General features: G+C 43.5%; 1 protein-coding gene across 1 annotated transcript; it reads right to left on the reverse strand.

Annotated features, from left to right (window-relative positions):
* Positions 1-17,149: 17,149 nt before the first annotated feature.
* On the reverse strand, positions 17,150-56,310 carry HDAC2 (histone deacetylase 2). Its single transcript, XM_075924001.1, has 14 exons — positions 56,101-56,310; positions 43,626-43,738; positions 42,616-42,733; positions 39,278-39,352; positions 38,710-38,848; positions 36,388-36,529; positions 32,043-32,135; positions 31,841-31,949; positions 28,167-28,307; positions 24,850-24,958; positions 21,313-21,443; positions 19,724-19,879; positions 17,796-17,853; positions 17,150-17,532 (listed from the first exon to the last, which is right to left on the reverse strand). Exons 1-14 carry the CDS (start codon positions 56,150-56,152, stop codon positions 17,502-17,504), a joined length of 1,467 nt encoding a protein of 488 aa, XP_075780116.1. The 5' UTR covers positions 56,153-56,310; the 3' UTR covers positions 17,150-17,501.
* Positions 56,311-72,089: the final 15,779 nt, after the last annotated feature.

The following is a 72,089-nucleotide window of genomic DNA, read 5'->3' on the forward strand; positions in this document are numbered from 1 at the left end:
GGAAGTGATTCCCAGACGTTATTGGTTTGCATACCTCTTTCTTAAAATAATAAAATATACTGTTTGAAGTACCACATGCAAAATGTTCTCCTTTCTGCAAACCTTTATTTTGGAATTTACTAGGTTTAGTTATTTACTGATTTGCAGTAAAATAAGTTATGAATGTGGCTCCTAGAGATCTGAAGAGACTGGGGGAGTCTGGGTAGGATGGTTAGAGGATACAAGATTTAGATTGGATCAGGAATTTTTCTAGAAAATATTTAAATCAACAAATGTCAACTTGTTAAAAACCACAACTTTTTGTGGCAAAATATGGTTTTGATTAAATGTCATCAGGAAAGTTCTCTCAGGTCCAAGATGCAATTTCTGATCTAAATCAGAGACAGTTGGGGGTTCACGTCTCTACCGAAGGGTCAAGGCACTCACCAGGGATGTGTCATTGGCATGCCCGATTCCAAGCAGGTACTTGGGTCTTCTATATGTCAGATGAGTGTCCTGACTACCAAGCTATTGGCTACACTGGGGCAAGTGTGTTTTTTTCTGACCTTTATGAAAAACCTAATTAGGTCTCAGCTTCATTTTGGTGCAGAATGAGAAAATTTTTGGAAAACAAAAACCCAGAAACATTTTACAAGATAGGAAAACTGTTTTCCCTCCCATTCTGGTGCTGTTCGACTAGAAACTTATCTACACTATTGCTTAAGTCGATGGAAGTTACATCTCTCAAAGGCATGAAAAAAATCATGCTCCGAGTAATGTTAACTACCACGGACTTAACATAGTGACTACCCACATATGTCAGCAAGAGACACTCTCCTGTTGACATTGCTTCTGCCTTTTATTGAGGTGGAGTAATTGCATCAATGGGAGAGTGCTCAGTCGACATAATGCAGCTTTACCAGACATGCTACTCTGGTGCCCCTGCACTGATGCAATAGCACTGAGTCAGCACGGTAGTCAAGCTCAGAGGCGAGTGGTTCTGGCTGAAGTGCAGGGGTTTGTGATGGTGTGCAGAAGGGCAGTGGGAGTCAAAGGGAAGTTGCAGGACCGTGGAGGAGTCTTGGCTGCAAGTGTGGAGCTTTACCTGGACATCAAGCAACTTCAGGTTTCCAGTTCTCTGTGTCAGGGAACACTACAGTCCCTGGCTTCTCTGTAGAGTCTTTCCCACAGGTGTCCTTTTGGTGAAAGGATTCCACATCCCTTCTTCATGTGGTTGTGCTGTGATTCAGGCAGGCTTTGCCATGCCACCAGCACAGCTTCATGGAGTCCTCCTTGGACTCACAGGCTTCTTCTCTTTGCTTTGAGGTACCCTCAACCCTCCTATCTTGAGTCAACTAAAATCCTAGTTTCCACAAGGCAGTCAGAATTTTTTTTTAAAGTGCTAGCTGACCAAGTAAAGAGTAGGCTGGGTTTATTAGCTATTTGCCCACCTTTATTCCCAAATGAGGATTGTCCTATTCAAATATTAATGATTCATTGGTTTTTGTTCCATGGTATTACTTGGTGACTAATTTGAGAGAGGTGTATCTAATCTTTTGTATTAGTCTTGGTTTGTTAATATAAACTGTCATTGCTGACTGGCCTGGACTATGGTTTTCCATTGGCACAGAACACTGTTCATGACCTTTGTGTCTCTTTACTGGTAGACTAACACAGCAGGCAGAATCCTTGGACTGACCACACTGGAACGAGCTCAGTAAGTATGTTGTTATCTGATTAAAAAAGAACACTATTCAATTTTTGAAGCCCCACGGACCACAATGATACACACAATACATACCGAGGGCCACAACTTAAGCGTGGTTGCATGTATATGCAAATGAATATGTAAATATTTATGCAAATAGATTTTTTCACATGGACAGGCATGAATACAAAGATTAAGACACGACTACACAACACGTAGGCCCCATTTAAGTCAGTTCTGCTGATATTAATAAAATGCACTATTTACCAGATTTCCACCCCATGACAGCACTTTTAATAAGCAGTGACAGTCCAGGAATTTAACTACTAAAACATATATCAACAGAGGACCATTATATTGACTACTTTTTTGTTTTGGGTTCACAATTTTAACAAATCAAACAGAAGCTGCCCAAACAATATTTACTGAAATATAAGTACAATCAACGTGAAGTTAAAGGCACCTTGAGGAGAAGTGGCATGGCTAGAAAAGGAACCCAGGAATCCTGCTTCCCAGAATCTCTTCCTTTCCCATGCCTGCCCCACCAAAAACCAGCTCCCAAAGTCCTCACAGAGCAGAAACTGGAATCCCCAAATCTAACCAACAGACCCACCACCCACCCACAGGCAAGGAAAGAAGCCAGAAGTTTTAATGCCCAGTTCCCTGCTCTAACCCAATGCACCCCCCTCCCCGGAGAGCCAGGAACCCTCCAGCCTTCCTGCTCCAACCCAGTGCCCTTCCCCTCCCCTAGAGCCAGTTATCCCCCAACCCCATGCTCTAACCCAATGTCCCTTCCCTGCCCCGGTAGACTAACACACATACACTCATGCGTGCGCACGCACGCACATGCTTTATTGGGCAAAATCCACTTCCTTAGATGAGCTGAGAGGGGAAAAAAAGGGGGAACATCATAATTCATAACAGAAAAAGAAGGGGGAAAAGTACCTGTAAATTATAGCCTCATTAGCACCGGCACTATCTGAGTGGGCTGGAAGTGTCTTATACTTAACTTTTGATGTAGGGATGTAATAGTATAGTCGATTTAGGTTAATGCTATAGACCACACACATTCCTCCCCCACACTTGCTAGTAAATTTTTTAGCAGGCTGGCCAGCAGCCCAGCTCAGTCTTGGCTTGAAATAGGTCTGAGACCAACTCCTCCTGAGGCTCTGCATTTAGAGTATTAGAGCTGGGCAGGCTGGCAGCCCAGCTCAGTTCTGGCTCACGATGGGTCCGGAAGCTCAGACACACCATAGACAGAAGCTGCTGCCACCCTAAGCTGCTGCCTCTGTATCAGAGGCAGCAGCACAGGGCAATAGGCAGCCAGTCCATGAGAGGAGCTGGTTTTTAAACTGACTCCCCTCGTGGACCAGATCCCACCTGGCATCCTGCACTGTTGCCTCTGCTACAGAGGCAACAGTGTAGAGTAGCAGGGGGCTCCTCAGGAGTGAGGCTGGAGCACACTGGCTGACAGCCCCGCCCCTGGGGACTATAGAACAGTCAACTAACCAATAAGAATTCTTGAGGTTACTTGACTATTCGATTAACAGATATTTAACATCCCTATTTTGATGTCCTATTTTGTGTTTCAAAAATGTGTTTTATCTTCTCCCGTCTAACTGAGACTTCAGGTGAACTCAATCTAAGCTTTGTCTCACTGTTTCTGTGAGGACTTGCGTATTTAGATACATCTTTTTTTAAAATTTATGTATAACTGTGAAGAGAATTTAGGCATTTCTATGGTAAGCAAACAACTTTGTTTTTAGAAAGCCTTTTGTGTCGTTCATACGCAGATTAAAAAAACAACAAGGATATAGAATAACCTAAGACTGGCTTCCTCACCTACCTCCCTTCAGTCCTTTTGCAAATCTCACCCTACATTTTCAACAGTGATATGGGTTGTCTAACCTGAGACCTATAGGGGGCTTTACTTTCAGAATAGCTGAACACCCAACTCTCTGAAAATCAGGCCCCTTTAAAACAGTTTGAGGATGAGCATCCAAGGCCACAAGACCCTTTTGAAGAAGTAGGCTACACTAAGCTTTGCTGTTGACTGGCGTATAAAAAATATCCAGCAAGGCAAGGGCTAGAATTGAAAGCTGATACTATATGGGTTTGTCAAAAAATAGATCTAATTATACTCAAGGCCTACTAGTTTGCTGCTGTTGTAGTTAGCTCCTGAGCAGTCCACATAAAAGAATGGGCAGAGGTGCCAAATGCATCACCAATTTTGATTGTTGCTATTCGCTGTAATCCATTCAGTGCCACATTCATAATCATTTCCTGAAACCATATCAATTTTGATACAAGAAATGTCTGAAATGCAGATCAATTCTGCAGGGTCTTCTCTCTCTGTAAACAACGGCCAATGGGTTGTGGGTTTTTTTTTACATGTATGTATATACATACAGGTACCACATTCAGTTATGCTGATAAGGGATTGATCAGCAAGTGAATATCTGCACAATTCTAGCAGCACTATCTTTTCAAGAATTCTTTAAGTCTATTAACCTTTCACTGAATTTCACCATTGAACAAAATTGCCAGAAAAGGAACCTACCTACATAGTCATGTCTATTTCCACTTAATATTCTTTCCACTCAGATCCTGGGGCTAGAGTCTTTTGTGTTTCTATTTGAGCTGTTGACAGACATCTGAGTCATGATTTCAATCACCAGCCCAACACATGCTAATGAAAAAATAAAAAATGTTGGTTTATAACATTATTTTAAAATAATGTTGCTATTGTGCTTATTAATATTCAAAATATGTGAAATTTCCATAATTTCTCAATCTACCTCCCCACAGTACAGAATTTGCCTGGCTCCCCATCTCTCTTTCTTTGAGCTGTTCCTCTACTCCCAGGCAGAATGGTGATTTGTCTGCTTTCAGTTGGTTGCCGACATGAAAAAAAGTCTGGGCTTAAAATATTGGCTCTATTTTGTAGTAGGCATAATAAAGCAGTACACTACAACCCATAGCAATATAGAATCTTTTCCTTTACCAAGTAAGTCCCAGGGGCATTTTAAAGAATCAAACATTGACAAGACCAGCATCACATTAAAAAAAAGCCTTTCGAGTAGATTTAAAATGAGGGAGGGATGCAGCTTTTGAATTATCCATGTAGTGCTGGTTTGGTGAATGTGATACAGAATTACAGTACTAAAAGTTTGCCCGTACCTCAACTCACATTTTGTTTTTGGCAGTGCATTAATGGACTGCTGGTCATAGACTATTATTAATTCATATATGCAGTCTGGAAAGTGAGATTTTTATTTCTGCCCACTGTTGGCTAGCTCAGCTATCTAATTCTGCCAGCATATCAATGTACAGTGAATGCCATTTCAAAATATACAATATTCCTTAGCAGTTAAATTAAAAAATGTCAAGTACTGCAGTAAATTTAAGTACTGCAGGTGGTAAATTTCCAGTTTTTAATGGTGCCATCTGTACTTCCCATCTGCACATACAATTAAGCCAATGTAATTAAGCAAGAGAGACAATTAAATACAAACCATTATTAATATATTTATTAAATTATTATTAGAAATGCTTTCCAGTAAAATACTGATATGACCATAGGGGTTTGTAACTGAATGCACTTCTTTATTCACACCCTACAAACTATCATAGTCGCCTTTGTACAAAATATGACTTACTCAGACTAAGGTCAGAAGGGACCATTATGATCATCTAGTCTGATCCCCTGCACAGTGCAGGCCACAAAATCTCACCCACCCCTCTTAGAATAATCCTCTCACCTATATCTCAGATATTGAAGCCTTCAAATACTTTGAAGACCCCAAGATGCAGAGAATCCTCTAGCTGTGATCTGCACCCCATGCTACAGAGGAAGGCGAAAAACTTGTGAAATATCATTTGAAAACTCCTCATTGGACAATAATACAGGCAGTCCCCGAGTTACGCGGATCCGACTTACGTTGGATCCGCAGTTACGAACGGGGCCCTCCCTCTCCCTGGTCTCCAGCAGACCAGGGAGAGGAAGCAAAGTGGCGGAACATGCGGGCAGGGGACAGCCCAGACGCGTCTGGGCTGTCCACTGCCCGCGTGCTCCGCTGCTTTGCTCTGCTTTGCTCCCCGTCCCCCTGGTCTGCAGACCAGGGGGACGGGGAGCAAAGCAGAGCAAAGCCACGGAGCCCGAGGGCAACAGGACAGCCACGGCGCGTCTGGGCTGTCCCGCTGACCCCGTGCTCCGCGGCTTTGCTCCGGACGCCTGTGGTACAGCAGCTAGGGCGCTGCCGGTTGGTCCCGTAGCGCCGCTCTGGGTGCTACTGGATCAACCCGGCAGCACCCCAGCTGCTCTGCCCCAGGCGTCCTGATTCAGCCACTGCTGGTCAGTTTCAGCAGCGGCTGAATCAGGACGCCTGGGGCAGAGCAGCTTGGGTGCTGCTGGGTTGGTCCAGTAGCGCTGAGGAGCGGCGGTGCTACTGGACCAACCCAGCAGCACCCCAGCTGCTCTGCCCCAGGCGTCCCCAAGTCAGCCGCTGCTGAAACAGACCAGTGGCTGACTACAGGAAGTCCTTGCCCCGGGCTTCCTGGAATCAGCCGCTGATCAGTTTCAGCAGCGGCTGAATCTGGACGCCAGTTCCGACTTACATACAGATTCAACTTAAGAACAAACCTACAGTCCCTATCTTGTACGTAACCCGGGGACTGCCTGTATGGTAAAACAAGTATAGCAACACTACCTGTAAAGTTATGAACCTAAGCAGAAATCATGACTGACGTGTGTTTACCAGACAAGTCTACAGAGTGGGTAAACCTATTTGTTAAAAACAAAGGACAAGTTGATGTCTCTAGCCAATTGGCATCAAAGTTGATGAGCAATCACTTGTCAAGTGGCTATACTTCGGCAAGCAGCGGGGGCAGGAACAAAAAGCTGAACCTTAGCAAGGAACATAAAACCTCTTTCACCACAAGATGTTTTGTCTCTGTCCCCACAACAGGAATAAACTTTATTTAGGGGTAACCCTCAGGAAAATGTATTTCAAAGGGTGATTGAACTATACAAGTAAAGGGCAAACACACCCCAAGTTCTCTCTCCCTATCCACTTCTCACTCGTTCACCTTAGAAGACAAAATAAAGAAGCCATGGACTTTGGGAGCAGACTCTAGCATGAGAATTTGGTCAGTAATGTTACTAGGAACACATGATAAAGGATTTCACCTTGAACCATATTAGTTTAAATTTTAGTACAAGGAAATGCTTTCTTTATTTCTCTTGTAACCATTCTGACTTGAATGCCTTATATTGGTACTCAAAATCTCTCTCTGTGTGATTAAATACACTTGTTTTACTCTGTAATCAAAACTAATCCAGAATTGTATTTAAACTGAAATTATGTGGGCTGTGCTAATCGCATAGGGCCAGTAAAGCCAAGCGCAGTCTAGGGCAGTGGGGGGCAATAATTTTTGATTGGGGGGGGGGCACAGCAAGATTTTGGTAAGTGATCAAGGGCTGCACTTTTCTATGGAGTGGCAATAGGGTTTGGGAGAGAGTTGGGTGCAGAAGGGAGCTTGGGGTAGGGGACTGGAGTGCTGGAGAGGGTGTGAGGTCTGACAGGGAGTTTGAATGGATGGGGCTGTGATCTGGGGCAGGGGATTGTGGTGCACAGTCAGGTAGGGAAGTTGGGGGGAAAGAGGGAGGAGCTGGGGTTCCAGAGGCACACTCTAGCCAGGCACTCTAAGCAGCTCCCAGCCAGCAAGCACTCTCAGACAGGCTTCCATGACAGCAGCTCCAGACTTCTCGCTGGCTGTGCACATGACTCTCTGCACCAGGAGGTGGGGGGGAGAGTGGGAAGCTTCACGTGTTGCCCCCATCCCCCAGCAAAATCTCTCATGTCCTATTGGCCAGAAACTGGCCAATGGGAGCTGAGAAATTATGCTGTACTGACCCTGCCACCAGCCCAATCTCTCAGCTCCCATATGCCAGTTTCCAATAAATAGGAACAGAGATTTTTCTGGGGGCAAGGCAGCATGCTGAAGCTTCTTTCTCCCTCCCTTCTTCCCGCAGTGCAGAGAGCCAGAGAGAGCTGCTAGCCACTTTGATCAGCACTGCTCACTGCTGCAGGGATGGGCGTGGGCCAGATCAAAAGGCTTGGCAGGCTGGATCTTGGCCACTTCTGGGACTTCTCAGTCCAGGTATCCACTGGGTGGCCATTGCAGATCTGCACAGACCTGTAAAAAGGACTCCTGGCCAGAGGAGTGAGGGTCTCTACATTCTGTCAAGACTGACTCAGGGGAAGGTTACATGCATTTGTCTCACTGTGATGCTGCCTGACCAACAGAGCTCCAAGGCTCTATTCTACTTTCATTTCTTTAATAAAATTTATTTAAAACACTCATTGAGGACTCCAGAATTTGGATATCAGACCAGGTGGAACCCAGAAAAGAGAACAATTGTCTTAACAGGGAAAGGCTCAGCAGTGCGCCACAGCATGGCTAACTCCATTTAAAGTATCAAACTGTTGCATATTTTCCCCTTAGAGGGGCAATGGAGTTAAAATTGCTCACTTGTCCAGGATAGGGGTAAACAAGTGCAGAATACATGGTTTGGGTGAGGGAGGAGGAATTGGGATATCCATGGATTTGAAGGGCTCTATATATTTGGTTTTCTACATAGCGAAGCTTGGATGGGAGATTAAACTCAAATCAGAAACCAGAGCTGCTATGTACTACCAGTCCTGCTCATCTAACATAGTGTGGTCAGCAGCTATAGCTACTAAAGAAATGGAAGATGTGACATTTTGTATCACTGGTTTTGGAGCCATTTTCAAGCATGCAAATGAGTTGAAGTCTTTGTTTTACACAGTATGAGTGCCAGGCTGACTGATTACCTACCCCTGTTGTGCCCTTATGAGCTTGTATTTCACTGCTTTTTATATAAATAACATGTGGACTTTGCTAATGGATCTACTAGATCAACCGGAGTTTGCTGATTCTAAAACTGCAATTCTAAGACAATGGCAGATGACCAAAACGTCCACCAGATTCCGTACACTAATGTAATGTTCATTGTTGGAAATTTGGAATCACTGTGACACACAGGAAACACTGGTGTTTTCTCCAACTACTGCCAACCCATTTCCCAAATACAGACATTTACCAAATCCTGACAACCAAAATCTCAGCTGAATTGAGTAGAAGAAGCATATGGAAAGAAAACCTTGCTGTTTCTGGAAATCCTTCCAAACACAAAAGAACTGAAAAAATATTCAAAACTTTCAACACAATGCTCAATGAGAAATGGGAGAAGACTGTGGTCTGTAATCTGAACCCTGAAGTGTTTGGTGTCAAAGGTTCTTTCTGGAGTATCATCCAGGTGTTGCGGCAGACTACGGCTGCTATGCCAAGAGCATTTTAATAATTTGACACTCAAGGTGAAATTTCAAATCTGAAAAGGAAGTTATTACTTACATGAATATGCCTAACCTTGACAATGTGAAATGGGATACGCTGGCTTTTTGGAACAGTCATCAAGACACTTCTCAACTTCAGCAAAGTGGCACAATGAGCTTTGAGGGTACTCCTTGGATCTACTGATGCAGAGTACTTACTTTCAAAGTTGGACTACTTCCAAACCAGCAAGAGGCTCAACATGACTGAGGATACTTTGAAGAAAATTACACAAGTAAATGCAAACCAGGATTTCTGGAAAAACTACTAGTTCTGAAAGAGACAAAAGAAATACCTTTGCACATAAAAAAGTTTCAGTTACACTGCAGTAAAAGTGCATATTATGAGGGATTTTGTTTTTCTTTTTTGCCTCTAATTTGTCTATTTTTTAAACCCAATTTCATCCTAGTAGTAGTGTTTGGAAAATAAATACTGAAAATATCCTAGCATTCTTTTTTACGAATTAAAAGTGAAAACTCAGAACACTATCAACTAGCTGTGAAGGTATTAGTGCCTAAAATGTAAGTGCAGCGGTGCTTATATACATGCCAGTGGAAGACAGGTTGAAAAAATTGGCCCTTAGTTTAGCAGATTAATACTAAGACTGGTTTTCTGCATGCACATTAACACTACTGACAGTTCCAGCAATCAAACAGCAATGAGAGAAATAAAATGTGCTTCCAGACACTTAAAACTGTTCACCTAGAAAAGTGAGGAAGGAATTTTTCTCCCCACAATATAAAATCATAAAAATATAGGGCTGGAAAGGATGGAGAAGTCATTAAATTGAACCCCTGCACTAAAGCAGGACCAAGTAAACCTGGACCATCCTTAGCAACACCATTCCTTGTAAGTTGTGCACTTGTACAACCACTCAAGAGAGATTCAAATGTCACCAGCAGATTAGCAGAGAACCCACAGCTAGGTGTTTGGTTTCTATTGGTGGTGCACAGAAACTTTATTCCACACATAGATGGGAAGGATTAGAGGAAATGTTGCCTGTCAAGTGTTTGTCCAATCTATTCAAATATCTCCACTGATGGGACTTCTTCAACCTAACCTTGGAAGCCTATTCCAGAGCTTAACTATCCTTATAGTAAGAAAGTTTTTACTACTGTCTAACCTAAATCTCCTTTACTGCAGATTAAGATAATTAGTTCTTGTTTTACCTTCAGTGGACATGGAGAACAGTTGATTCCCATCCTCTTTAGAAAACAGGCCTTCACATATTTGAAGCCTGTTACCTATTGCCACTTCACTCCCCTTTTCTCACGGCTAAACATTCCTCATAGGTCAGATTTTCAAACTCTTCTGTCATTTTATTGCTCTCCTCTGGATGCTCTCTGGTTTGTCTTTTTCTTTCCTAAATCCACAATACTATAGCTGAGGCTTCACCAGCACTGAATAAAGTAGGGCAATTACTTTCCATGTCTTATATACAACTATCATGTTAATATGTGCCAGAATAATATTAGCCTGTCTCATTGCTGCATCAGATGGTTGACTTGTACTAAATTTCTGATCCACTGGAAGCTCCAGATCCTTTGAAGTAGCACTACTGTCTAACCAGTTAGCCCCTATGTTGTAGGTGTGCATTGGATCTTTCCTTCCTAAGTGAAACACTTTGCCCTTATCTCTATTGAATTGCATCTTGTTATTTTCAGACCAATTCTCGAATTTTTCTAGGTCATTTTGAATTCTAATCTTTTCCCTCCAAAGTGTTAACAGCTGATCCCAGCTTGGTGTCATCTACAAATTTTGTAAGAATGCTCTCCATTCTATTCCTTAAACATTACTGAAAATATTCACTAATACTGGGCCCACAACTGCCCTTTGCCAGACCCTATTAGATACACCCTCCAGTTTGACAAACGAACCATTGATAACTTCCCTGAGTGCTGTCTTTCAACTGGTTGTGCACCCACCTTACAGCAGAAGGCCAATTTCCATAGTTTACTTATGAGAATGTCATATGGGATTGTGTCAAAAGCTTAGGTGCTTACTCTGAAGCTATGTCTACACTAACAGGTTATTTCTAAATTGTTATTTGGGACTTAGTATTTCAAAATAAGTTATTTCAAAATAGCATGTCCACACTACAGGGAAGACTCAACATTAGTCCAAAGCAGGCTCCCTTAATGTGGATGCACAACCTTGACTTACAGCCGCACTAGGGAGTAATTTCTTTGAATGACTCTCGGAGTATCTTGAAAGAGCAGCAGCTGAATATCCACATTGACTTTATTTCAAAATAGGTGTTATTCCTTATGGAATGAGTTATTATTTTGAAATAACAGGCTTGCTGTGTGGATGCTCCTCGTTTTTTCAAAATAACTTTGTAGTGTAGACATAGCCTGAGGGTGCTGCAGGGCTGGAGCAACTACAGGGAAAAATTAATGGGTGCAGAGTATCCACTGGCACCAAGTTTCGCCCTCTGTCCTTCTCCCCACGCCTGTTGCATGCCATTAGCCCTGCTTACCAATATCTCCCTCTCCCTCCAACACTGCTAGAACTCTGAACAGCTGATTTATGGCATTCAAGCTCTGGGAGAGAGGACAATGAATGGGGGCAGGGCATGCTGAAGGCAGAAGGTGGGGAAGTATGGATGGAGTAGGGGCAGGGTGAGGTGGGCACGGGTTTGCAGGAAGGGGAGGAATGGGGCCAGGGCCTCAGGAAGGGGGGGTAGGTGGGAGAGGTTAGCACCCCCCAGAAAGTTAAGAAATCAGTACCTATGATCAAAAAAGCCTTATTAAAAATCAAGTTACATTACTTGATTATATGATATAAACCAGTGGTCTCCAACCTTTAACCATTTTTTTCAATTTAAGTGCAAAGTAAGATCTACCTCAAACCCAAGTACTCTTGCCCCACTTCCTTCATGCCTCCTCTGAGGCCCTGCCCCTGCTCCACACCTTCTCTAAGGCCTCACCTTGCTCACTCCATCCCCGTTCCTCCCTGAACCTTTTATTTTCACCAGGCTGGGGTAGGGAGTTGGGGTGCAGGCTCTAGTATTGGGCCAAAGGGTGGGCTTACCCAGGGCAGAAGACTGGGGACCAAGAGGTGTTTCAGGGTGCAAGCTGTAGGAATGAGTTTGGGTGCAGAGGGACTCAAGTCTGGAGCAAGAGGTTCATGACTGGTGGGCACCACTTAACCCACCCGGAAGCCATCTCAGTTAAGGCAGGCTTACTCCTGCCCTGGCCCTGCACCACTCCTGAAAGCAGCTGGCATGTGCAGCAGTGGCTCCATGGCACCATATGCTGGCCTTCATGTACGGGCATTAAGCCCACAGCTTTTACTGGCTACAGTTCCATTGATCAATGTAAGCTGCCGGAGTGGTGTCTGTAGGTAAAGACAGCATGTGGAGATGGCCCCTGCTCTCAGGCCCCTGTCTCTCTCAGGGGCTGCAGGGACATACCAGACACTTCCAGGAGCAGCAATTACCACAGGGATAATGACTCCAGCCATGACAGGTTTAGCATTTTAGAAGTCACTATTCAAAGAATTAAATGTAAGTGTAAGAGAGAAATGAAAATAATGAAATGCACAGACCAGTCAAAACCCCAAATACTGCACTTTGCAAGCAGTAAAAGAATGAACAAGCAGCCCCCACATGTGTGTTTAGTCGGGAGATGAGAGTGAGGGACAGTGTGTTGGTGAGAATCACACACACACACACACACACACACACACACACACACACACACACACACACAGTGTGAGACACAGATTTGCATTGCCAAGCTCCCTCCATCCCCTTCTCTCTGTGTGGAGATAGGTACAGAAGTGGAAGGACGGACATCCCGACATCAACATCCCCCCTTCTCCCTCCTATACCCTGCACAGCAAGCAGGAGGCTCCCAGGGAGCAGCTCCGAGGCAGAGGGCAGGAGCAGCATGACAGTGAGTAGAGGGGCAATGGAAGTGCTAGCACTTGATAGCTTCCTGGCCAAACCAGTCAGGATCACCTCTCAGAGGCTCCAAGATCAGAGGGAAATCCTGATCTACTAGTTGGTGACCATTATCTACATTGACTATTCCTTTTAATCACATTGTCTATGTGCTTGTTTAATACATTGTTCCAGTAGCTTTCTAGGCATCAAAGTTAGGCTGACTGGACTATAATCAGGCCCATTATCTATGCAGATGCCACAGCAGCGTAAGCATGGAACCCATCATGGACCCCATCATGGACCCCGTTGAGCATCAAAGCAGTAGGATGATGATTTTTAACCTTGGTGTGTCTAATGCTGGAGTGTGCCAAGACCATATCCAGGTCCGCTGGAACAAGTAAGAATCTCAGATCATGAACATACTCTTCTGTGAAGCACTTCAGTTGAGTGCCTGGCATGTGCCACGGACATTTGATCCTTTGAACACAGTAGATTACAGGTTTGGGTGCTGTCAGACAGGTACAGACTGGTGGGACCGCATTGTTCTGCGGGAATGGGATGATCAGCAGTGGCTGCAAAACTTCTGTCTGTGGAAAGCTACTTTCACTGAAGTTTGCCAATTGCTTTCCCTTCCCTGAATTGTTTTCCCTGCCCTGCTCTGACATGGCAATTGCTCTCTGGAAACTTGCAATGCCAGACAGCTACCGGTCAACTGGGAATCAATTTGGAGTGGGGAAATCTACAGTGTGGGCTGTTGTGATCTAAGCCAAGACAATTGATCCCCTCCTATACAGAGAATAGTGACTCAAATGTGGACATAGTACAGGGTTTTGCCATGCTGGGGTTCCCTAACTGTAGTGGAGGCGATAGATGGAATACACATTCTCATCGTGGCACCCAACCACTTTGCCAAGAGTACATAAACTCGATGGTGCTGCAGGAGCTGGTGGAAAACAAAGGCCATTTAACATGCATCAATGCGGAATGGTTGGAAAAGGCGCATGACTCACGTCTTTAGGAACTTCTGCCTCTTCGGTAAGCTACAAGCTAGAACTCACCTGCCTTCCCCCTCCGGAAAATTACAATCTGAGATGTTGAAATACCAATAGTGATCCTTGGTGACTCAGACTAATCCTTGACTCCCATGGCTCATGAAGTCGTACATGGCTGCCTGGACCGCAGTAAGAAGCAGTTCAACTACAGGCTAAACAAATGCAGAATGGTTGTAGAATGTGCTTTTGGACATTTTAAAGGAAAGGTTCCATAGTCTACTTACCAGGTTAGAACTTAGTGAAGACTACATTCACAATTATGAAGACGCAAACAGCAGGCTGCCAGCACAATGGAAGAGTAAGGGGGAAATGTATCTGTCGGGTGTGGGAGGAAGAGAGGCAGAGCATCTAGACAGGGATTTTGAGCAGGGCAATAAGGACATCTCAGCAAGGGCAATCCAAATCAGAGAGGCTTTGAAAGACAGTTTTATGAATGGCCAGTTTTAAAAGTCATGCATGAGGTGCCCCGGCATTCAGTGTGCTTGCCTATAACTCCCCTTCAACACAGGCAATAGAGACTGCCATTCATAGAATCATAGAACTGGAAGGGACCTCGAGAGGTCATCGAGTCCAGCCCCCCGCCCTCAAGGCAGGACCAAGCTCCATCTACACCATCCCTGACAGATGTCTATCTAACCTGTTATTAAATATCTCCAGAGAGGGAGATTCCACCACCTCCCTTGGCAATTTATTCCAATATTTGACCACCCTGACAGTTTGGACATTAGGAAAAAATTCCTATCTAAACCTCCCCTGCTGCACTTTAAGCCCATTACTCCTTGTCCTGTCCTCAGAAACCAAGAGGAACAAATTTTCTCCTTCCTCCTTGTGACACCCTTTTAGATATTTGAAAACCGCTATCATGTCCCCCCTTAATCTTCTTTTTTCCAAACTAAACAAGCCCAGTTCATGAAGCCTGGCTTCATAGGTCATGTTCTCTAGACCTTTAATCATTCTTGTCGCTCTTCTCTGTACCCTTTCCAATTTCTCCACATCTTTCTTGAAATGTGGCGCCCAGAACTGGACACAGTACTCCAGCTGAGGCCTAACTAGTGCAGAGTAGAGCGGCAGAATGACTTCACGAGTTTTGCTTACAACACACCTGTTGATACAACCTAGAATCATATTTGCTTTTTTTGCAACAGAAATCATGTGTTTTTATGTAGGGGGAACAGAGACAGAAAAGGAGTCCACAGCAGGAACTTTCGGAGAGAGAGGGAGTAATCACAATTGCAAGGACAGCCCTTTGTTGCTTTATGATGCATTCCTGAGGGCTGAGTGTGATTCTGCCCTTGACTTCTTGCCCATGTTCATGGGCCCCTGGGAGAGGAGGCTCAGGAATCCAATGAGGAAGAATGTGAGTCCGCAATGGCTGGAGAGGGTGCCTGAGCATGTAGGTGTCCTGGAAAACGACTAGGTGGTTCATCACATCCGCCAGGGAGGATAAGACTCTTTTTTGATGCTTTACTCTCCTGTCCTCAAGCTCTGCTCGCATCTCCTCCAGCAGTTTATTCCCCCCCTCACTTAAGCACTTCCTGTACAAATGGGTGGATTGCATTTGCTCCTTGAACATGTCATCTGTGGTCAGTTTTTGCCTGTGGATTCGTGCCAGCCAGACAGCTGGTGGGGCTTGGGGAGTGTACAGCAAACTCACTGCTATTCCTGTTGTATTGAAAAGTGAAGGGTAGACTTTACAGGAGATCTATTGTGGAGTGTAAAACCTAATCTGTTAGAACAACAACAAGGTCTGTCTAAAGACAACAGGAATGTGTTTATGTACAAGGCCACAGTTATGGTTTTAAGCAGCCACTATGCAGCAGGTACCTCACAGATCATATCCAATTGCCTTAAAACAATTTTAGCAAGATACAAATTGTGAACTAACCAGAAGTGCCCTCACCAGGCTCAGTGCTCAATTGTGAGATATTCTGGAGGAGATTGTCTCCAAGGTTATAAAAAGTTCTTGGCTTTCTGTGACATCGATTGCCCTGCTCACCATTATCCTCTTCTATGCCGTCCTCCATGCTGCTGCCCAAGCATCTTGGGAGAACTCCATGGACATATGTTCTTATGTAACTCATGGTCAGTTGTACGCTGCTCAGGAGTGCTACCTGCTCTGAGGTCTGCTCACCATGCTAGACACACATGAAATAAACTTCAAATTTTCCTGGGGCTTTTCCTGTTCACCTGGAAAGCAACAGAGTTCAAGGTCCTGGCCAAAACAGTTATTGCAAAGTACTGTGGGACACCTGCTGGAGGACAAGAACATCGACTTTCTAAGTGCTGCATCTGCACTACCATGAAGATGACTAGGCAAGGTTGAATTTAGTGGTCACTCCTTGTGCAAGCAGGCATGGAGAAATCAACTTTAATGACCCCTAAAGTCGACAGAATAGGTTTGGTGGTGTGGACTCATCGTTTAGAAATTTGACCCAATGCGGCTAAGTTTGACCTAAAATCCCAGTATAGACCAAGTCCAAGTAATTTTTAACTTATTCTTTTCTTATTTTAGCCTCTGATCCTACCACATTTTCATTGACATTCACACTAGAGACAGACATGTAGACAAAAAGCCTCAAACCTTCAAAAATTCTCTCTCCTTAAGCTCCAAAAAAATAGGATGCAAATTACTTTGTCATGTTATCTTTACTGTAAACCTTCTAAAGAGGTCATGAATATGAAGGAGGGCTAATGCACAATAATTCCTATTAGTATAAATAGAAATCAACAGGAAACAGACCAAAAAGTTCAACTACATTTTCTCATCCATTTAAAAGAGTAGCTCAATTAAATTCATCTGCTAGACTGACTGTTGCTAGAAAGTGTTGCCCTGTTATACAATCTAACCAGGAGGTTCACAGCTTTAACCTTCTGCTTCCAAATGTCACACACATATACTTATACCAACTTTTCTATTATTTATTGTCAGTATAATAAGTACAGTCACTGTTCCACAGTCCATGTCCTCCGAGTCATTACAATGTGCATAGATCAGCACATGAACATATAGACTGTCCTCTTAAATCCCCTAGCAACTGATAGTTTCTCTTTACTTTCTTTATATGGAAGTGCTTTCTATATAATGCAATGACAGACAAAAGAGAATCAAGTACAATTTTTTTTAATAAAGATATAATTACAAAAAGGTAAAATCAGCTCAGGAAAGGCAAATTACTTTAATAGATCAGTTTAGACATTTCACATAATAACTCACATCCATTTTAAATACTATTACATAAAGCATGGTGAAGAAAGGAATTTCTGCTGCATAATTAGAAAACTCACAATACAACTTGCCAAAAACCAAAACAAAGCCAAATGAAAATAAATACAGTCCATGCCAAACAGTACAAAAATGAAATCAGCAGTCTCTCAACATGAAAAAAATCCTCTTCTTCTTTTAGTATTTTCCCATTCTAGTACTTTGTTCTGTAATTGGTGTGAGGCTAACTTTAATTCAAGGATTGCTGAGCAGTTCTGATTTTGTTCTATTAAAAAGCAAAAAATATAAACTATTAAACATGACAGAATTTCATTTTAAGTGAGTCTTTTATACTATCCATTGATAAAGATGCAATTAGAACTACCCATCACTAATTTTAAAGTATTTTAGTAATTTCTAACACTGATCTAGAACCTCACATGGATGAACAGCTATCTGTACAGAAGAAATGTTAACCGGGGCAAAGCACTGAAAGCTAATGTATGTTCTCCAAAGCACAAACATTTTATAGTTTAATAATGAGTTTACCCTTTGGTGTCTGTCTTTTCACCGCTGCAGTCCTTGGATTTATCTTCCTCCTTAACATCTAAAAACAATTAAGGAAAACACACAGAGTCATGCTTGAAATATCTGAAAGGATTCCAGAAACATAACCTAAAACAATTTTCTTAAGACTGAGAGAAAAAAATATCAAGAAACCAAGCTGCCTATTCATGTCTTAGACCTAATTAAACAAACAACTTACGGGAAAAAATGAGGAGTCCTATGGCATCTTAGAGCAAGGCTACTCAACTCTGGAAGCCCCAGGAGCCACAATGATACTCTCAGCACATGCTGAGGGCTGCAACTTAATTGTGGTTGTGTATACGTGCAAATATATGAAAATAGCTTATTTTACACTGAGAGGCATGAATTCAAAGTGCTTCCCATAATGCTCCAGGGCTCCTGGGAACTCCTCCCTGGGGGCTAGAGACGCCAACACCCTGTACCCATCTGTTCCAGCCAACCCGTCCGCTTGCGTCTTTCAATGCTCACCCCGTCTGGGAGATGTTTCGTTGTTGTGTAGCGTGTTACCAGTGGAAGCCATGTTCAAAGGTTCCCACCCGTGGGCTGAGTGTTGAGACCCGTGTAAACCCAAACCGCCCTGCAGGCCACAAACAAATAGGCCATATGCAGCCCGTGGGTTGCATGTTGAGTAGCCCTGTCTTAGAGATTAACAGATTTATTCAAGTATAAGTTTTCGTGGGTAAAGCCTACTTCATGCCTCGATTTTGCAGATGCAGACTAACAAGACTACTCCTCTGAAACATACCATACCTTATGTCTTCAGCTACACAGAACTTTTTTCATTTACATCTACATTAGAGCTATACAAATTATTGGCTTCAGGATTTGAAATCACAATGACAAAAATATGCAATTAAAACAACACTCCTTGTCTGTAAGTACTGTTTCAGAATCTATACAAGTATTCACTCAAGGATCATTTCAACAGTTAATTTATTCTTTGTGCTAGTGGTTGTAGAGTATCTTACCAAGGATGTTAAGAACTAGTCGACTATCTGATAAGCAAATGCTTATCAGATAGTTGAGTTGACTAGTCGATTCCACCCCCCTTGCTGCCTCTATCAGAGAGAGGCAGCAAAAGGCAGGAGATGCGGGGGGGAGAAATGTTCTTCAATGCGGCAGTGCTGCGTGGAGACTGGGGTCAGCTGGGGACTCCCTAGCTGACACTGGGCTCCCTGCGGCATTTCTGAGGAACCCAGAGTCAGCTGGGAAGTCCCCAGCTGATCCTGGGCTCCATGTGGTGCTGCCGCTTTGAAATGCTGAGTGGAGCCCAGGATCAGCTGGGGACTCCACAGCTGATCCTGGACTAAGAGCGCGGCATTTCAAAGCGTGCAGAGCACAGGTTCTGGGGAAATGCCGCACGGAGCCCAGGGTTAGCTGGGGAGTCCCCAGCTGACCCCAGCATCCATGATGGCACTTGCACTTTGAAATGCACAAGAGCCCCCACTGGGGACTTTTGTACATTCCAAAGCTGGTATGTCATGTGCAGCTCAGGGCCAGCAGGAAGTCCCTCTGACTCTGGGCTCCACATGAGTGCTTATGCTTTGAAATACACAAGAGCCCCTGGGGGCTATTGTGAATTTTAAAGGGTAAGTGCCTTAACGGAGCCCAGAGTCAGCAGGATTTTTCCACTGGCCCTGGGCTGCAGGTGGAATTCCTTATTCCTCTTTTGAAATGTACAAGAGCCCGTCCAGGACGGGCTCTTGTACATTTCAAAGGACGACTGTGGAAGTGCTTATCGACTAGTCGATGGAAATTCCACTGACTACTTAACTAGTAAATTACTTGTTTGTTAACATCCTTTTTTCTTACTGCTCACAAAATTCACTTTCAGATACAATCCTATAATGGATTGGAAAGAACAGTTATAAACGACATTATACTCTTACCTGTTTTTTTGTCCTCTGCCTCTTTCTTGTCTTCTTCTATTCTGGCCTTTTTTGCTCCTTTCTTATGATCTGCAACATTTCGTCGTCCACCCTCCCCTTCATCTTCAGAATCAGAGAATTCTTCATCACAGGCTATCCGTTTATCAGAGGCTCGAACTAGCATTTAAAATTTTGAATAAAGATTAAAGAAACTTCAAACAAACAACACAAGAAAGTTTAACTGCAATAGGATTGGTTTTGAGCAACTGGTTAGGAGACGAACAGCAATTTGTCCTCTAATCAAGGGATAATAGAATAATGCACAAAATGTTACAAGATACCCTGGGGTTAACTCTTAAAAACAAAGAAATGTTACAAAGACAAGTGAAAATCAGCTTATTTGGTACTTCTTAAAAAGTACTGAACAAATTTAGAAGATGACTAACTGCAGCGGGGAAAAGAATTATGTTTACCACAGTTAGGCAACAGATTTAAGATGCTAAGAAGAGACTGTGCAGCTACTGCTATGGAGATCATGAAAAATTAAATGAGCAGTTATCTCTGAACATCCTTATTCTGAATGGTACCAAAGTATCGGCTAACTGACTAATCAAATAGTTGATACATGATTGCATCGACTATTTGATTAGTTGATAGGATGCCTCCACCTTTGAAGTGTAGCAACAGCCCCAGGGCTGGTACTACACTTCAAAGGCCAAAGCGCCAAGGCCTGGGGTCAGCTGGGGATTCCCCCCGCTCACCCTGGGCTCTCCACAGCACTGCTGCAAGGAGCAGCTGACCCTGGGTTCCATAAGGTGCTGCTGCTTTGAAGTACCTCCTTCTCCCTCCCCACCCCTTGCCGCCTCTATGTGATAGATGCAGCAAAGGGAGCAAGGGGAGAGGTGGAGAGGGGTAGGAAAGCAACTAGTCGACTATCCTGTTTACTATCTGATAAGTATTTGCTTATAGTCGACTAGTCCTTCACATCCCAAGTTCAGAAATAATATCAATCTTTACAATTCTATGACTCATACAACATAGGCCTTATATTAAAAACCAGTTAAACCTGTTGTAATTGATTAACAAAGAGATCTGGCCTCATCTCATATCTACCAAATATCCAACACAACTCTGTAGATTTTTGAAAAATTCTCTCTCATTTCACTGTACGAGCTATGTTTATTCATTTAATGATGTTTCTGAAGGGACGTGGCATTCAAAAGCTTAACAAGTTGTAACCCACATTCCTCTTGGGTTTGCTGTTGTTCTGGGGAGACTTCTGGAGTCAGATATTACACCCTGACCAAACCCTGTTCCTGCAGCAAATTTAGAACAAAAGGGAGCCTCTTTGATGCTCCAGATCGCTGATCCAGGTAGAAGCCAGGTTAGGGTAGGCTTAGGCCTAAATCAGAGCAGCTGATTGAGCTCACGTACCTAGAGGCCCAAAGGGCCCCTATTCAGATACTGGAAGGAAATCTCTAGGGGCTGGATCTGTCAACCGGAGTGGCAGAAAATAGCTAAAACAGAGATGAAGATTGGCCCAATACGTCTAAAATGGCCTTACTCCAGGGGCATATTCTAACAAGACACCTAAAGATAACTTTTCCTACTAGAAATGCGTTTGTCTGGATCTTCTCCGTCCTCATCTCCACTGTCTTCATGAACAGCATCCTCAGGAATGGCTTGCATCTGTACTCCAGGTGCATGAGGCAACATACGCAAGTTCTCAAATAAGCGCTGTCTGTAGGTAAAGTAGCCAATGGGAAAGTTGTTAAAAATAGGGAGAGAGAACAAACTTTTCCTGCAGTTTCTGAATATTTAATCGTAAAACATTGACTTATAAAATTGTTACGTTTTTCTTTTTTTGGGGTCAAACCTGTTGTACAGTGGAAAGAGGCAGGTTTTTCTTACTAGAAGGGAGCATCGCTCCAATAATTACAGGCTCCCTAGAAAAGTGGCAACCAAGGATGGTATTTTACAAAAGACTCTAATGCTTGAAACTATGGCCAAAACTAGACACAAAGCTCATGACACTATCTACATTTTTTTTGTTAGTCTGTAAGGTGCTGCAGGACCACTCTTTTTAAAGTTAGTTATTTCAGATATTAACATTCTGCTGCCTCATGACTAAACCATTATAACCAGCTTGCCAACAGAGTGGCCATGAACCACTGTCTTATGCCCACCATTATTAGTTTGTCACAACAATGCACAAAAAGTTTAGCCTGACTATCTTTCAAGAAGGAAAACTAACAATTACTTTATCTTACAGAGAATGGCAGTGATCTTTTCATTCTTACAGATATAGAAATTGTTTTGCCATTATTGCTGAACTAAGAACAAAGTATTTTAATTATACTCATAAATCCTTACATATAACATGAACTATTGGAGCGACACAAAAAGACACTTCTGTAGGTGTGTTACTCAGAATAAAAAAATGGATGTTTCTCGAATACAAACGTACGCTCTTTAACAATGACCCAAGATGTTTTAAAATGACTTTAACAACCCAAATAATTTGCATGAGGTTAGATTTAAAATTACAAATAAATATTTTCAAATATTGTCCTAAAATTTATCTTCCTATTCTGTTATTAATTCAGTGTTCTGGGTTTCCTCTGCTAGAAAGGAGATTACAAATTCCTGAAGCAATTCTACTTTACTCCGCTTACAGATGTTTGGCATCATAGAAACAGAACCCTGAATTCAGGTCAAAGCAAATAATTTTTTCATATATTTTTATACCTTTCATAGTAAATACCGTAAAGTTGTGAGTATAGGGCACACTTTTTTTCCCTTTTTTTTAACATCAAAGTCGGGGTGCGCATTATCCATAGGAGGTTTTTTTAAAAAAGTTTTAAATTCACCCTCGGCAGGCACGAGCTGGGCAGGGAGGGGGTCAGGCAAAGGCTGGGCTGGGGCGGGGAGGCCCGGCAGGCGTGAGCTCAGCACGTGGACAGCTGGGCAAGGGAGGCTCCCCCAGCAGGCACGAGCTCTGCACGCTGGCAGCTGAACGAGGGACGCTCCCCCGGCAGGCGTGAGCTCGGCGTGCCGGCAGTTGGGTGGGAGAGACTTCCCCCTCCTGCTGGCAGGCAAGAGCTTAGTGTACATGAACTCAGCTGGGCAGGGGGACCCCGCGGCAGGTGTGAGCTCAGCTGGGCAGGGGGCCCTTCCTTCCTATGCATACCTTAAAATTTGAGTATAGATAAGAGTTTAGTTTATTCAAGAATGTTGACCTTTAAAAGGCAGATGCGCATTATACATAGGTGCACATTATACTCGAGATTTTACGGTATTCCCTGTGTTCAAGCACAAAAGACCTCATGTTAATGGAAATAGGATAGATCTGCACCAGAAATGGAGGGCAACAGGATTTGAAGGCAGTTCTCAGGAGAGTCTGCAACTCATGTTTGGTGCTACTACAATTCTTGTAAAAAACAATCAAGACTAAGGGGGCTTACTTTTTGAAAAATCAGTATCACATTGGTAAATACTACTCATTTAAACTCAATCGATGCTTCAAAATGAAGGCAAAGCAAATTATTTCTCCCTAAAATATTAAAGGCATCATCGCGACAAGTACTACTATATAAATAAAAGGAGATAAAGATGAGGTTAAGAACATAAGAATGGCCATACTGGACCAGATCAAAGGTTCATCTAGCTCAATATCCTGTCTGCCAACAGTGGCCAATACCAGATGCTCTAGAGCAGGGATCTCCAAACTTTTCAGCCCGAGGGCCGCATTAACTATCAAACAGCAGTTCGGGGGCCGACTACACACTTGAGGTCCAAATAAAAAACAATCAAAACATGGATGTTGTTTTTAATTATTTATTTAATATTATTTTATTCAGTTATTATTTAATAACACATTGATACACTACACATGAACACCTGTATTAGTGTGAATGGTGAAATTGTTTCCTGGATGCCAAAATAGCAGACATTTCTGGCTTTAGATTTGTTGTCCCTAACATCAACAGTGACCTGAGATTATCATCGGACAAGTTTGTTCTCAAATTGTTCTTCACGTATTTCATTCTTGAAAATGTTTGTTCACACAGGTATGTTGTTCCAAAGATTGAAAGGTACCTTGATGCAAAAGTTTTGACATTAGGAAAGTCTTCCTTGGGCAAAACCTGGTAAAAACCCACCAGTCCTATTTTGAACTTGTCCCTAAGGAGGTCATTTGCTTGCAACTCAATGACTTCCAGCTGCAGTTCATCTGGGCAACTGGCCACATCTGCTTCAAATGGGTTTTGAAACCATCTCACTTCTTCTGCCTTTGAATCCAAGTCAGAAAACCGCTGCTGAAACTGCAGCTGGAGGTCTTTGATGATCTCGCATGCAAATGACGTGGGGAACTCAGCTGTTGCTTCAGCCACGAAGACCTTGCACTGCTGAAAGTGCATCAAGTTGTTGGCCTGTACTTGTTCCAAAAACAAGACAAGTTTGGATCTGAAGGCCTTTAGGTGGGTGTATAGATCAGAAACTAGATTTTGCTCTCAACTGGCAAACTGTGATCAAAATAATCAAGTCTTGAACCAGCAGCAAACCATTTAAAAACTCCGCCACTAGATGGCGTTATATCATCTCATTGACTGTGAACGGAAGTAGAAAAAGTAAGCAGCGAATAAGGTTTTGCAATGTAATGATCGGTTGGAAAACATAACGCACTACTGCGTGCCTCTATTTTAATTCGGTAAAAACATAACGTCCACGTAAGCGGCGGCTGATCTTGGCAGGATACACGTAAATTTCCGTAATTTTTTTTCCATAGACAAAAAGGTCTCCACGGGCCGGATGAGAGGGCCTCGCGGGCCGCATCCGGCCCGCGGGCCGTAGTTTGGAGACCCCTGCTCTAGAGGAAGGGATCACAACAATCTCTCCCTGTGACCCACCTCCAGAGAAACAGAGGCTAGGGATACCATTCCTACCCATCCTGGCTAATGGGCACTGATGGACCTAACCTCCATGAATCTATAAAGCTCTTTTTTGAGCCCTGTTAAAGTTCTAGTCTTCACTCCATCCTCTGGCAAGGAGTTCCACAAGTTTGATCAGATAGGAAATTTATAAAATATTTCCAACACAGATTATGATTTTCAGAGATTCCATTATCAAGGTAGGACATAACTACTTACTTGATCTTTTCCATATACTCTGGTGTGTTCTGATTTGTCATATTTGATGGACTAATATGAAGTTTGAAGTCTGGTCCAAAATACTCAAAATAGTCATTGTATGGCAACTCTTAAAAAAAAAAAAAATTTCAGCCACCTAAAAAAAGCTTTAACAAAACCCAAAAATAAACAAACAACCCCCTCCCCCCACCAACAACCACTTCCACCACCATCTTGCATACAATACATAGGCTGCACCACAGGACTTTAAATAGCATACTAGCAAACTTCAGATATTGCATGAATATACAACTACAACTTAAAACGCTTTTAAGTAGAAGACGAGCACTGTTTAGCGTTTTCCCTTCAAGTTGTTACACATAGATGATAGATGAACGAACTGAAGTTTGCTGGTGGAGAGCCCCTGAGATTGTTTCTTATGGCTGGAATACACCTATGATATCTGGGCAATGTGATCCAGGAGAGAATGACTTCAATCCCAGTAAATGCAGTACATGAAATCTCAATGGACAAAATGAGATGGATTTCTTTAGTTATAAGATAGGAAACAAATACTGGAACACTGCAACATGATGCAATATTTTACAGGCAAAATACCTAAGAAACCCTAGAGGGGTTTTGAGCAAACTATTTCCCCCTGGGATAATGATGTTTTGGATTAATATATTGGGTACAAGGCATAATATGGAGCAGTAAAGCCTCTTAAGGCTGGATAAGACCAGGAGGAAAGTGAAAGAAGGTGGCTAAATTCATACATAAACAAGCCCTCCTTGGTTATTCCACATCTGACATCTCTTACTGGATACCCTTGTTATTCAGGGAAGATGGGATATACCTATTTGATTAGGAGGCAGATTTATTTTTGTCAAATATTAAGAAAGTAATCAGTGAATAACTAGGAACCTGCCAGAGTTTGGGGGAGGCAGTCAAGCACAACTAACACATGTCCAATGCAGGCACTCATTACGGAAGGAGAACAATCATTCTATAAAAGGGATTGGAACCAGATGATATAAAGGAAAGCCTACAATAAGTGAGCTGATGTAGGGGCTGGAGCTCCTACATGTTACAGCAGGGACCCAATCCCTCTTCCTGCTCTATCCCCTTTAACCTTCTTACAAGAGAGGGAAGCTGAGACCAAATTGGACCTTACGTAGAAATGACTAAATGATTATCCTACACTGTACAATGTATTTTTGTACTCCCCAATATTTCAAGTGAATAAAGCAGAGGCCTAATTAAACCACATCCCTTGCCTTTTGCTCCAGCAGTCCAGACAACATATCTATACCACTACAGCATAAGGTTATGTCTACACTGGTAAAGTTTGACAATGAAAGAGCTGTTGACATGCAAAAGCTGCCAAAAGTGAAAACTGTGTCAAACTGGTTTTTCTGCCTCTCACTGTCAACATTTCATGGCCACATTGTTAGCATCCTGTTGACAGATAGAGCAAAGCAATATGAGTAATCATCCCACAGTGCAGTGCTGTGGGAAGGCAGAGCTGATCCCTGCACTTCTTGGGATTACCGGTGAGCTCTCCATGCTGAGGAATGTCAAAGCAGAACAGCAGTCTCTCCAGTCCTCTCCCTGAAACAGTGGTTTGCCTGCCATTATGTTCCAAGCAGGGCAGAACAGGAGCATTCCAATTATTGGTTCTTTGTGCCCCAAATAGATCAGCTCACTCAGCTTTCAGATACTTCCCAGACCTTTGAAGGGAGGGGGGAGGGAGGAGCGCACGTCTGCACAGCTATGAGGGAAGGCACTGTGGGATACCCACGGAAGTGAAGCCAGTTCTCTCGACAAAATAAACAGTAGAGTCCACACTGGTTTTTTGTTGACAATAAAGGGAGGCGAAAGAAAAGTCTCTTTCAGGAGTAGAAGTTTTCTGTTGCCAAAACTGGGTATTTTTCACTACAAAAGTCGAATTGCAGTGTCAACGCTCTCACTGTTTTGTTGCCAAAAAGGCAGTTTTTAGTCACAAAACGTACCAGTGTAGACAAGACCTTAGAATCTGTTGTCCCAGAAATAAAGGTCAGCCACAGAGAATGAAAAACAACACTTAAGAATGAAAAGCACTGCATAGAAAGGGGACAAGGGGTGAGTATGTTTAAGAAACTTGAGGGGAGGAAATGATTCTTTAAGGATACAGTTAAGAGAGATCCTGGATAGGATATAGTTTAGGATTTTTAACCTTTTAAGAGCCAGGGAAAGGTGAACTGGATGCTTCAGAAGATGCAGGACCAAATCTGCTCTCAGGCATAACTAAGTCAAGAGAAATTCTACTGAAGTCAGTGACACAGTAATAAGAGAATCGAGCATAAACTGCCTAGGTAAGTAAAATGATGGAATTAGCAAAATCTTCCGAAAACAGAGAGGAAAAAGGTAAAACGATAAAACCACCAGATAACTCATAAATTTTACTATTAGGCTACATTTGGAATGGCTTAAACATATGTTGGCCCGAGTCAAGACTCTTGACACTTCTGGTGTGTCTATTTTAGGGTTTTATACTGCTACCCATTCTCATAGTAACTGAGTCCCTTCCAGGAAAAATCAATACCAACAATAAGTCTCTAATAGGGAAAAACATTCAAAAATAGGTTACCATGAAAGATTTGCAATCAAGAAATTTATGGCTTACGGTAAAAGTTAGCCTCATTTAACAAAAGAAGTGAGAAACAGCACACTGGTGGTTCTCAACTTTTCCAAATTACTTTACTCTTTTGAAGAGTCTGATTTGTCTTACACACCCCCAAGTTTCACCTCATTTAAAAGCTATGTGCTTACAAAAATCAGACATAAAAATACAAATGTTACAGCATTCTATTAGTTAAAAATTGCATACTTGCTCATTTTTTGTGAAGTAAATCAATTGGAATATAAACATTGTACTTACATTTCAATCTACAGTACACAGAGCAGTATAAACACCAAACAGCTTGTATGCAATTTTAGTTTGTACTGACTTTGCTAGCAATTTTTATGTAGCCTGTTGTAAAACTAGGCAACTATCTAGATGAAATGATGTACTCCCTGGAAGACTGTTGTGCATTCCTCCTCCTTCCCCGTGGGGGAATCCATACCTCCAGTTGACAAATTACTAGACTCAATGTCTAAGATTAAAACAAAGTTGCACACACCACCAATTACAATAAGTTCCTGAGGGATGCTGGATTTTAGGTGATGAAAAAGGTGTTACCCATCCAGCATGAACCAGATAAACAAGTTTAAAAGTAACTTTGGTTCTTAGAAACCAATTGTACAATTCTTATGGCAGTTTAGACAAAAGAATATATTTAAGAATTAGTATTTACCATTAGGAATTTCACAATCTAAGGCAACAGCAGTTTCATATGTCCAACATCGAGCAACATTACGAATAGTATATCCTCCTCCTCCTAACATCAGCAGTGGCAAGTTAAAAGTCTTTACAACCTCCACACATTTAGCATGACCTACCAAAAAAGATTTAAAAGCAAATTAAAAAAATGAAATAACTTAATTTCTATTCAAACCATCAGATGAACCTAATTAAAATGAAAGAGTGCTAGAATTAAGTTTCAGTGCAGCACTTTTATCTCTTCACTGAATTAATCTCAATTGAACGAAAATAGAGGCAGGATTGGTGAATGAGAAAGACAGAAAGCAAAGAACAATATTTCCATAACATTTTCTTCTACTTTTCATTAACGTCTTCACAATACTATCTTTTCCAAACAGTTGTACTTTTTTATAACTCACATAGGTATGTATGTATGTATGTATGTATGTATGTATGACCAAATCTAGGGCCAGATTTTTGGATCAGTGCAGAGGAGCAGCCACAAAAGAAGCAGGCTGCAACAACCCTATTGCCCCTAGTTCCACATTCAGCCCAACTCACTTTAGAGCAGTGTAATCAGTACAACAGTTGATTAGATCCCTAATGAGTTATATGACAGAAAGAACATCAGTTATGGGGACAAAATCGCCATTTAGAGACACAGATAGATACTGTACTTTCTGGGTCTTTTGTGCTGTTGGAATGTCACAGAAGAGACCACATAACAGGTCAGGATCTGGCCTTCCCTCAGGCTATGTCTAGACTGCAAGCCTCTTTCGAAAGAGCGCGTCTAGACTACAATACGCAGATCGGAAAATCGATCCGCTTTTTCGAAAAAGAGCGTCCTGACTGCTGGACACTCTTTCGAAATTAAAAGCCACCCGGAACCGCTTCTGCCAGGGCATGGGGGCAGCATTTCCTTCCGGGTGCTGCTGCCTGCTTGCCCTTTGCAGAGACGCGGCGTGGTTAAAGGGACACTCCTGAACACCCGTTGCTCTGCTTCTGCAGCTGACTTTGCTGTCCCTCTAGGAGGAAAGCAAGGCATTGCAGTGCTGGTTTGGAGTGCTCAGCTTCCTGGGATCCCCCAGCAGGTTCTTTGTTTGGAGGTTTTTCTGTTTTAGATCCATTTTTTTGGCATGGAGACAGAGCTGCCCCTGGGCAGGCGATAGCCCCACGCCATCATACTGCAAGTGTCGAAAAAGGCGTTCTTCCTTGTGCAATGAGGTTTACCGCCGTCGAAAGAAAAGCCGCGTTCTTTCGATTTAATTTCGAAAGAACGTGGCTGTAGTCTAGACGCAGGTGAAGTTTTTTCGAAAAAAGGCTACTTTTTCGAAAAACCCCCTGGAAATTAGGAGTTGTGGGGTCAGTTTACAGATCTCCTGAATACTTCATGAGACACCTTAGATAAGCCACTTGGGGTGGGATTTTTTGAAAGAATCTAAGAAAATGGATTTCAACCTGAGAGTCGTTTTGAAGGAGGAAGAGCCAAGTGCCCCCTGTATGGCTAAAGTCCCAAGTCCTAGTGCAGCAACATGGGCTACAGCCAGGACTGTGGAGCTGGAGCCTGGAGCTCTGGTGCCCCCATGGGTTTCAGGCCTCAGTGTCCCATATAGGATTGAAATTGTGACCTGCATGACTGAAGCACCAAGCCCCATTACTCCCATAGTGTAGAAGCTCCAAGCCTAATGGGGAAAGTTGGGAGGATGTGAAGGGTGTTGCCTCCCAAGCTACAGTGACTTACCCAGAAAGGACCAGTCCCAGGACCCCCTTTTCTCCACCAGGCCACTGGCCGTGATGGAAGATGGAGCTGGGAAGTGCAGGACGTCTGCTGTTCTGGCTGGTGCCATGGAGTGGGCAGCCATGGTGGTTCCCTGTCTCTTGCTGCTGGTGCATGGCATTATAGCTGCTCCTCAGTTCCCTTTAACTATTTGTACAACCAATTAGAATCGCTAGCATGGAGGCACCTCTCCAGGACTAGCAGAATCCTCAGGGAGCAGCAACTACAGGTGGGTGGGGCTCTGCTGGCACACAGCTCCTAGCTACCGTTCCCCACACAACACCACAACTATTCTCCGCTGCACCCTAAACTATTTCCGTGCCTACACACAGCCACAAGCTATTGCGTGTCTGTACCAAATTACTTCACACTGTGCCTAGTTACCCCCTGCACTTTTCAAATCCTTTGAGCTGAGGCCCTCTCTCCTTTGAGTTATAATTTTTGCTTGCTTCCTTCCTGCCAACACACCCACTGGGTGGCCTGCTGAGGTGAGCCATGGGTTGGAGGTTTCCTACCTGGGTCTCATCTCCCCACAGATGTCAAACAACTCTTCAGCCCCTTCTAGCAGTTGGAGTCCTGAGTTCCCCCAACGCCTACAGGAGCATTGTTGGGGAACTTCAGAAAGAAAAGGTTGAGAACCCTGATCTAAGAGACCCTACATCTTTTAAGGGAACATGTCTTCCTAACAGCATGTCTAGCTAAAGCTTTAAGAATTGTCACCTTAAAGAAAATCGTAAGGATTAAAATATGTTTGAAGTGTGTAATAGTTACTAACAAATGTTTAACTTCTTTTTTCTTTAGAAAAGTGTAAGGACAGAACTAATAAGTATAAAAAAAGTTACTTTTCCTCCCTATTTTGTTAATACACTTGAACCTCTGTACTCCGGGTGTCCCTAATCCAGGAATACCTGTTGTATGGAGAAGGAAGCAGCTCTGCACCACAATGCCACTCCCCTTCTCCCAGCTGGGGGAATGGAAGTGCAGCGACACGCTTCACCAATGGTTTTTTCCAGCTGCTCTCATAGTGCTGGGGGATATGGAGCTACATGAGCCCTCAGCAGTGCCAGGTAAAGGCCCTTGCCTTCTGTGGTTCAGCAAATCTTTAATGGGGCATAGCCTGTTTTCTAGGGTTGCTGGCTTTAAGAGGTTCAAATGAACTAACATATAATTTTAACTGTAGATATTGAGGAAAGTATTTTTAGAATTATTAAAATCAAAAGAGTTCTGGGAAATTTAATGGTGACAAACGTTAAAGTAAGGCATGGCACTTTAGTTTACTAGCAAATTAGTGCTGAAATTAATATTCTTAATTCAAGATTAAAAAAATTATTCACAGTTAAATACAGCTAGTTACAAAGTGACCCCACAGTTACAGACTAAGCACATAACAGAAATTTAAATTCAGCATAAAATTTTCAAAATCATGGATTTGGTGCATCACTCCACAATTTAAAACTGAGCTGCAAAGCTATGGAAAATGAGGGAATAAGAGGGAGGCCCAAAGAGTTCTAAACCAAGAGGAATTAAAGACACAATGGAAAAACAAAAATGCTCAAAGAAATAAGAACAATAAGAATGCACAAAATCTAAAGAAGAACTGGTTATGGAAAAGGTGGAAATGCAAGTTGCTTAATTTTATTAAAAAGATACGAAGGTGGGAACGAAAAACAACTGGCTCTGGATCTCTTTTGGCTTACCAGATGGTGAACGGACTGGGGACCAGAAGAGAACTAATTTTTACCAACTTCACCCTCTCTCCCTCAATCATATTATTTGTTAATCATCTGGAGAATGAAGGTTCCCTTCTTCTAAACAAAAGGGAATCAAGTCCATGCATTCTAACTAAAAGCCATTATTGTGAATCAATGAGCATTTTCTCTATTGTTTACCTTTGACAGTAAGATTAAAACACCCCAACCTGTCACCAGATAATGAATCCGCTCCACACTGCAATACCACAGCACTGGGCTGGTACATTTCCATCACTTTGGATATGATCTATGAACAGTAAAAAATAGCAAATCTTAAATTCAACCTCACAACAATCAGGCTCAACAATCTAAACTCAAATAGTGTTTAGACAATACTCACTGGCTTGAATATTTGCCCATATGATTCATCATCGATACCATCTCTCATTGGAAAATTAACCGCATAATATTTGCCTTTTCCAGCTCCAATGTCCTACAAAGAAAGTTGACAAACTATTAAAAAAAGATGACACCACTTACCAAATCAGAGTAATCCATGTATCTTAAAAAGGATATATGCTATAATTCAGAATAAAAAGGCAGCTAATTTAACTCCCTATTCTTCTATAAGATCATTCTGAAGCATAAAATGAATACGCCAAAACTAAAATGGAGAAAGCGCACAACCCCCAAAATATTGATTTTTTAAATGTCATGATTGAGAGAGCAAAAAGCCAGTAAAAATGGAAGCTTTTAAACTATACTTGCAGATTGGAAGGGACCAGACTGCCATATGGACAGTAATCTCCCTTCTCCCACCCCCATTGGTTGATGCATGAAGTAACAAAAACACCCTTTAAAATAAGCCATACCATCACAAAAATATAAAATGTGTCATAATCTATAAAGTGATGGATATGAGCAGTGCAAAATAGATGCTTCCTTTCCGCTAAACAAATGCTTCCAATTAAGGAGATAAAAAGCTTCCAAATAAAAGTTTATTACTAAGTCCAAAAATCATAGTAAGCAAGAAGATTTTTGTAAATGGCTTAACATTGGTCAATTACCAAAGAGCACTATAGCTGCCAGTTATTGTTTTAATTAAATTGACCCAAGACCCAATGTTACTGGGTTAATTGGAAAATGCTTGCTGCACACATGGTAAATTTTAGAGAGAGCCAAATTTGAATATTTTCCAATTTTTTGTAATTGAGCAGTTGCATTGGTAGTACAATAGCAATCTGTCACCCGAGGAAACTTACAACCCTGAGCTATCCCTCCCCTCCTAAAAAAAAAAAAAAAAACCAGTTAAGCACACCAGCAATCAAAATGAATATTACTTTTTCCAGGTTTTTGTTCAGTTGAGTAAAACAGAAATGTCTGTTTTGTTTGTGATGAACCCAAATGTCTCTTCCATTTTTTATTTCAGATATAAAATGACAGCAAAAAAAAAAAAAAATCAATTAATCGTACAGCTCTATAGAGAGGGCACCTCAAGTAAAACATGTTCTTTATGATGGACACAAGCTGTGTTTTATGTTTCAATGGAGGCCACCTGAATTTTGGAAATTATCCAGAGGGAATATGTGAGAGGGAATTAAGAGTCCAGTGATATGGACAAACAGATGCTATTTTGATGCAATCTATTGGGCTAAGAGAAATATATTATATGGTGATATACTAGGCATTTGCACCACATACTCACTCAAGTGGGAATGTTTGTTAATTCTTACTTTAGAGGGCTTCTTTGAGCCTTCCTTCGCTACTAGACTTATAAGCTCTTTTAACCGAACAAATGAAATCCTGACATTTTCTATCTGGGATCTGTCAATCTATAAAGTGCCCCAGGACTTCTTGTTGTTTATCTGGGAACTGATAGCTACAGGAGAACAATTAAGAAAACATCTCAGTGCATATATATTTACAGTTGATTCAAAAGATAAATGATTATGACTGTGTGGGATGGAGGTCTATCACAGTTGAGGTATCATTTGTCATTCTGAAGGCCTGGGCTAAATTTTTTTTCCAAGAACAGAGAAGACACTTTTCTGTTTGTTTTCATTTTATTTCAATCATCTAAAGATTTTAAGTCTTTGTATTCAACATGGCTAGCTTAAAAAAAAAAAATCAAAAAATCTAGACAGCTTCATGAGAACAGACCTCTTACTGAGCACTGCAAGCCTTCATAAGAAATTCAGGTTTATCAAACAATGATAGCTTTTTGCCATTACAATAACAACCCTGATTTAGCTCCTTTTTGTTTGAATCAACACTACCACCTTGTGGCCAGTCAGGTTATACCACAAAAATATGAACTTTTTTTTTTATAAAAAGTGGTGAATATATAAGGAATTTAAAAAAAAACAAGCTACTCTAGAAATGCATAATTGCCTCCATAGCCAGAATTAGAGGAACATTCTGCATATTAATGACTTAACATGTAACGATTAGTCTCCAGAATATCCACTGTCATTCACCAACTCTGCCTTCCAGCTCCAATGTGGGAGTACTAGTGATGTTGCATCACATAAGATTTCCTGGAGCCATTGTGAAGATGGCAAGAAGATGATGGTGCCTTTCTACTTTTCACAATGACATTGTGTGTGATTTTAAAAACTTGAACTATTTAATGCTCTTCTGAAAGTTACAATTAACTCCTCAAAGACAACAGATGTCACTCACATATCACAGGCTGGAGGTGTCAGAGTAGGAATATAATCCATAATGAATCTGTATATTAACGTTTACAGCCAATAATATACAATAGCCTTACTATTGGAGGTATTAAATTTTTAAACTCGGGGCTGTTGGTATACTTCAAAGGTGAAAGTGCTATGGGGAGCATGGGGACTTCAGCCAGCCCCGGATTGTACACGGCATTTCAAAGTGGCAGCACTGCGTGGAGCCTGGGGTCTGGCCCCAGGTTCCACATGGCACTGCCGCTTTGAAGTGACCCCTTCTTTTTCTCCTCCCCGCCCTTGCTGCCTCTTTCTGATAGAGGCAGCAGGGGGAAGCGACTAATCGACTAGCATGTCGACTAGTCATTCACATCCCTACTCTGTGCCTATCTGGGCAATACAGGATCTCTGTGCCTATGTTTTCTATTTGCATTTAACTATCTTACTGTAGTTGCAAGGCTTAATATGTTAATACTTATGAAGCTTTTTGGTATCATTACATAGAGGGCACCAACAAAAGCGCAAAGCATTAACATTAAGCAAAATGAGAAATATATCCTAGGGATATTAAATATCTGTTAATTGAACAGTTGATTAACTTCATGAATTCCTTTCCGTTAGTCGACAATTCTATAGTTTTGGGGGGAGGGGAGGATGTGAGGCTGGCAGATATTGCACTCAGTCTCACTCTCGAGGAGCCCCCTGCCACTCTGCACTGCTGCCTCTGTATCAGAGACAGAAGCACAGGGTGCCAGGTGGAAGCTGGTCTGCAAGGGGAGTCAGTTTGAAAACCAGCTCCTCTCACCCACTGGCTGTCTGTCACCCTGTGCTGCTGCCTCTGATATAGAGGCAGCAGTGCAGAGTGGCAGCAGTTCCTGTCGGGGGTGGGGGAGGGGAGGGCTCTGAGCTCCTGGACCTTGTGCAAGCCATAACTGAGCTGCGCTGCCTGCCTGCCCAACTCCTAATACACTTTAAATGCAGAGCTGGAGTGGAGGTAGGTCTCAGACCCAGCATGAGCCAGGACTGAGACAGACCGCTTGCCTGCCCGGCTCCTAATACACTTTAAATGCAGAGCTGCAGCAGGGATAGGTCCCAGACTCATCGCAATCCAGGGCTGAGTTAGTCTGCTGGCCAGCCATCTAAAAAATTTACTGGGGGAGGGGGAGGTAAGAGGGAAATGCGTGTAGTCTATAGCATTAAACTATAAGCTTTTGCTTATTGGTTAATCAACTACACTATTACATCCGTAAAATATCATCCAACATAGTTGGCATTTTTCAGAGACACATGATCTTAGCCAAACGCCTAGAAGTATTGTACTGTAAATATCCAAATTTTGATTGCTTGTGACAGATGAACTTTCCAACATAACGTTTTTAAACATGTGACAATCTTTTATCTGCAAAGAGCATCTATTTTTCCTACTGTATGTACATGGTTAAAATGCAGAGGCCATCATCAAATATGTTACATATATCTTCCTAACGAAATGGCAAAGTCTAGATGATTTAAGTCAGTTATATTTGAAACTAAGGCCAGGTTTATAAGAAAAAAATCAACCTAAGATACGCAATCCAGTTATGACAATTGTGTAGCTGGAGCAGATATACCTTATGTTTATTTTCTGAGGTGGCTCCACAGTGGGAGAAATGCTCCTGTGAACCTCCCTCACTCCTTGCAAATGCGAGAAGTACTGCAGTCAACGGGGGCCCCATCAGTGTTCAAAGTAGCGGGTCTTTACTAGACATGCTAGATCAAATGCTAGAAGATCGATTGCCACAGCGTCAATTTACATGGCAGTTAAGGTATGCCCCAAGCTAGTTAGTAAGTAGCTTGTCCATTTCCATTTGAGTAGACTTTTTTTTAAGCAAATTAAAAGTCCTGAAAATTTCCTAGGTGATTTCTGAGGATCTGACAGAAAGCTGAGTATTCCAATGAATATGTCTTTGTTCCCCAAATGTAATTGAAATCAGAAGAAGGAATTATCACTAAACACTAAAACATTTGCAAGAAAAAGTAAAAGCAAAAGGTAGCTTAACCAAGTGGTAAATTCACATCTGACCATACCCTTAAATCCCCTGTGCCAGGAAAATATTCGCCATATTTATGGAATGATACTGTCATGACTCGGTCCGTTGTATAAAATGCTTCTTCAACACCATCACCATGATGGATATCAATGTCAATGTATAACACTCTTTGGTGATATCTGGAAAAACCATACATATACATGTGAAAAAAGGCTGCACGAGAAAGTGGTGTGATTCAAATCAGTGATCTAATGAGTCAAGGATGTTAATATGACCCATATCACAAGGTAAATGTAGCACAAGAAATTAAATCTTATCTAACCCAATGGTTCTCAAACTTGTACAGGTGACCCTTTTCTCACAACAAATATCTGAGTAGCCCTTCCCCCCCATTATGAATTAAAAACTTTAACACCATTATACATGCTGGAGGAAAACCTGGGTTTGGAGTGGAGGTTGACAGCTTGCAACCTCCCCCCCCATGTAGTAACTTCACAAGTTCCACCCCCCATGTTGAGAACTCCTGATCTAATTATGAAAGCATAATTGAAACTACATATGCATTCAAAAAAGTAAATGTAAAAACAAAGATCAACTGATTCATTTCTTCAAACCATACTACATTTAACCTCAGTCTGTTACCAAGTAAAAATCTGCATTTTGAAGACCAATTCTCTCCCATATCCACTACCGCTGTGTTAAGTGGGCCTACAAATTTACCCTAATTGTGAGCTCAATTTGAGTACACAGAGAATAAGAGTCACAATAATTGATCAATGTTGACAGAACAAGGTGCAAAAGCAAAACAAAAAACTGAATTAGTGTAAACAAAAAAAAATGTATTGATATAACTCAAGCACTGGTAAACAAAAAGAGTGTAGAATCAGAAGTCAGGGAATCAATATTGGTATTTTGGAAACTAGGCCTAGTCGGTGAACAAAATAATGGGAAGACAGGCTATTTCACCCATTATTTCCCTCTGGAGACATCAAGAAGAGATTCGGGCAGGGGTAGACTTGGAAGCAGACTATTGTGACATTATATGAAAAACCAAAGGAGAAGGAGCAAGTTCCACCATCGTGGCTGCCATTTCCACTATCCCCAAGCCTCTGATGGCCTAATCCTGAGAAATATCCTGATAACATTGGGACAGAGACAGGGACCAGACAACATCACTACCTCCAGCTGAATCTCAACCACCACTTGGAATGGGAGACTGTCTCCTGAGTTCTGTCTAGAATAGATCCTTTACCTTTTAGGGATGTAAGCGACTAGTCACTCTCCCCCTGCCCTGCCATTACTGCCTCTATCAGAGGGAGGCAGCAAGGGAGGTGGGGGAGAGCGGGGGAAGAGAAGCAGGAGTCAGTGCCAGTTCCCCCAGAACCATCCAGACCTGGGGAAGGGAGGGTCTTCGGTCCCTGCTTGTGCCTGTCCAACTGCTGTGCTATCTCAACTTGATGTGCCTGATAGATTGGGGCCCTTTAAATTGAAGAAACAGTTAATCCAGTACTTCGAGGTAAACTTACCTAAAAAGATGTTGTTTATATTTTAAATAAAGTGACAGTCAACTTAAAAATGTGTCTATATATTTCCACCTGAAAATTTTGTATTTTATATTGTTACAAGTAATCCCAAGGCTACTGGTAATTGAAAGGTCATTTTCTATCTATTTTTCCATTTTCTAGTCTTTTTATTTGTGTGTTGGACAACACTCTAGGTAGTCACTTTCGCTGTTTGGTTAACAGTCAGTTATATTACTCCTTTACTGTTGTAGCAGATTTTCTCTGTGATCTTGTCCAAGAGAATGCCCACCAACAGCAGCAGTAGAAAAGTGGAATCGAAGTAGCAAAGTAGCAGCAGACAGGCAAAAGCAGAGAGAGAAAAATAATGGGGGGGGAGAAGGGAGAGGAGAGTTAAGGTGGAAAGTTTAGACCTGACTATGTGTATCGGTGTTGCTCTCATGCTCAAACAAAATATCCTTACTTTAAAAAGGAGCAGGGAAGAACCACCTCATATATTTTTTTTTAATATTAGAAAATATGCTCTAGGAAGAACATGATTTTTAAAAAATATGGTTAATTTCAAACTGAGAGTCGCTTTACAGAAGACACTCTATAAGCTTAGGATCTCTAAATTAAACCCTGTCAAACTTTTATTTTCCTTCCTTGTATGTGATTTAGAATAGATTTCTTATTGTACCCCTAAATGGGGACAGATTTTTATTCATATTGTACTGGTTCATTGTTATGAAAAATTCAAGCCACCTAGATTGTGCATTTCATATTCACCTTCGAACACTTTAATGCCCACATTTGATATTTACATCATAAGTTATTCTTCAATCTCAGAAGAAACTTACTTCAACAGCTCTAGAATAGCAAGTACAATATCATTGACATAACAAAAACCAGATGCCTCTGACTTCTTAGCATGATGAAGTCCTCCAGCCCAATTAACAGCCATGTCAGTTTGTTGTCTGTTTAATTTTACTGCCCCAGCTAAAAACCAAGAAAAAAAGTTAAATGTCTTTGAAAGTATTGAAGAATACCTAACAACATTTCCTGTACTAAGATTAATTCTTTAAACCACTTCTCACAAGGCCTGCCTGGATTTACTTTTCAAAAGCTTTAAAATATTTTGTATTAAACAGTCTGTGTAATTGATAGTTTTTGAAGCTTCACAAAAAGCCACACACACATTATTGCGATCAAGTGCTCAAAAGCTGTCTCTCTCACCAACAGACCATGATCCAACAGAAATTACCTCATACATCTTGTCTCTCTTCTATCTCAGCACCAACACTACTACAACAATACTGCTTACCATGATTAAAGCATTGTATTGCTTGGTTGTAATTGCCGCTGCTATATTAATATCTTAAAAAAATTAAGAAAGCCACAAAGCCCAGATATACAATATACACCTACCTACAGAGCCTCCTGTTGATAGTTGGCAGAACTCAAACAGTCCATCAAACACAGGACAATCTTCTCCAACATTAACTGTGTAAAAAGAGTATTGTTAGTTTTCAAGTGCACAGGTATTACAAATATATCTTACTCAAAACATATGTAATCAGTAGAACAGTTATAATTCAAGTTCAGTTGCCATTTTCACTGCACTCTGTGGGTGTCTCTACACTGCAAAGCTTATCTCGAAATAAGCTACGCAAATTGAGCTACGCCAACCGAGTATCTTATTTCAAATGGTAATATACAAAAACCTGTAGGAGAACACTTCAATCTCCCTGGACACACAGTAGCAGATTTAAAGGTAGCCATCCTGCAACAAAAAAACTTCAAGAACAGACTTCAAAGAGAAACTGCTGAGCTACAGTTCATCTGCAAATTTGACACCAATTTAGAATTAAACAAAGACTGTGAATGGCTAGCTAACTACAAAAGCAGTTTCTCCTCTCTTGGTGTTCACACCTTTACATTAGCTGCTAGAAGTGAGCCTCACCCTCTCTGACTGAATTAACCTCGTTATCTCTAGCCTGCATATTTATACCTGCCTCTGGAAATTTCCACTACATGCATCTGACAAAGTGGGTCTTTGCCCACGAAAGCTTATGCTCCAATCAATCTGTTAGTCTATAAGGTGCCAAAGGACTCCTCGTCGCTTTTAAAGATTCAGACTAACACAGTTACCGCCTGATGATAATTTTAAAATAGCTTCTTTCAAAACTGGGAGCATCTACACAGCACGTATTTCAAAATAAAGCACTCTTCCTCCAACTACCCTTATTCCTCATACAATTAAGGTTACAGGAGTTGGAGTAAGAAGTGCTACAGCTTGACAGTATTTTAACACTATTTAGAAATAACTACCTGCTGTGTAGATGCAGACTAACTTATTTTGGAATAGCACAAGTTACTTCAAAACAGTGTTGCAGAGCAGACATACGCTGTTTAATAAAGTTTAATAAAGACAAATGCAAAGTGATCCACTTAGGAAGGAACAATCAGTTTCATACATATAGAATGGGAAGCAACTGTCTGGGAAGGAGTACAGCAGAAAGGGATCTAGAGGTTATAGTGGACCACAAGTTGAATATGAGTCAGCAGTGTGATGCCATTGCAAAGAAAGTACAGGCAGTCCCCGGGTTACGTACAAGATAGGCACTGTAGGTTTGTTCTTAAGTTGAATCTGTATGTAAGTCGGAACTGGCGTCCAGATTCAGCCACTGGACACAATACTCCAATTGAGGCCTAACCAGCGCAGAGTAGAGCGGAAGAAGGACTTCTCGTATCTTGCTCACAACACACCTGTTAATGCATCCCAGAATCATGTTTACAGGCAGTCCCCGAGTTATGCGGATCCGACTTATGTCGGATCCGCAGTTACGAACGGGACCGTCTCCCTGGTCTCCAGCAGACCAGGGAGAGGAAGCAAAGCGGCAGAGCACGCGGGCAGCAGACAGGCCAGACACGTCTGGGCTGTCCGCTGCCCGTGTGCTCCTTGGCTTTGCTCTGCTTTGCTCCCTGTCTCCCTGGTCTGCAGACCAGGGGGACGGGGAGCAAAGCGGCGGAACACGCGGGCAGCGGACAGCCCAGATGCGTCTGGGCTGTCCGCTGCCCGCGTGCTCTGCCGCTTTGCTTCCTCTCCCTGGTCTGCTGAAGACCAGGGAGACGGCCCCGTTCGTAACTGCGGATCCGACATAAGTCGGATCCGCGTAACTCGGGGACTGCCTGTAAACATGATTCTGGGATGCTCACAACACACCTGTTAATACAAGATAAGAGAAGTCCTTCTTCCGCTCTACTCTGCGCTGGTTAGGCCTCAATTGGAGTATTGTGTCCAGTTCTGGGCACCACATTTCAAGAAAGATGTGGAGAAACTGGAGCAGGTTCAGAGAAGAGCAACGAGAATGATTAAAGGTCTAGAGAACATGATCTATGAGGGAAGGCTGAGGGAATTAGGTTTGTTTAGTTTAGAAAAGAGAAGATTCAGGGGGGACATGATAGCAGTTTTCAGATATCTAAAAGGATGTCATAAGGAGGAGGGAGAAAACTTGTTTATATTGGCCTCTGGGGATAGAACAAGAAGCAATGGGCTTAAACTGCAGCAAGGGAGGTTTAGGTTGGACATTAGGAAAAGTTCCTAACTGTCAGGGTAGTCAAACACTGCAATAAATTGCCCAGGGAGGTTGTGGAATCTCCATCTCTGGAGATATTTAAGAGTAGGTTAGATAAATGTCTATCAGGGATGGTCTAGACAGTATGTGGTCCTGCCATGGGGGCTGGGGACTGGACTCCATGACCTCTCGAGGTCCCTTCCAGTCCTAGTATTCTACGATTCTATGTTTTTAACAGTTTAGTGATTCAACTGTTCAAAGTTACATTGTACTGAAACTTGATATTTTCAGTCCGATATACTTTTAGATGAAGTTTTTTTATTTAAAAAAAAAAAAAAAAAAAAACACCCTTGAACAGTAGCTTAAGATATTGGACATTTTCTGGAAGAGTCAGAGTAATCTATTTTTAGGAAGAGCTGACTAAATATATGTATAACAGGAGTTTTGAAATCCCATTTAATATATGTTCTTTAGAGAATCATAAATGACACCTTCATATATTGTAGTTTATTTAATCATTTCATGTGCACTTTTATATCATCTTGTCTAAAATGCAACTTTTATTACATTGTACAATCCATTAAGTGGCATGTTACCTGGTAAAAGAATGACGGTTGAACAATTGTGATGTCTATTATTTCCCTCAAATTATCTTACTGAACTACCCTCCAGCTAATAAAGGCCAATTCTAATATTCAGTTCACTCTGCTTTTCACCCAGTAGTTTTTACTTCTCCTTCATTTCTGTAATGCTTTTTCAAAGGCAGAGGAAGTTATATTTCTCTGTTCATAAAGCTCTTACCTTGGAATGTGTGTGTTTTAATTTTTACAAGCAATTAAGAACCAACAATGATTAACAGTGGAATCTGCCCTAGTACAATGGATATACATACAGAACTTACCTCCCACTTAACCACTCAGAATGGGTGGTAGGCCTTCTACAGACTCTGTAATGGGGACAATTTAAACCCATACTTATAACTGTATACTTGAAGAGTATTTGGAGTTCAGAGTATTTGAGACAAAATAGAGAAGCTCTTTACAGATTGATGTCAAGGAGGAAACAACGCCATGAACTCACTGTTAAATATTTAGACAACCAACACTTGTTCACACTTTATTTATTCATATACTGGATTGTTAACTACTATTATATATAATGTAGACTTAGTCAAGTTTGGAGACTTACATCTCTGCATCTGCTTGCTATATTCAGACATATTGTCTGGCCTTATTGATCTAAGAAATTTGATGTATTCATCACTGTGGTACTTGGTCATTTCTTCAGCTGTAGCTTTATGAGGTCGCTGTAAACACAAAGTAAAATTAGTTTTACTCTAAAAAAATAAAGTTACAACAAATCTCAGCTTTAATAAATCTGATTAAATCACATACAAAAATACTGCAACCAATATGATCTACCAGAAAGGAGTAATAAACAGACACTGGAAAAATGCTGTATTATAAGCACATATGGACAGACAGCAAGAATGGCTACAACTGCAGTGCTTTTTTTGTAACAGTACGCCCCGGGAAGACCTCTTTTCCCCGCATAACTAAAATGAATTGCATTCCACTCGGGTGTACCGGCACCTCTTTCCTTGGGGCAGCTGGGCTCCTGATGGAAGCCTGCTAAGGACACGGTGCTCTTAAAGGGGCCGCGATGGCAGCGTGCGGGGGAGGGGTGGCTTGCTCAACAACTCCTCCACACCCCACCCGACCCCCGCAGCTTTTTTTTGGCTCAAGAACTTCCCCCACCCGAGTATTGGCATCTTTTTCCTTACAAAAAAGCACTGTATAACTTCCTTAATAAAATTAACATAAAAAATATTTCTAGTGCAGTCTGCAATATGTTTTACCCATTGTTGCACTGGCATAATTAATTATGATAAAAATATATTACACTGAAGCAAAAACCACATACAAACTATCCAACCTTCCTCATGGGCCTAGCCCTGCTTTTCCGCCACATATGGGTGGCAACCTATGGCTCCTTGGTAAGTTGAAAAGTTCTTATTCATTTTAAGTTATCAAAGACTGGGGGAAAAAAGAACAAAGATATCAATATTTTCCAAGTAGAAGAAGAAAATATCAGCTACCAGAAACAATTCCTCACATGTAATGAAAGAAAAAAAAAGGTTAACAACTGTTGCATCTTTTTAAAGTAGTTTAAACATTTTCACTGTTGTTTATACTCACATAAATTTCCATTTTTCTGTACAAGCCATAATTTAGCAACAAGTTGTGAGTCATACGGATCCTATGAGGTTTCATGGGATGGCCCTGCCCATAATAATAGTTTCCAATATCACCTATAAATGATAAAACAATTATATTTAATTGGTATTATAGTACTTTGAACAGCATTCCCCTCCCCTATACTTATTTGTTAATTATTTCTTCTAGTTGCAGACCAGCACACAGAGATGGACTTAAAAAGGTTAATTTTTAAAATGTTTCCAACCAGATTTGAAAAGGGTCATGATAGGGTGTGAGAGATCGGGATCTTCAATTATCTTGCAGAAGAGCTGGACAGCCACATTATGTTACTGGGTCCACCTGAAAAGATGGATATGGAGCATTCATCCAAGCACAGTTCCATAAAAGGGTCTGCCTCCTTCCAGAAGCAGCTACAGGTGCTGTCAAAGAAACTGCTAGTGAAGAGACCACCACCAATACTACAAAGGCTGTCAGAGAACCAATCACCGGAAGTAGTCAAAGGGAACCAGGTGGATACAAATCAGATGCCTTTTCGGGGAAAAAATATTTTTTTATTCTGATAAAATCATGTTAAATTTTTATTTTAAAAATAAACCTGCTCAACATTAAATCTGAATTTAAATACAATATATTGCAGTGTATAATCTCTGAAAATATCTATTAAAACATTGAGTTAAAGTCTATTTTACTATATAAAGCAGGAATCAGAGGAAGCTAGAATTTAAACTTGATAAAGATACTTTGTTTTGTAGAATAACAAAATGTGTATGTTGTGTGTGTTTAAATGAATTCCAGTTACCATTCTAATGCATCTTGACAAAGAATGTTATTATTTTGTAAACAAGCAATATATCATTTGGCATTTTCTAACATAATAAAGTGTACACCAAGAATCTGAAAATATTAAAGCAATATAATTGCTTATATAAATGTAAGTTTCTGAAGTATACCCTCCTAGGTAGCAAAAAAAATATACCAAATTTACTGTAAAGGCCTATTTAGTGGTAAATGAATATGTTTTCCAATTAACATATTTTAGGTAACAACTGAATACTAACAGAAAAGTTGTTTAAAATCAGCTACTTAAATCTAGGTTTTCAATTTGGTCATCTAAATTAGTTCACCCCACAGATGTATTTTAAGTGAACAAGAACTTTCTATATGGGCCTGACGAAGAGGACACTATAGCTTTGTCTACACTTGCAGTGGTTTGCAGAATACACATACAGGCAGTCCCCGGGTTACGTACAAGATAGGGACTGTAGGTTTGTTCTTAGGTTGAATTTGTATGTAAGTCGGAACTGGTACATATTGTAGAGGAAACTCTAGCCAAACATTTCTCCAGAGCTCAGTTTTATTCTCCCACACCTCACTTCCCTCAGTCCTTTATTCTCAAACTGAGGTGTCTGCTGAGAAAAGCCGCTCCGCGTCTCCCTGGTCTGCTGGGGGGGCGGCGCTAGCTTCGCATCTCCCTGGTCTGCTGGGGGGAAGCAGCTAGTGCGGGGTTGCCTCACCCCGTTTGTATGTAGGGATCCGCTGTAAGTCGGATCCATGTAACCCGGGGACTGCCTGTATTTACACACAGCAGTGAAAGGTTCCAATAGTTTGGAGACAACGGAAAGATTCAGGCAGGTAGGTCACATTATATTCAGTGTCCAAGTCTACCAATAACAATGTAATATTTTAGTAAGAAATTAGTAACTATAATTATTCCACTGGTAAGAAATCAACCACCAGTGCAGTCATATCCCGGCCTGAAGCTTTACTGGATTATAAAATATTGTAGACAGTAAGATGTTGCGGGAGTTGGCTGATACACCTTACCAAATATTATCCATAGTTGATAATTAGTAGATGTACCCAGAGTTGCTCTGGTCTGTAACTGAAGCATTTTTAAAAATAAATGAAAAATATACCTGTGATATTTCAATGATTGTATTTTTCAAAAAACAAAGGCTGGAGTGAGACTTCCGGGGTGAGGAGGGGCAGGGGTAGGTAGCTTATGGGCTATGAGGGCACAAGGTTAGGAGGTGCAGAAGTCAAGGCAGATGGGAGGAGCAGGATTTAGGGCAGGGGACTGGGAGCTTACTGAGGCTGCCCCTGGTGAAGCTGCTCCAGCAGTGACTCCTACCAGGGGGCCTGGGCAGCACTCCTTTACCACTGCCCCCTCCCCTCCAGTTTCCCTCACCCTGCGGCCTGAAGGCTGGGGGAAGAGGGGGGAAAGACACCAGGCTCCACCGGCTGCTGCTCCCCTCCAGAAACCACCCCTTACAGCTTGCAAACTATCTGGTCTGGGGAGGGGCCAGGGGCTTCAACCCTCCAGCCTGCAAGATGCTGGGCAGGTGAAGCTCCAATGATCTCCTTCCCCCCTTCCCCAGTCCTCCAAAGGCTTCCGCCCTGTGGCCTGCAAGCTGTCCTCTCCATCTGTAACACCTCTCAGTGCTGCAGATACCCCCCAGTAGCCACTCTCAGTATTGTGTCCCTCCCTTCTCTCTGCCTCCACACTTTCCATGTTTATAGGAAATAGTCCCAGTCCCAGGACTTCCTGTTTTCCAAGTACAACCAAATCCTGATCTTGGTTTAAGTTAAGGTAAGAGGAAGCTGCCAAATGCGGTAGTCCTAGCTCTTATGATTTAGATGCACAGATGAACTCACAAGCAAAACAAACATAGATAGATAGATAAGAGGCAGGCACCTTCTAGAGCAATTTATCTTGCTGAAAGCACAGGCAGAAAACCCAAGCTGGGACAAGGCATAAAGGGCTCAAAGGGAAAAATCTACCAGTTTGTTACAAGAAGGTTTCATCCATCAAAAAAGTGCAGTTAGTTGTCAGTCACAAATAACTGCACTAACACTGAGACACTGTCTTGCACAGGAGTTCTTCTAGGCATAAACTATGACAAACCAAATAAAAATTCATAAATTAATTTTGTGCTCCTGTGTTGTCATCATACTATGGTATGAAAATGGAATACCAATGGAGACCCAGCTATCTTGGAACTTTTTTCTTTTCTCAGTTTATTTCTCAGCATTAATTGAAATTAAAATATTTCATACTTGCAATGTCTCTGTAAGTATACTGCCGCATTCTGACCTCTGATGTATTATTTTAAATTGCATATTATACTTCTGCACTACAATGTTCTCTTTGGAGTACATACAATCTTGCATTTCACAGAACAGGTATGCACAGGTTTTGGTAGCTTTTTTTAGATTAACCCTTTCCTTGGCTGTGCTAAATACCTATAGGTCTCCATTGAGTTCAATGCAATCTATTACTGTTAAGTATAAAAAAACCCCAAAGTAACCAAGTGCCTATAGAAGCACTTTAGTAAGTTACATATTTGGTTACGCATTCGTACGTCAGTAGCATAAAGTATCTCAAGTCAGTTTAGTAAGAAGTACAATTAAGAAGTCTGTCTCACTAGCTGGATCAGAGCCAAAAAAAAAATACCACATTTATTTTGTACATTAAACTACATATAAAATAAATTATTCATGCACATAAGGCAATACACGTCTGCTCAACTGAAATAAAAATTTGGCCACTATGTAACTATAATGTAATTAAAAAAGCATTACACTTGAAGCAACTGAGAAACTATTTCTACTCTGTCCCCTCTTCCCCAGTGATAATTTACTCCCACACCTACAATTTCCTGTGAAAATTCTATGGTTTCTAGTAAAGTCATCACAAGTGTATCTACAAAGCAGTGGATAAATTCATTTGTCTTAGAACATCTTAAACATAGACCTGATTATGCTGACAAGCTAGAAGACAAAGTTGAACTAAGATACACAACTTCAGCTATAGGAGTTGACGTGTCTTAGTGCAAATTTCCATGGCATCCCCACTGCGGGAGGTTGACAGAAGAAACTCTCTAAGTCAACTTCCCTTACTCGTTGTAACCAGTTGAGTACCAGAGCTGATAGGAGCTCGATTAGCAGTTGATTCCAACGGGTTTAAACTTGCCTACTTGGGCAAAACCAAAACATGCTCCAGCCTAAACCTTTATAATATTGGCATAGAATGGACCTTTTAAACATCTGTGCATCTAAATCATAAGAGTAGGACTAAGAGCTATTAAGCAAAGCAAGATACAGTAAAACTCCATTGGTCCGGCATCCAATGCTCCAACACTCCTGATGGTCCAGCACCATCAGGAACCCGAAAGTGCTCTGGCTGCTTGACAATTGGAGCTGCTCTGAGTCCAGCTTCCCTGATTCAGCCGCTGCTGAAACTGACCAGCAGCTGAATTGGGAAAGCCGGAGGCTGAGCAGCTGGGGTGCTGCCGAGTTGGTCCCATAGTGCTGCCCCTCGAGGCTGCGGGACCAACCCGGCAGCACCCCCGCTGCTCTGCCCCAGGCGTCCCTGATTCAGCCACTGCTGAAACTGACCAGCAGCAGCTGAATCGGGGACGCCTGGGGCAGAGCCGGACTATCGGAAGAAGGGGCTATGAGGGGTCGGGGGTGGCATCCCCTCCCCCACCCCCTTCATAGCCCCCCCTTCCAATAGTCCAGCATATCTGATAATCCGGCACCCCCTGGGTCCTAAAGGTGCTGGATTATCAGAAGTTTACTGTACATAAAAGAAAAATCTAAAAATTCTTATAGGATGCTCGCTTACAACATATTAATTACTTGGAAGAAAATATAAATTTGACTCAAGAACTGGGGGAGTTGTAAATAGTAAAGAGAACAGGTCACTGATACAGAGTAATCCAGATTTCTTGGTAAACTCAGAAACAAATCAATAATGCATGTTTTAATGTGGCTAAATGAAAAGTTAAATATAGCATACATTGTGGGCAAAATTCACTTCTTCAGATGAGATGACTGTGATGGACCCGGCGGGGTCCACACTGGCCCTAGGAGGAGGGTTACCCCCCCGGACATGGAAAAGGGCAACACGGCCGGAAGTGGCGGGGCTGATCCTGGCCGACCAGAGCGAGAGCGCGGGGAAGCCCGGACAAGCCCGCGGCGGGGGAGGCGGGGCCTGACCCGACCCGGCCTGCGGGGAAGCGCCCCAGCAGAGGAGGGCGACCAGCGCTAGGGGGCAGAGCCCTGGGCGCGCGCTGGGGAGAGCCTGGAGAAGCCGGGGGGGGGGGGGCGCACGGAGCCAACCCCCCTGACGTCACTCCCTGGGCGCCCTGAAAAATGGCCAGAGGACGCTGGCAGGGGGCAGGCGGAGAGGTGGCCACACTGGCTTCCAGGGGCACCAAGCCTCCCGCCCCGCCAGGCGAAGAGGGACGGCTCCAGTGGACTCCGGATCGTGGTCGGACGGATCCAGTGGCTCCAGTAGGGTGAGTGACACAGCGGGCGTCCCGCTGGGAAGGCCTGAAGGCGGGGAGTGGAAGGAGCCCAGGGCAGGGCCCTTCTGGCGCCCGTGGGCAGGCGAGTTTAGGGCCACTGCCCCATCTTCCGTGGAGGGTGGCTCGTTGACACCATACTCCACTTAGGGCCCTGGGCTGGGACCCGGAGGAGAGGGAGGGCCCGGGTCCCCCCCGCCTCTCCCCCACACACGGCCCCCTCCCGCACGAAGCATCCCAAGTGACCTAACCCTCCCCCCGTGACAAGGGCAGTGTGAGGACAGTGGTCACATCCCAGCCCTACAGACGCACAACCGCCCTTTGAAGGGGCGGGAAAGGGGCCAGGACCCCGAGGCCCGCGGTCAGGCCAAGCCTCTAGCCCCACTAGGGGTGACGCGGTGGCGGGTCCGCTGAACCCCCCTTTGCCGACTAGGGCAGAGGGGCGGTCGCACCCATCACTTCCACCGTAGGCAGACCCTGCATAGGGATTCACCGGACAAACCCAAGGCGGTGGGTTCGCGGAGCCCCCTCTATTTCCCAGGGGGGAGAAGGGGAGCGGTGCTCGCACCCGTAATCCCGCCACAATGATCTTGAATGATTCCTTATTCCTGAGTGAGTACAAGATGAAGGCCACCATTCTGGGAAGCAATGACTCTGAAAAGGATTTGTGGTTAATCGGCTGAATGTGCATTTCCAGTGCAACTCTGTGGCCAAAAGGGCTAACACAAGTAGGATTAGAGAGGGGGCTGGCAGGCCCTCCAGGGCTAAAGCGGCCCAAGGAGGGCGAGGAGCTGCTCCAGCTCCTACCAGTTAACCAGAACAGGTAAGCCTCACCCATTAAGGGATTACCGGTTAACCATTTACATTCCTAGTCTCTGAGTTGCCGCCTGACCCCGCTCCACTGCCTCTATCAGAGTCAGTATGGGAGGGAGGGAGGAGAGGCTCCGCGAAGCCGACTCTGTCTATGGCCAGCCAGGGCTGCCTTAAACAGGGGCTGTTGGACCTAGCGTGGGACTGCTGAGGCTCTGCCTGTAGCTCCTGTACATATCATGCTATTGGGGACCGTAGGCAGCTCTTGAACATTTCAAAGGGAGAGCAGCAGCAGTCAGACTGTTTTCCTGGTGTCCTCTACCTCTCCTGCCCCCAGCAGCTTTTGAGCCGACTCCTCACAGCACAGTCTCATGCTTCCCACCCTTGCTGCCTGTGAGAGGCAGCAAGGGAGGGGAAGTGACTAGTCAAGTTCCCACTCGACTACCCAATAAGCATTTGCTTATCGGGTAGTCAACTAGTCGCTTACATCCCTAGCAAGAGCTGGTCAGGTTCTTACTACATTTAAAATGCAGAGCTGGAGCAGGGGTAGCAAGCACCCCCCCACTGACCAATCAAATAGTCGATGAAAATTCCATCGATAGTTAGATAAGCTGATTAACCAAAATTCAACATCCCTAGCTAGCAACAGAATTTACTCTGAAAATGACATCACGGGTTCATGTTTATCTCAGCATGTCTGTATCACGCGTGTTCATTTAGTCTACAATTTCAAGGTCAAGCTAGACTTCTTCTTAGCACAACACACTACCACCAGCGATAAAAAATTCTGCAACATGGGCGTGGCTATGTCCACATGGGCAACTGAACGACAAAAATTTTGTCCTTTAAAGGTGCTTAAATATTTCCCGCACACACCCTGGCCCCGAAAGAGAAAAGTTTTGCAGATGAAAAGCATCAGCATGAATAGTGCTTTGTCGGCAGGAGTGCTCTCCTGCTGACAAAGCTAATGCCACCCGTTGGGGGTGGAAGTGTTTTGCTAGCAAGAGCCGACAAACAGTGGCTCTACTGCACATATTTTAGTGACATGGCCTCAGCATGTCACTAAAAGCTGCGTAGCATAGATCAAGGGCTTTCAAATTCTGGGTCACGGTGCAGACCAGGCCTTCCTGCAGCTCCCACTGGCTGCGAATAGTGTACCATGGCCACTGGGAGCTGCAAGCGGACATGCCTGCGGACGTTCAGGTATACTAAGTGTCCCATGACCAGTTAGTGGCTTGACCTTACAAGCCATGATCCCGAGTTTGAAAACCCCTGCTGTAGATAAAGCCTTAGTTAACAACTATGTTACAAGCATAAGTTGGAGTAAAACCAAGCTAGTTCTTTCAACACTGTCGGAGTTAAAAACACTAAAACTATGAATAAGATAGGCAAATGTTAATTTCAATACATACAGTAAGCAGATTTGCAAAGTGAAATGCTGATTTGAAATATTAACTTATCTGCCAATAACAGTACTAAAACTACAGAGCAGTGAAGATACTAGATTACTGCTCAAAACACAATACACTGAATTACAGTGCCTTTCATTCTATAATTTTAGTGTACATTTCTTGACTTCTACATGTTTCCAGAGATGCAAAGTGAAAATTAGAAGTAAAACTTAAATGAAGGAGCCATGTATCTATACAAGTCTTGGACAACAATCTGTAAATAAATGTTTAATAAACTCCAGTTTGATCTCAGATATAAGTTTGTATTCACCCACAGATGTACTTGCACCATGAATTATAAAAATATTTTCATACTACAATAAAAGCTGTTATCCAGCATGTTGGGAGTGCAGGTTAATCAAATAGCCTGGTTAACTGAGAGTTATGCTTTACTAATGCAATACCAATTTCCAAATAATTAGAATATAATAAAATTAATAAAGTATAAAACTGAAAATAGTAATACTGCACTGCAGAGTGGTTGGTTTCTTGAAGAACTTAAGTGTATACAGGTAAACTTTTCTGACACTACACATCACTGTGGACAGCGCATAGTATAAACCCAGATCACTAAAAACATTCTTAATATTAAAATTATATCAAACTAGGGATGTAAAAAGTGGTTTAAAGGGTAACTGTGTAACTGCTAAAAATCATAATGGTTACACACGCACTATGGGCTCTGCAGTATGCAGCTTAGCTTTATATTGCTGAGCCCACAGCAAAACCTTCCAGGGTGGGTCCCATGGGTCTGGAGCATCCCCCTGCTCAAGGCAGGCAGGGAACTGCTCCAGCCCCTATCAGGTGAAGGCTTACTGGTTAACCGATTACCCTTTTACATCCCTATACCAAACATGGAGGGCTAGGTCTACAATGCAGGCTTCTTGCACTAGAACTGTTTTGCGCAAGAGGTCTTGTGCAAGAGCACATTCACACTGCCATGTGCTTTTGCGCAAGAGCGTCCATGGCAGTGTGGATGCTCTCTTGCGCAAGAAAGCTCCGATGGCCGTTTTAGCCATAGGGGTTTCTTGCGCAAGAAACCCCTGTTGCCCGTCCACACTGCCTTCTTGCACAAGAGGACTTATTCCTCGTTGGGAGAGGAATAACTCTTGTACAACAAGCCCTCTGTTCTGAAGCTGTACTGTAAATTTACTTGCGCAAGAATGCGTGTGCAGTGTAGACACTCTAAAAGTTTCTGCATAAGAACAGCTGTTCTTGCAGGAGATGCCTGCAGTGTAGACATAGCCATTGAGTCTTTCTTTAATGATCCATAAGGGCCACATCATCACCACATCATCCAGAAGTGATGATCTTGCAGTGCCTCAGGATCACCACTACAGACATCAATTATCATTGTAGATGATGTAAGAGACTGGAATGAATCTGTAATGATCCTATGACATACCATTTTAAAAAGCAGCTTTCTAGGGTATCAGTTTGCTTATTTCTGCTTCTTTTGTATAAAAATAAGAGTGCAGAATGTGCAACCACATGTGCTAGGGCTTGGCCATTGGTTTTCAAACTTTCTCACTCATGACCCAGTTGAAGAACATTGTTGATGCCTACAACCCAACATAATTTGAATAGAGTTTGGGCTCCACGGTGGGGCTGAGGATGAGGGGTTCAGGACAGGACTCTGGCTTTGGGGAGAGAGGGTTCAGCCTGGGGCAGGAGGGGTTACCTTCAGGGGCTCCCAGTCAGTGGTGCAGCAGGAGTATTAAGACAGGTTTCCTGACTCTCTTGGCACTGCAGACCAGGCTGCACCCTAGCCTGCCAATAGGAGTATGGAGCTAGCGCTCAGGGCAGGGGCAATGCCCTGTGCACTCCTTCCCCACACCACCTAGGACAGGGGGTTAGCAATGTACAGCATGTGTGCCGTAAATGGTGCACAAGCTGATTTTGAGTGGCAAATGAAGAGCTCAGCTTCGCTCCTCTCCCACGCAGCAGGGAGCCAGTGCTGCCGCTGGAGCCCTCCCCCATTCCCTGGCAGCAGGTTAGGTTGAACTGTGCCCAGTGGCGGTGGGAGGAGGCAGCGCTGGGAGTAAGCCGGCCTGGGACTGCAACAGTGGCACCTCTGGGGCCAGCAAGGGACTGTGTGGCTGCAGCAGCGGTTCCTCCAGCGCCCTGGGTCAGCCCAGGAACACATGGCTGCAGCAGTGGCCCCTCCGCTGCTTGGGGCAGGCCCGGGACCGCTGGTGATCAGGCCGCCATGCAGGACAGCTGGGAAGTCACCACACAGTTTTGGCCCCAGATTCAGCCCTGGTAAAGGACTACAGCTGGGTTAAGGCCTTGTGGTTGCTGCTTCTGGGGCAGGAGCTAGGGCGGCAGTGTGGCATGGGAGAGCCAGGGAGCTGCTGTGGTGGAGGATCAGGATGTCATTCTTCTGCTATCATCACTAGAGGAGTGGCACTGGAGACAGAGGCTTGTGTGCTGCTTAAAGTGTCAAACTACAAGCCCAAGATCAGAGAACTCAGCAAGGGAAAGCAAAGCCAAGGATAACACTAAATGGCAAGATCTGCATTTTTATTTATTGGCAACGACTGTGCTAGGCTGCATACTAGTCCTAGTCACTAGATTGAAGATTTGCATTAGCAGATATCAGAAATGCTGGTTAATTGAGGTTTCAGGTTACCTAAGTGCCAGATAATAGGGCTTTAACTATACTACTTTTAGATCACACTGGCTGCGTCTACACTGGTACGATCTTGTGCATAAGCAGCCGCTCTTGCGCAAAAACTTGTTGCCTGTCTACACTGGCTGCATGTTGTTGCGCAAGTAAACTGATGTACTAATGTATGAAATCAGGGCTTTTTGCATCAGAACTCTGACGCTCCTGCTCAGGAATAAACCCTTTTGCGCAACTGTTCTTGCGCAAGAGGCCAATGGAGACAGGCAACATGAATTTCTTGCACAAGAAAGCCCTATGGTTAAAATGGCCATCAGAGATTTCTTGCGCAAGAGAGCGTCTACGCTGGCAAGGATGCTCTTGCGCAAAAGCACATCTCTTGTGCAGAAGCACATGACAATGTAGACGCTCTCTTGCACAACTACTTTAACGCAAGAACTCTTGTGCTAAAGAGTTTTTGCGCAAGATCACGCCAGTGTAGACGTAGCCTTAAGGCTGTAAGCATTTTTCCCTTTACATTCAGTAGTAAGAACATTTACAAACCTGTGTGGGTACAGCACAGCATAGAAATTAGAAGAAATGCTGAGTGAACTGTAAGTGGATTAGGAACTTTCCTCACAAGTATCAGAATTAGTTCTTAAAATTTCTCTGATGAATACTGCTAATTTCTAAATTTTAACCTATTACACTTAAGAAATCTAAAATAAACATTGACTTTGACATCTTATACAATACTGGTTTCAGGTTTAAAAAAGTCTTTTGAAACATTCTAACTCAGGTGAATACTATAAATATTGATGATCATATTAGATAATGGGAAAGATGCTCTCTTAGATCCAGAGAATAGCTATATAATTAGAAGTCTGAACAATAATAGAGGAAAATACTGAGTTTCCAACTGACCAAAGAACAGCCACTTTCATGGATGTCTGAGATAGTAGGACTGATTTAATTATCAGCTCATCACCCTGCCAACACAGAAGCATAGACCCAAGCAATGGCGCTTATTATTATTTTGCTACTACTAAATGCCAGTGTTGAACTCTAGTGAAATGGTACCCATATTTATCAAATGTACTTTGCTCTAATACACTGCCCAACCACGTAACTACATTTTTAGTGACAGACTGGCAAATATAACTTAAAATAGCAATGTAATCTTCCCTTCAGCAAGACTGTCTACTCTTCTTCCAGAGAAAAGTCAGACACCAGTTTCAGTAAAATTTTCCTTAACAGGGCCTCCTTTTGCCCTTATGCTGAACAAAGAACCAGAGTGAAGGACAAAGAGAAGGGGGCGGCAACCACATCACTCTGCCTAACTTGCCAGCATGTTAGAAAACCCTCACCAGGCCCCAACAAAACTGCCGTTTTTTCTGACTACACAAGGTGAGGTAATATCTTTTACTGGATCAACTTCTATTGAGGAGAGAAAGCTTTCTCCCAGAGCTCTTCTTCAGGTCTGGAATTTCTGACCAACAGAGCTACCATAGTAGCAGCACTTCTGGCATCATCATGGGCCGATGATACTGCTCTCCTTATCCCAAACTGTGACAAGGCAATGAAATAGGTACTGCAAAGCAGCCTCATCCCCTCTTTCTTCACTGCAGTCAATATCAAAATTCCCGATCTATGCCACCCATTCTCAATAGGTAGTTCCGAGGCATCTTTCTTTATGTAGAAATTTAGCTCCAAACGAGTGAGCTGAGCAATACCTTTAGCCTAGCAAGCAAAGGGGACAGACGGGTTTCCACTTCAGGGCGTGCTGCCAACACCTGAAACTCAGTGCAACCCAAATCCCAAGCACCGCTTAGCTATGGATGACTGGTTAAGCCACAGGACCTAGTGCGCTGCTGTGATGAGCCGAGGGGCATCCGGAGCCAAGAGGTGAGCGCGCACAGCAACCCGAGCGTCTGCCCGGCCGGGGGAGGCTGCCAGGACCTAGGGGCAGCCGCGGAGATTCAGGACCCACCAGTCGCCCGCTTCTCCTCAAGCGACAGGCAGGCCCCCAGCGGGAGCGCTCCCCCGCCCCGGCAGCTACGCACGAGCCCGGGCGCAGCCCCTGGCGAACCCCTCAGCCCAGCGGCCTCAGGCGCGTCGCTCGGAACCGGGGCTGCGATCGGCCGCCGCCGCCCCGACACTGGAGCGAAGCGCCGCGCCGAGGTGCGGGGAGCGGGGGGGGGGGAGGGGCACGACGGAGAAAGCCCCGTGGGGGGGGGGGGCGGGAGGGAATCGCAGGGAACCAGGGCCCCGCCGCTCACCGTCATAGTAATAACAGACTTTCTTCTTGCCGCCGCCCTGACTGTACGCCATGGGGCCGCCGGGAGGCTGAGGCCGAGCCGGGCGGGAGGGAGGGAGGAGGGAGCCGAGCGAGCGTGAACTCGCGACGCCGGGGGCAGGAGCAACGCACCGACCCGACCATCAACAGCGGGGAACGGGGACGCGCTCACTTTGCAGCCGACCCGGGGGGGGGGGGAAAGGGCCGGGTAGCGCCGCGACTCCCGCCACCAGCTCGGCTGGGCCCGCCCGACACCTCCCCCCCGGCGCTGAATGGGGAGCCGCGCGGACCGACCGTCGGCCGGCCCGAGCGGGAGGCAGCGGCGGGAGGTGCGTCCCTGACAAATCAAATAGGGATGGGGCCTCTCCCCCTGTCGCAGTGTTACACAGTGGTACAGCCCGCCAGACTGCCTGCGCGAGGTAGCGGGCGACGCGCGCGTTCTCTCCCCCTCCCCACAATGGGGACGGTGTCTGCTCATGCGCAAAGCTCACTCCCCTCCCCTCCACCATCGGTCTGAATCGCGTCACGTGCTTGGGAGGAGGCGGGGCGGGGCTGCGCATCACTCCAGGCTCCGCTGTCTGACCCGGCACCCCAGAGGGGCGGCACGAGCGCACCCGCAGCTGCCACCCTGCCCCCGGGTGCGAGGCGGGGCCGGCGTGAAGCGGCCACTCAGACAAGCTCGTTGCAAACAGGCCGCGACTGGTCGCAAATCCCCCATCTTGTCTCCCCATTCTGGGGCGCCATTTCCGATTTAGGGATGGGGGAGGAGGGCTTTAACCAGCATTGCACCCCAGAGGCTACTTATGCACTTGGAAATTCCCGAGTTTTTTTTTCAAGTGGTGTCTCAGAAATCAGCTGACAGGCACAGCGGTCCTAAGTCTTGTATAAAGAAAAATATCACAAATACCCATTAGAGCCCCATTTTAAGGTTATTCCTACGTTTAGAACATGCAGCAGCAAGATATTTCCAACCCCAAATCTTGAGGTGTCAGTTTTGGAGCCTTAATACAAGTTTGATACCATCTTTAGTAGAGAGAAATAAAATCTGCTTAGCCTTGTATTTTTTAAAAAAAGTCTTATGCATGGGCAGCAGGTAATTTAGGCAAGGGAAGGCATTGCCTTCTCAAAACTGCCTACACTGCCCAGCCACCTAGAAGGGGCTGGGGCCATGGCAGCCCAGCAGCCAGGGAAAGCTGGGACTGTACAGCTGCCAGTCCAGTGGCCAGGAAGGCTAGGGCAATGCTGCATGGCTGGCACCCTGCTCTTCGGTGACTGGGGAAGGCTGGATCCGTGACACTCAGATGCCACTGACCTCGGGTGGCGATAGAGGAGGGGAGGAGAAAAGGTTATGAAGGGACATGATCTTGGGAAGGGGTGTGGCTTTGGGTGGAAGGGGCAGAGCCTTTGCTGTCTATCCCAGCTGGGCCTTTCCCCCACCACCCATGGTTTTATGGTCCAAATTGTGAAGAGGTGAATGAGAGAATTAATTCTTTCCAGGAATGTTTAAAAGTAAATAAATTACTGAAAAACAATACCCCAGATACGAACTAAAGCAAGGGATAATTTCATGATGTCATCTGGGCGGGGAAAAATCAACAAAAATAGAATTGCCAGATTTCTACTCAATCAATACAGTCATTTAAACAAAAAGCAATAACCCCAAAGTAGTCCAGTCTATTTATTTAAACTATTTCTTTATTACAGGTTGGACCTCCCTCATCCAGCACCCTGGAGACTTGAGCAGTACCAAATGAGGGGATTTGCCGGACCAGGGGAGGTCCCTCTACCCAGGATGTCCTGCTACCCTGTTTAGGGCTCCAGCCTAGCCTCACTGCTGTTTGCAGGATCTTGGCTGCCGCTGGGATTGGAGCTCCACAGCCGGGGGCTGGAGCTCTGTGGCTGCCGCTGCAGTCCCTGAACTCTATGGCTAGGGCCAGAGTTCCATGGCTGCCGCTGCCAGCCCCCCACCTGGCCGCCTGCTGCACCACCCGCCTCTCTGCGCCCTGACTCCCGGCTGAGTCTCCGCGCCCCCCCTGCCGCTCCTGCCCCACACTCTGACTTCCCTATACCGGGGCTCCGTGCTGGATCACGGATGTGCCAGACCACAGAGTCCCAGTTAAGGGAGGTACAACCTGTACCACGTTGGTCTATACCTTTAAAAGGACTCACTGTAAAGAATATAATTAAATGATGGATGTTAGCAGTGTAGATCTATAAAAAACAAATTGGGTGTGTCTAGACTGGCAAGGTTTTGCACAAAAGTGGCTGCTTTTGCGCAAAAATTTGCTAGCTGTCTACACTGGCCGCTTTAATTTGCGCAAGAGCACTGACTTTGTAATGTACAAAATCAGTGCTTCTTGCACAAATAGTTTCACGCTCCCGCTCAGGGAAAAGCCCTCTTGCACAAGAATACGTGCGCAAGAGGGCCAGTGTAGACAGGCACCTAAATTTTTTGCGCAAGAAAGCCCGATGGCTAAAATGGCCATCGGAGCTTTCTTGCGCAAAAGCGCGCCTAGATTGGCACGGATGCTTTTACGCAAAAGCACTTTTTGCACAAAAGCATCCTTGCCAATCTAGACGCTCTTTGGCGTAAATACTTTTAACGGAAAAACTTTTCCGTTAAAAGTATTTCCGCAAAATCATGCCAGTCTAGACATAGCCATTTTGTCAGACAAATCTTGGCTTGGGTTTATGTGCACTGAATTGTTTATGCAAATAGTTATGAATAAATACAAAGTATTGGAAGGAGGCACCTAGGCTGTGGCTCTAAGCATTTGAGGGTATAACCATCACCTCTGTGACATTCTAGACGATATTGGGTCCTCGAGGTCAGGGGACTGGACTCAATGACCTCTCATGGTTCCTTCCAGTTCTATGATTCACTGAAGGTACTCAAGATTGTGAGACTGCCATCCTAGGTAGCGAGGAGAGCCTGGCATGGAACAGGAGCTTAGATAGCTTTTGTCTGGCTGGTGAGGGGAGAAGAGTAAGCCAAAGAGGTGACAGCTCACCTTTGTGTTTTGTTTTTGCTGCTATAGTTCTGTACTTCTCAAGATGGAACCAATATCTCAGGAGTTCAGATTCTAACCTAGCTGCTGATTTCAGCCAGGAGCCAAGCAGCAGTTGGCATTGATTGGGTCTTTTGCTGTGCTTGATGGGCCTGCATTTCTTTCACTCTGATTAGTGTGAAGCAGAGGGGGAGCAGAGTAAACAAAGAAAACTGAGGGGAGGCAGTGTCCTGGTATAGTAGGAAACTTAGGACTGGGTTGCAGTCCACCTAAATGGCACCCATGGCTGATTGTCACAGCTATGTGGTCTATAGCAGCAGTCAGAGACTGTAGGCTATGTCTACACTACAGGCTTCTTGCGCAAGAATGGTTGTCTACACTGCACATGCATTCTTGCGCAAGTAAATTTACAGTAAAGCATCGGAAAAGAGGGCTTGTTGCACAAGAGTTATTCCTTTCCCCATGACGAATAAGCCTTCTTGTGCAAGAAGGCAGTGTGGACGGGCAACGGGTTTCTTGCACAAAAAACCCTTATGGGTAAAATGGCCATAAGAGCTTTCTTGCACAAGAGAGCCTCCACACTGTCATGGACGCTCTTGCACAAAAGCAGATGGCAGTGTGGACGTGCTCTTGCGCAAAAATTCTTGCTTTTCAGTGCACCCTGCTTCTGACAACAGCAACTACTCCCTTACTCTAGGAGAGGGGATTGAAGCCTGAGTCCTTCTAAACCCTGCCACCCTGGGCAAGGGTCCTGTAACCTGAGCCCCACCATATAGAGCTGAAGTCATTTGGCTTTAGCTCTGGCCTTGGGGCCGTGGAACTTGGGTTTCAGGCTTAGGCCCTAGTAAAAGTCTAACACTAGTGCTGGTGAACCCATTAAAATTGATCTGCTTTGGGGTCTTGACCCACAGTTTGAGATCTGCTGGACTATGATATACTCGGCTCTAGCTATCTTCAAAACAGTTGTATATACACCATTGCATTAACTTCAGAGTACTTTGTTATACATACTGGTCATTAAGTCTAGCAGAAGATTTATAGCTGTGCTCAACTTTACTCCCATGGCTATAGTGAGTAATATCAGCCATCAATAGATTGGCATATATGCAGAGAGAGAGAGAGAGAGAAGAATACTCTAGGGAACTAACAAAGTAATACAAATCTCAGTAAATATTTTACTTCAGCAACTCTTGCAAACAAAATTAAAGTATCTGCAGTGCCTCTCTTCAAAATACATGAGTGGTTCTCTTTTGAACTATATTGGTTTTGTGAATTCATGAAAACAACTTCAACATGTGAATATTTCTCATTTTCATGCATGCCACTATTTTATATGTTTTCCAGCAAGAATAATTATTCATGAGGGTGCCCGACTTATATTATGCCACATTACATGCAATGATTTTACTTATGAAAGTGTTAAGGGGTTCAAATCATTTGTCAGGCAGAGCAGAGAATTGAATCTTTGTTTTCTACATTCAAGGTAAGTCCTCTAACCACTGGACTATGAGTCATAAAGTGGGCATCTCTCCCATCCTCAGCCAGGCACCTTTCTCATTTTTACAACAAAAAATTCAGATGTCTAAGAAGCCAGCCTCCAAGAAAAGTGCTTTTGATTTTGTACTGCTGGAAAAGATAGGCATTTCTTTTCAGCCCTAACATAGGGCATGATTACACTGCCAGAATCTGTGGGAATTTAGCTGAGTACTTGCGAATCCACAATGAGTAGCCACCCTAGGTTTACAGTTTCTGGATATGGTCTGTCACATTGTCCTACACAGACTCTAGTCAAACCATCCTAACCCATGTGCTTCCTAACATCTCCCCCCGTTATAACCACACAAAACTTTTGGTAATGATCTACTGGAAAAACTTGATTGGTCATCTGTGACACCTTACCAAAAATTATCCAAGCTTTCCAACCCATCCTGCAGGGCCATCTTTTGGGTCTGCATGTTTCTGATAATCAGCACCAACAACATGGAGGAGATACCATGTGAAGAACTTGTGCTTCTTGCACTTTTAATCCCTTTGTCAGGAAATGGGCATAGTGTTCATTTTCTGTCCTACCAAAGGCACCTTTTAGGGGAAAGTACAATACAGGCATGATAGCCTCCAAATTGCTGATGCTGCTTATGATTTTTGGTATTGTTACTGATGTCCCCTACAAAGGCAAGTAATTCTGGAGCACAACCACAAACACAGACTGGTGGGATCACATTGCCATGTGGACCTCGGATGACCAGGAATGGGTCCAGAACTTCTGCATGAAGAAAGCAAAATTTCTAGAGCTTTGTGATCAACTTGCCACAACCCTCCAGCCGCAGGACACACAGTAGAGTGGCCATACAGGCCCAGAAAAAAATTGTTATAGTCATTTTAGTAATATATAGTAATTCTTCCACTCTACTCTGCACTGATTAGGCCTCTGTTGGAATATTGTGTCCAATCCTGGGTCCCACATTTCAGGAAAGATGTGAAGAAATTGGAGAGGATCCAGAGGAGAGTAAGAAAAATGATTAAAGGGCTTAATGATTAAAAATGATAAAAGGGTTTAAATTGCAGCAACGAAAGTTTAGGCTGGGCATTAGGAAAAACTTCCTAACTGTCATGGTGGTTAAACACTGGAATAAATTGCTTAGTGAGGTTGTGGAATCTCCATCATCAGAGATATTTGAGAGCAGATTAGATAAACATCTACCAGGGTAATTTAGATGGTGCTTGGTTCTGCCATGAGGACTCGGGACTGGACTTGATGACTTCCCGAGGTGCCTTCCAGGTCTAGTATTCTATTGTTCTATGATCTAGAAGTTTGCCATTCCTGATGGCTCAAGTTCCATTGCTAACCAGCTTGGAGTTGGCAAGTTGGGGATGGGGACTATTAGGGCGAAAGATTGTGTGATATTCAGGCATGTAATTTAACCAAATGTCCCTGACAAAATTGACAGCTTTGAGTGCATGGGGTTTCTTACCCATGCTAGGGCCATGGATATAGTACTCATGTTCCCTGGACTAAGAGTTAAGCAGAGAGTACAGCCTTTACACATAATGCTAAGAAGAAATTTACAAGTGATCAAGGAAACAATTATTTGTTTCAATAACTGCCTGATATATATACTGTTTCTATCAACAATCATGAACTTAACAATGATGCACAGTGGCTGATGATTGCTGAATCAATAGTTTGTTGTAAGGAGTATTTTTGCCTCTACTATGTGCTGCATTCTGGTATACTTCAAGCTGTGTTCAGTCAAAAGAGGTTTAGCTACACAAATCTTTTACCACTATAGGTCAACCAATGTAATTCCCTGTTGGGACACTTTTCCTCTATCATAAGAGTGGCTTCTTTTGGTTGAATGTAACTCCCTTCCAAAGTGACCTAAGAGCGTCCACATGGAGAATTATAGGTGTATAACAATCAGTTTAAGTTCATACTGTATCTTATACCACTACAACATTCCTATGTACACAAGCCCCCAGACAGAATGTTTCCTTGTTTCCTGGCAAAATCTCTTTGGACCCAATTTTTTGCCCTATTCTTCTACCTTATAGAAAGTATATCCTTTGTGCTGGATATTATCTCCATTTCAGCCAGGTTTAAAATTGGAGTAGAGATTTATTCAGGCAATGTCTTTCCCAGTTTGGAGACATTATACCTGCTTCTCCTAAAGCTTTTGTACCAGCATATTATGTTCTGTGTAGCAAAGCTGCCATAAAGTCAAACTGACTGCACACATGAAAGATTGAAAAAAGGGACCCTTTTCCATTATAAACAGAGGAAAATTCTATTCGGTACTATTAAATGGGTAAGATGACTATTCCGTTATTTCAGTGTGTGATTATAGGTGGATACATAGCATACTGTGGGATTTAATGTTATGCTCTAACTCTAGTCTACTACCTGTTAACTGAAGAGCAACTATGCTGAACAAAGTCTTTTAAATGTTTTACTCATTTCATTATGAATATTTTTGTGTTAACACTATAATTGTTTCCAGAATGCTTCATTACGTGAGGTTGTTTATAGAAACAGTTTTTACACTAGCTTTAAGCCTATATTTATTGGTAAAATCTGCATGAGAAAGAGTTGTTTAAAAATAAATGTATTCTTGGCTTCCAGCTTCATGCTGCTTGTAGTCAGTTTCACAACAGGGAATGCTAGAATGACATATGAAATGTTTCACCTAAGGCACACTGATCATGAATGTTCCAAGTAGACAGGAAAAAAACCTACCAGAAACACTGGACTTTCTTTCTTTGCTAAAAAACAAATTCAGATTTTGTAGTTAAAAAAATCAGAGTTTACCTCAGAAAATAACCGCCAGTAGAAAATTAAAAAGCATTGTGGATAAATTGGTGGATTTAGGACTAATTACATCAGAGATTAATGCAAAGAATATATGCCACAAAGACTTGATGTACTGTATACGATATAGGCTGATCTCCTTCTCCCCTTCAGTCCCCCCTTTCCACAGCAGTGGAAAAACATTCAAAGAGCCAGCCATTAGTTAGCCAACCCTTCAGTTAAATGCTGCAGACCCCTGGGTAGACACATCTATTTACAATTATTCGAAATAAATGTTGCTGAATTCAGCAGCTGACCAAACTAGGCTAAATCAGTAAAACACCTCCCTACAAACACACACCTGAAAACAGAGCTACCTACGGTATCCATTAAGGATAACAGTTCATGAACTAGCAAGAGCCAGAGTGAGCCTGTTGACCTATTCCCAGGCCATAAAGGAATGAGTTTTATGATAAAGCTAATCCATACTCACACTCCAGATCTCTTCCCTTGTTTGCCTCCCCCAAACTTCCCCTGCTGTACAGAAACCATTTTATCTCTATATTTTATACATTGAGGCTGTGTCTAGACTGTCCAGTTTTTCCAGAAAATCAGCCGTTTTTCTAGAAAAACTTGCCAGCTGTCTGCACTGGCTGCTTGAATTTCCGCAAAAGCACTGACTTCCTACTGTAAGAAATCAGTGCCTTTTGCGGAAATACTATGCTGCTCCCGTTTGGGCAAAAGTCCCTTTTGTGCAAAACTTTTGCGCAAAAGGGCCAGGGTAGACAGCTCAGATTTGTTTTGTGCAAAAAAGCCCCGATCACCAAAATGGCGATCGGGGCTTTTTTTTGCGCAAAAGCGCGTCTAGATTGGCCACGGATGCTTTTCCACAAAAAGTGCTTTTGCGGAAAAGCGTCCGTGCCAATCTAGACGCTCTTTTCCTCAAATGCTTTTAACGGAAAACTTTTCCGTTAAAAGCATTTCCGGAAAATCATGCCAGTGTAGACATAGCCTGACTGTTCTGGGGAAGTCTGTTGGTGATGGGGAGATAGTTTTAAAAGGATGCTAAATGCCTCTTACCTCCTCCACTAATCCTAGTTTTCTCCACAGATCCCCTTTGTGGATATCATCTCTTTTCCAGTGCTACCTAACAGGTTCACTCACCTGTACATACTGTAAATACTGAAAACAAGGAAATTTAGAAGAAGAATACTGACATGACCACCTTAGGCCTAGTCTGCAGCCTATAAGTCAGTATAGGACACCTTGTGTCAACTTGGTGGTCCATGTGTCTACAGTTAAATTTGTCTCCTACTAATGCAAGTGCTCAGTTACAGAGATACAATAACACCACCTTCCACAGTAGTGTTCAGCCACAGTTGACGTACTGATGTTGACACAGCAGGACTTATAGACACTGTGTTGCCTATGTTGACCCTAACAGTCCTCCAGCAGCATTTCCAGAGTACATGACACTGACCACTCTGGTCATAATTTTGACCTTATCACTCCAGGGGTCAGTGTTTTCTACCATTCTTCATGGACTATTACTTAGACACAATCTGAAAGTATGTCTTATGTTATTATTATTTTAATTCTGTAAACAATATCTTAGTGCAAATGCAGGCATTCACAGAACATACATACAGCTTTATAATTCTTGTGTCAATGTTGAAGTTTTCAATGAGCTAGTATATTCTATTACATATCTAATATTTTCTGCTAGTTTTTGCTTATATATGGCAACATGGTGCATCAACAGTATATTTTGCTAGGGTCCACAATATCTGTCCCCTAAATTGTTCTTGTAATTGTCTGAAGCCAGTTCAAACAATATGTTTGTATGTCTGGCAGTCCAATGGCCTAGAAAAGTCAGTGTGCAGTGTACAGCACAGTTCAGAGACTGTGTTCATGCAGATCAGTGAAATAGTTTGCAAAAGCCATAATGCACTTTTTTTTTGCTTTTTTCAGCATAAGTGTTTTAAAAAGCATAATGATCTGTAATAAATACCATTTTTATAATTAATATTAAAATGAATAGACAAGAGGTCCAACAGGCAGATGGAATTTGAAAAATCAACATGATAAAGTTATAATTCAGTAATAATCAGGGTATTGTAATTTGCTTCCTCAAATTGCCTTAGAAAATGCCAGAAGTCCATTAGGAAATGAAGCACATTCACCTTCATAAGGACTTATATAGATCTTGCTGGCTTTTGGAGTTGAAAATAATGACTCACAGTAGCTATCCGAGTGTCCTATATTTTTAATCTTCCAAGGTAGTTTATTTGATTACAAAAGAAGATGGCTATAAATTATGTTGGCTTTCAACAAGATGAATGAATGATATTATGTCTGATGATGCCTCAGGGAAAAGGGAGGCATGTTTTAAATTGGAAACTTTGCAGATGGGTGTGAATTGAAAGATCTACAAAAAGTATCTATCAGATAACATCTCTTTCCCAGAGCCTGAGATCATCAAGTACTTATATTTTCTATTATTTCTGTTTTTGCTTTATTTTATCCATTCTCAAGATATAGATCAGTTTGGGGGGAAATTAAACTGAGAGATGTGAACTTGTGGAAAAACGGCAAGACTGATCATTCCAATAATAAAACTTAATTTCCAAAAATCCACTATCTGCCAGTTGTTAGTGTTAGAAGCTGGCTTTCTGAGCAGCCAGCTAACTTTCTGAAAGAGGTTGAAAGGCAGGCAAATAAGACTAGACAATGGTTGTTATGACTTTTGATAGTAGAAGATGTTTTGGGCCATTGACTATCTCCATCCTGTTTGTCTGGATTTTTATTTGGGGTTCTTGTTTCTAACTAAATGCAGTCAAATTTGCCCCTAATGGAAGACATACAAGTTCAACACCTTACTGATAATCATCATGAAGGACTGAAGTCCAATGTGAGCAGACAATACCTTTTTTGCTTTCCACCCTGTTCATCTAAATCCCACTGGATTTATAAACATAGAGCCAGAACTTTGGTCTTGGCTTTGACCACACTACACAAAGGGGCCACAATACTGTCCTAAAAAGACAGTTGGGGTTATGTCAGCTCTATACCCTCCTCATCCTCCCCCCCATTTGCAGCCCCATTTTGAAGGAGGCTTATCACTAGTTAGAACATCTTGTGCTCCAGCAATCTCCAGTTGCATTACAGTCCTCAGGGCTCAATATAGGTGGTAAAAGACAGAGCAGTTAAGCAGCTGAAACTTCTACTAGCTGCTGAACCAGCCCTCAGGATTGAGGAAATATTAAAAAGGCCCTAACCTATGTAGCCCTAGGTCTTGTGTCAAGCCTGCTTTGCTGAACCCAAAGATTTGTCCCATGAACTAAAATTCTATCCTGTTTTTCCACCCTCCTTTTAGGTGTTCTACTGAGACCTGGTCTACACTACAGCTTGTTCGACTTATGTTGACTTAATAATGAATATTTCTGCACTATCAGGTCCCTCCGTCAATATAACTCACCTGCTATGGCAATTTAGTTACTACACTTCCATGACAGGCGTAGCGCTTAATTCAATGTTGTTAGGTCAATACAGAGGGTACAGAGACAACTTTACTGATCTCCAGGAGACATCCCACAATGCTCCACTGTGACTATTCTGGTAAATGATTTCAACTCTGCTGCACAGCAGCCAGATACACAGGAAAAATGCCTCTATCCTTTTAATGGATTGTCAGCGTTTGAATTTCCACTTTCTGATTTTTCAACAATGAAGAATTTGCTTGCCCAGTTGACCATGGAGGCTCCATGCTTCAAATGTACTCTAACCTAGAGAAGACAGGCAGTGGTGGATCTTAATGGACAGTGAGGAAAAGAGGCTGAGCAGGGACAGCTCCAATCCAGCTGCAGAAACATAGACACCTACATCAGGGACACTCAGCAATGCCATGTGAAAAATCAAGGAACTTTGTCAGGTGTACCAGAAGGCAAGGGAGGCGAACAATCATTCTGGAGCAGCATGGCAGACATGCAATTCTCAGCAGTGACTCAACCAAAATCCCAAGAACAGTGTGAATACATTTACATTGGAGTCCTAGCTAGTGCAGGCAATGCTATGGAAGAGGTCTTGGACAAGGAAGAAAGGAGGAGGAGGAGAATGGGGGACAGGTGAGCAGGGGATCCGTTGTCTAGGAGAGCCAGGAGCTGCTTGTAACTTTGGGGTAGTCCAGCCAGTTGCAGAACAGCAGCATGTCCAAGTGTGATTCCAGGGAAGGACCCTCTGGTGAGAGTATGCAATTAAAAGTAATATTTTGGGGACACATGTTCTTATATTCTATTTTTAAATTAAAATTAACAGGGTGAGGTCATGTGGCTATTTGCTTCCCAGGGACTACACCAGCTAGGCGGAAGGTGGTCAATAAAAAGGTCTTTATATACACAGGGATTACTTAAGAATCATCCACAGAGATCTCTAGGAAACTTTCTTGGACATGTACAATAATCTGTTGAAAGTTTCCGGGGAGGGCCTTGTTTCTTCCACTGTGATAGCACATTTTCCCAATCTACTCCCATATTAATTCAGCTGGCATCATCATAATATGCTGCTCAACTGAATAAAGACTTGGCCTATATCTGGATGCTTGCAGCATCTTTTTCTTTTGCCCCCTCTGTTACTCTTGGCAGAGTGATGGCAGTTAGAGTCATCCGGGGGAGGTAGTAGTAGTTTTCATTTCAGTTGCTCAGATCTCAAACAATAGTGTGTGCGTGTCCCTCCCACCCCCCACCTTGTGATTTTCTGTCCCTTCACCCATGTTTTCCAAAATATGGCGGTAGTTTGGATGGCAGAGGTCATCATTGACCTTTGTAACTGCAAGCCTTAGGCAACAGCTAGTAGCAGTGGCACTGGGGTGGGGTGGAAAGGAAAAGGGAAATTTTGTGGTGCCTGCTTACTGCTTCAAGCATTCCCACACCTCCGCCGCAACTTCTAGTTTAGCAGGGTCAATGTTGTCTGATCTCCAGACAATTCCCATGTTATAAAGGGGAGGTGCCATGGCCCCCTTCCCACCTCTGGTCCCACTGCAAGTTACCTACCCAGTGTTGCTTATGGTCTGGTGCCCATGCCAAACTTACCATAACTGAGACAGCAAACTGGTTCAATGAATACCTTGTGTAAATGAAAATGTACTTGTTCCCCCGTGAAATAAGAGCAGTGATTTTTATGCAACTCTGCACGAGAGCCTGTGTCTGCATTGACAATGGCTGCTTGGTGCTTTCCATGGTTTACAGCTGAAAGTGTGGCCTTTAGCTCTTCTACATTGGTGTTAAACAAGATTATGAACCATAGGCACCAACTCCATCCATGCTCCAGGACTGGAGCAAACAAGGAGAAAAATTAATACATGCTCAGCACCCATTGGCAGACAAGCTCCTCCCTGCCCGCAGTGCTTCCTGTCTTCTGGTGGCACTGCTGACCAACTCCTTCCCCTCCCTCCCAGTGCCTCCTGCCAGTCACGAAGCAGCTATTTTGCAGCATTCAGGATGCTCTGGGAGGGATGGAGAGGAGCGAGGATGCAACATACTCAGGTAAGAAGGTAGAGGACAGGTGGGTGTAGGCTTGGGGGAAGGGGTGGAATACAGACAGGGCAGAGGCGGAGTAGGGGCAGGCACAGGTCAGGCTGGGCAGGATCTTGGGGGAGGATTGGTGTGGGGGAAGGGCCAAGGGTAGAGGGGAGGGTTGAGCAACCCTAGCTAGAGGAGAAGTCAGCACCTATGCTATGAATGCCTTTGGGGCAGCAGATATCAAGCAGAAAGTCTAGACTAGAGGATTTCTCTCTCTCTGAAAAACTGGGGCTGGATATTGCAAGCAGGAGAGCAACCAAAGAGCATGAGTGTGGCATGCAGCAAGAGGTGCTGGGAATTCTGAAGGACAGACATATTGAGGCATCTGGTTGACCTTCAGGAGAAACCCCTTGAGACCTGACTTCCTCTGCAGCCCTTGCAGAACAGCATCCCAACATCACCGTGTTCCCCCCTTTCCTTCTTCCAAATGTTTCAGAGGGGCAAAAATGCAATGTCTTTCCACTCTACCCCAGGGGAGGGTCCTAAGAATAAAAGCCACAGTGACAATGATATGTGACAGGCAAAGCCACCGTGCATCTAAAACAAAATTAATGTGCTTTTCCCCTCCCAATTTTATTCCACCATGTGTCCACTAAGTTTAAATTCTATTTGTGCTTTTTAAGTTTCAGCATGTTTGTGTAATAAAAGTCCATGTCTTGTGTAGCATTATCTGATTATAATATGTCCATAAAAGCCATTGTTGACAATGACAACACTGTGTTATAATGGCAAAAAAAAAAAAAAATGTGCCACATAGGATACAGGGCCAGAAAGGGTTAAAAAAATCCCAGGCCAAATGATCTGGAGTCAATGTAGTGGCATGTGAGAAAAGTATGTAAATGATAATGAAGGCTATTCAAGGCTAGTTAGACTAGAGATTTGAAATGCAAACCTGTATTGTTAGAAATTAGAGATAATATTAATAATAGGTGTTTACTGATATCTTATGGATGCAAATCATGTACAGACAGTCACTGTAACTGTTGGTGTGGAGCTCAAAAGGGAATATTAACATTTGGATGAATTTTGGGTGAAATAACGTCATTGTCATGATGTCTTTTTAAAGTTTAAGGTAAAATGCTTAATGGACAAATTACCTTATGTTAATTACCATGATTTTTGGGAAATAGAAGACTATTGTGTTTCCCCAGGCCAAGAGGCTGCTGCCAATGTATAAAGACCCTTTGGTCCTGATCCTGTTGATCTTAGATAGACCTAAGCCATAAGGGGTGAGATCCCAATCATTGGCTGGAAACAATGATGTTAGAATATGATGTTAGATTTTGAACTATAACCATGGACTAAACTCTAAGGCTATGTCTAGACTGCAAGCCTCTTTCGAAAGAGAGCGTCTAGACTGCACGCGGAATTTCGAAAAAGCAAGCCGCTTTTTCGAAAGAAAGCACCCAGTGAGTCTGGATGCTCTCTTTCTAAAAAGCCTGTTTGCTTTCAAGAACGCCTTCTTTCGAAAGAGCACTTTCGAAAGAAGGCGTTCTTCCTCGTGGAATTAGGTTTACCACCGTTGAAAGAAAAGCCGCATTCTTTCGATTTAATTTCGAAAGAACGCGGCTGCAGTCTAGACGCAGGTGAAGTTTTTTCGGAAAAAGGCTACTTTTCCCGAAAAAAACCCTGAGTCTGGACACAGCCTAAAAGAACATTTTTGCAACTACAAAATTATATCACTATTATGCATCTGAACCTCAAGAACTGAACTCATGTCAGTATGTATACAGATCTTTTAACCAATACCCTCCTCTCTTCTTGAATACATTTTAGTTAATAAAAATTGGCTGTAAGCATGTATTTGGGATAAGGTCTGATATATGTATTGACCTGTAAGGTAATTGTGACAGACCCAGCGAGGTCCGCACTCGAACCCGAGGGAGAACCCCCCCCCACGGCGGGAAAAGCGGCCGCCGCGGCTGGCAAACACACCGGCGCGATGGCGCTGGGGTCCGGACGCTCCGCAGCGCCGACAGGAGCCGGGAGCGGGAGGCGGGGCAGAACGCGAGCGGACAGGAAGCGGCCGACCCTGCCGCCCCGGCTGACGCTCCAGCGGAAGGCCCGGGAACACGCTGGGGCAGCCGCGAAGGGGAGGGCGCAGGGGGGCGGAGCTTACCGCCCCGACGTCATCCCCCGGCGACCATAAAGGCCGGGAGCGTCCCGGCAAGAGGGGGGAGAGTGCAACGCCGGGCGTCCTGGCGTCCAGGAGCACCAAACCCCCAGCCCTTGGGGCATCCCGGAGAGACGGGCTCAGCAGCTGGCGGCTCGCCCTGGGACGCGCCCGATGGCTACAGCGTGGTGAGTGATGTCAACCTTGCTCCGCTAGCCGGGCAAGTCAGCGGGGAGTGGAAGGGGCCCGAGGCAGGGCCCTTTTGGCGCCCGTGGGCGGACGAGTTGAGGGCCGTAGCCCTGTCCGCTGTGGAGGGCGACAACAGGTCGCCGACCTCCGCTTAGGGCCTCGGGCTGGGACCCGGAGGTGAGGGAGGGCCCGGGTCCCCCACTCCCCTTTCCCCCCCCGCATCAACCCCCCTCTTCCCACCTCCCTCCAACGAAGGGGCCGCCGAGCCCCCTCAGTCCTCAGGGGCCGAGGGGTGATCGCCCCCGCAACCAGACAGCACACCTAGGTCCCCCAGTTGGGGGCCGAAGAGCCAACGCCCAGACGGTGGGTTCGCTGGGCCCCGCCCTCTCCCCAGACTTGGCCTTATTCGGACGGGGACGGGGTGCGCGGTGCTCGCACCCGTGCAAATCCGTCACAGTAATGTATTGGATTCTCTGGGATTGGTAGAGCTTTATCTGACTTGGGGTGTTTACATGGAAGTCTGAGACTGGGAACTTTAAGAGAACTACATTATTTTGATTTCTGATTAACCAATAAGGTAATACAGAAGCAGTTTTGGTCTGGCTTGGTGAAGATGTATATGGGAAAAACCACCAGCTTTGGGGATTGCCCATCTCTTTTCTTGCAGTACACCCTAGTTGAGTGACCTCAGCTGGCTTCCCTCAGACTCTAGTTATCATATCTTGTGAATTACATTTTTATTACTTTAAAATGGTGGGGAGAGAAACAGAAGGGACAGGGAAACTGAGGCAACAAAGAGGC

Source organism: Pelodiscus sinensis, chromosome 3, assembly GCF_049634645.1.
Source record: "Pelodiscus sinensis isolate JC-2024 chromosome 3, ASM4963464v1, whole genome shotgun sequence".
Taxonomy (NCBI): Eukaryota; Metazoa; Chordata; order Testudines; family Trionychidae; genus Pelodiscus; species Pelodiscus sinensis.

Bases quoted from the DNA above. Each gene is read 5' to 3' on its own strand.
- HDAC2 (XM_075924001.1), bottom strand. From the start codon at position 56,152: ATGGCGTACAGTCAGGGCGGCGGCAAGAAGAAAGTCTGTTATTACTAT. The intron at 39,353-42,615 runs GTAAGTCTCCAA...CTTTTTACACAG, and splicing joins TAGCAAGCAGATGCAGAGAT to TTAATGTTGGAGAAGATTGT. The intron at 31,950-32,042 runs GTGAGTATTGTC...TACTGTTCATAG, and splicing joins ATGGGCAAATATTCAAGCCA to ATCATATCCAAAGTGATGGA.